General features: G+C 35.4%; 6 protein-coding genes and 2 long non-coding RNA genes across 13 annotated transcripts; 4 read left to right on the top strand and 4 right to left on the bottom strand.

Moving 5' to 3' along the window:
- Positions 1-15: 15 nt before the first annotated feature.
- LOC111996001 (leucine-rich repeat extensin-like protein 3) lies at positions 16-567 on the bottom strand. Its single transcript, XM_024027947.2, has one exon. It carries the CDS (start codon positions 565-567, stop codon positions 16-18), a length of 552 nt encoding a protein of 183 aa, XP_023883715.2.
- Positions 568-2,247: 1,680 nt separating this feature from the next.
- Positions 2,248-7,211, bottom strand: LOC111995848 (U-box domain-containing protein 52). 4 transcript variants are annotated; one of them, XM_065768722.1, is made up of 9 exons: positions 6,736-7,211; positions 6,512-6,608; positions 6,081-6,202; positions 5,787-5,984; positions 5,275-5,572; positions 5,000-5,101; positions 4,061-4,489; positions 2,842-3,621; positions 2,248-2,608 (listed from the first exon to the last, which is right to left on the bottom strand). In XM_065768722.1, exons 1-9 carry the CDS (start codon positions 6,921-6,923, stop codon positions 2,540-2,542), a joined length of 2,283 nt encoding a protein of 760 aa, XP_065624794.1. In that variant the 5' UTR covers positions 6,924-7,211; the 3' UTR covers positions 2,248-2,539. The 4 variants fall into 4 exon arrangements, with proteins under 4 accessions (XP_065624794.1, XP_065624795.1, XP_065624796.1 ...); XM_065768723.1 differs by having other exon boundaries at positions 6,512-6,606; positions 6,740-7,211; XM_065768724.1 differs by having other exon boundaries at positions 6,512-6,597; positions 6,740-7,211.
- On the top strand, positions 3,615-4,702 carry LOC136065489 (uncharacterized). The gene is made up of 2 exons (XR_010627131.1): positions 3,615-3,693; positions 3,793-4,702. It is a non-coding gene; the product is annotated as an uncharacterized LOC136065489 (long non-coding RNA).
- A 6,458-nt stretch (positions 7,212-13,669) lies between the features above and the next one.
- On the top strand, positions 13,670-23,153 carry LOC111995982 (peptidyl-prolyl cis-trans isomerase CYP57). The gene is made up of 10 exons (XM_024027929.2): positions 13,670-14,016; positions 14,120-14,298; positions 14,374-14,472; positions 14,813-14,919; positions 15,048-15,189; positions 18,011-18,233; positions 19,618-19,657; positions 21,087-21,282; positions 22,222-22,362; positions 22,674-23,153. The coding sequence occupies exons 1-10, from the start codon at positions 13,797-13,799 to the stop codon at positions 22,812-22,814; spliced, it is 1,488 nt and encodes a 495-aa protein (XP_023883697.1). The 5' UTR covers positions 13,670-13,796; the 3' UTR covers positions 22,815-23,153.
- Positions 23,154-30,016: 6,863 nt separating this feature from the next.
- Positions 30,017-31,983, top strand: LOC111995713 (protein ALP1-like). Its single transcript, XM_024027645.2, has one exon. It carries the CDS (start codon positions 30,178-30,180, stop codon positions 31,702-31,704), a length of 1,527 nt encoding a protein of 508 aa, XP_023883413.1. The 5' UTR covers positions 30,017-30,177; the 3' UTR covers positions 31,705-31,983.
- Positions 31,984-43,798: 11,815 nt separating this feature from the next.
- LOC111995833 (uncharacterized) lies at positions 43,799-46,493 on the top strand. Of its 2 annotated transcripts, none has more exons than XM_024027790.2 (5): positions 43,799-43,953; positions 44,401-44,510; positions 44,607-44,862; positions 45,136-45,197; positions 46,096-46,493. In XM_024027790.2, the coding sequence occupies exons 1-5, from the start codon at positions 43,902-43,904 to the stop codon at positions 46,201-46,203; spliced, it is 588 nt and encodes a 195-aa protein (XP_023883558.2). In that variant the 5' UTR covers positions 43,799-43,901; the 3' UTR covers positions 46,204-46,493. The 2 variants fall into 2 exon arrangements, with proteins under 2 accessions (XP_023883558.2, XP_023883552.2); XM_024027784.2 differs by having other exon boundaries at positions 43,800-43,971; positions 46,096-46,491.
- Positions 46,494-47,585: 1,092 nt separating this feature from the next.
- LOC111996131 (uncharacterized) lies at positions 47,586-51,727 on the bottom strand. 2 transcript variants are annotated; one of them, XR_010627130.1, is made up of 4 exons: positions 51,472-51,727; positions 49,148-49,288; positions 48,984-49,069; positions 47,586-47,890 (listed from the first exon to the last, which is right to left on the bottom strand). It is a non-coding gene; the product is annotated as an uncharacterized LOC111996131 (long non-coding RNA). The 2 variants fall into 2 exon arrangements; XR_010627129.1 differs by lacking the exon at positions 49,148-49,288 and having other exon boundaries at positions 51,472-51,687.
- Positions 51,728-52,862: 1,135 nt separating this feature from the next.
- On the bottom strand, positions 52,863-53,492 carry LOC136065488 (uncharacterized). The gene has a single exon (XM_065768720.1). The coding sequence runs from the start codon at positions 53,490-53,492 to the stop codon at positions 52,863-52,865; it is 630 nt and encodes a 209-aa protein (XP_065624792.1).
- Between the last annotated feature and the right edge of the window lie 17,493 nt (positions 53,493-70,985).

The following is a 70,985-nucleotide window of genomic DNA, read 5'->3' as shown; positions in this document are numbered from 1 at the left end:
ACCTTGCTAGTACACTCACCAAAAATAAAAGACACAATGAAAGAAAAATAGTAACATAAAGTAAAAAGAAGCATCAAGTGGAAGGGAAGAAGCTGCCTTGGAGGCATAAAAGTAGTAGTAAGGATAGGGGTAATCATTGGGTCCTGCCATAGGTGGCATCCTACCTGAAGGAGGCATATTGTTGTAGTACTTGAAGGGAGGTGGAGGAGTTCCCCATGAAGGGTACGAGGAAGACTTTGGCGGCGACGCTGGTGGTGATGATGGCAGTGATGGTGGTGGAGGAGGGTTGGAGTAGTAGTACTTGGGTGGTGAGTGGTGCACCGGAGGTGATGGTGGTGGAAATGACTCTAGCAGAGGAGGTGGTGGTGAACATATGACAGGACATGTGGCACAATCACTGATACATAGTGAACCGGATGAGGGAGCTCCAATTTGATCCTCAGATGTTACATTCGCAAACATTAGTAGCCCCATGATCCATATCCTGCAGAACCAAGAACACCATTTGTTTCTCATAGAAGCCAAGTGGTTGCAGTGACCCATCTGAATTGGATTGGCATAAGGCATTGTGTCTTTGGGAATGAAACTTGTCATACTTAATGTGCTCTGGGACTTTTTTGGGACGGAACCAAATGAGGCCAACTAGTACTAGATAGGTTAAATTTTTTTTATTTTTTGACAAATACTAGATAGGTTACTTTAACCTATACATGTGTGTGGATGACTCTTTTAAAAAGTTAAATTTAGAGGCTTCTTCTTTAATGATGAATTGGTGTGTATTTCTGTTAAGGAGGACATTTCCTAATACCCTTTTTGTATTTGGTTTCTCAAGTGTTCTATTTACTTTGTCTCTCTCCTCTCTTTCCCTCTCTCTTTTTGGGGGGTAGTAGAAAAAAAGGTGGTATGATACACAAAACATATCCAAAAGATCAAAAGAAACAAGAAAAAGACAATCTGATTTAATATTTCTCAAAGGGCTATATTTTGGACACCCAATATCCTTAAAACATGTAAAAAAAGGCTAATATTGGCCTTGACTTCTTAGAATTAATCTTGGAATGCACAAAGAGTGTTCGTGTTCAGAATAGGAAAGTCTGAACTGGTGGCCTTTAAATAGGCAGATAATTCTAGTTTGTTTGAATTGAGATGGTTTACAGTACATTTTTTCTCTTTCGGTGGTGGCTGGTAATTTATTTGTGTAAATGGACAAAGCAAGAAAGATTGACCATCTGGGGCCCAACATAAGTCTTCAGCTGATTTTGCGATAATATGTCCCACCTGAAGACCTCTAATGTATAATTATTGTGATAATAATTCGTCGTATTGCTTATTACTTTATGAACCATTTGAAACTTGAAAGTGATATTTAGATGTGAAGCGTATGATGAATAATTGAGGGACCCATAAAACGGTGTGTAATCACGTTTATAGGACACTGTCAAATACAAGTCATTATTACTTTATTATCTCCTTGGAGTTTGAAGCATGTAATATTGTATTCTTTCATTTTCATGGGGAGGGAATCCTAAGCAAAGCTTCTTTGACAATCTAATTCTCTCTTTTTCTTATGCCTTTCTCCAAACATAATCCATCATTGTGTGGATCAATTCTCTTTTCACGGTAGCACACTATGCTTCTTCTTTATTTATACTTTTCTTTGCAAGGGGGACTTCTGTATGTCCTCTTCCATTGCAGGTTCGAGGAAATTCTTATTTGATTTTAGAATTATCCATAAAGTAGACATGCCATATAAGAATCGAGTGGTGCACCACCTTGGATGACTTGAGGAGTCTTAGACGATAATCTTGACCACCCCACTATTTTGAATGTTTCCATTGCTAAAGACAATACCTTCTTGGGATAATGTGCAAATAACATTTTCATTTTGTTTAACCTGATAAATTATCACTGATCTGATAAATTTTCGCTTGTTCAAAAAGTTTAAACTGTCAGGAAATTGTGCCTTTAATCATTTATTTGAAGAGGCAGCAACCATTTATGTAGTAGTATTAGTCCCTGATGGTGTTGAACATATCTCAAGTACACAACTGTATCATACAGCCATAGAGGAAACCTGATTAGGGTGTGTCAAATTGAAGAGGATATCAAAGCAGCACTTGTTTTAATGGATACGAAGTCAGGAAAGAATACAGATCCATGTCAAATGAGGCTATGTATCATTGTGACCGTGCTATTAGCTTACCAACTTTTACTTCATGGATAAAACATCTCAAGAAAAGAACAAAGGCACTTTCCACGTTTTGAAAATCATTGAATTGTTATTAACAGAATCACTATGTATGATGTTGCCAACATAACAGAAACTAATGGAACTTTCCCAATACAGCTTTCAGAAGTGACATTTTCCAAGCACTGAAAGAAGCTTGAATATGTACATTTCTTTGCCCATTTTTTTCTTACAACAAACCTGAGTACTTACTTGTCCAAAATCAGTCCTTTAACATATACAAACCACTTGTTTCTTCCAATGCAAGCAGCTTTATGGCTAGCGGTTCTTTGAATCCAGTGGTCTTCAATTTCACCTGCTGCCATCTTCTTTTGTTTGAAATCTATGTTCCATGCCCCATAACTGGTCTAACATTGGCTCCTAGTAAATGATATTTAGAACAGTGTGAGAAAAAACAAACATATTTCAAAATAATGAATTTTGAGGCCCAACATTGAGGAGGAATGGTGAAATATAATAACAAGTTAAATGATTCAATAACTTCTCCTAAAAAAGTTGGTGGTTTTTTATGTTTGAGCTGAAATATCAAAGTTAATGATCTTGTGCTTGAATTTGAAAGTGCATCTAGTGTCTGTTATGACAAAGTCAAAAACCTGATTTGCAGTTGTCCTTGAATGTGAAATTGTTGTGGGATGACGTGGCAAATGGCTGTGATTCTGACTACTATTACTGCTGTATATTTCACAGTTCCTTCCAAGGTCTCTTAACCGGTTGAGCTCTGGCAATATAATAGCTGCAAGATCTGGCCTGTCCTTTTTCCTTAGCTCTGCACACTTTAGTGCCAATTTAGCAAATTCTAGAGCATCATCAACAGGCCAGTCTGGCACTGTGGGGTCAAGCAGCTCTTCAAATGTACCTTTTTCAATGGCCTTTTGAACATGGTGTGCAAGACCCATAGGGGGCTTGGCTGTGATAATTTGGAGTAGCATTATCCCAAATGAGTATATATCTGATTTAGTTGTCAACATGCCTGTTTGTTGATACTCAGGATCTATGTAACAAAAAGTCCCTGCAGCTGAAGTCATGTGATATTGTGTGACACTATTAGCCACAGAAGGTGGGACTAGACGTGCTAGGCCAACATCACTAATTTTGCTCACAAAATTGCGGTCTAAGAGGATGTTTGCTGGTTTTAGGTCCCGGTGCACTAGGGGTTCTGGCTTTGCTTGGTGAAGGAATAGAAGAGCAGTTGCAATCTCAGCGGCTATTTTGAATCTTCTCCTCCAGGAAATTGGAGTGGTGTGACCTCTTCTAAACAGCCTATCTTCTAAGCTGCCATTATTCATGTACTCATAAATCAAGCATCCATACTCAGGGCAGGCACCAAGGAGGAGGACCATGTTAGGATGTCTAATGCAGCTAAGGACCTCAACCTGCATATGTTGTAGACAATCTACATTAAGAGTTGAGATCATGAGAACCATCAAAATGATAGTAGGCACTAGGTATGGTGATTAAAACTTTTTAAGTTATCTTGTTTTATTAGTTATGGCACTCAGATTCATCCAATTATCTTTCTTTTTTGAATGATTTATCATATCCAGACTTCATAAATGGTGTAGAGGATGCCCAAGTTCACAGGGACTGAAGCGAAATATGTATGACACATTATTAGTTGAGCTGGTACACTGCATAATCACAATAAAAGAAAAAAAAAATACTGATCTGTAACATCTGTTGATTGCTACCTGTGACCATGATCTGATGCTCCTTAACAATTTACTTAATTTATGCAAAAACATGCTCCATATAAGATTCCTAATCTTTTTTTCTTTTTTCTTTTTTTAAAGAAAGAGAGTGTGAATATCATGCCTCTTGTTGGAATTGCTTCCTCCCTTGGGCAGCATCAGGTCTCAAAACTTTGATGGCAACTGGGGTGTGATCAAGTTTGCCTTTATATACAGGTCCATATCCACCTTCACCAATTTTCATTGATTCAGAGAACTTGTCAGTTGCTGCTTCAATCTCATCTATGGTGTATTTTCTATACCGGATATCATTCTGTGCCAATGCAGACAATGCTCGATTTTTCTCTTCTGCCTCTCGCCTGGCCTTTATCTCTGCCAGTTTTCTTCTCTGTGATTCCTTCTCAGCTAGCCTCTGCGCTGCCTCTGCTGCTTCAATGGCAGCTTTGCACTTAGCCTTCTCCATTTCTGCAACAGCAAGAGCTGCTTCTTCAGCATTCTTGGCTTCTTCAAACTTCCGAGCCTCCTCCACCTTCCACTGATGAAGCTCTTTAGCCTGACAGCCATTGACAAAATTATTTTAATTGTTTCTAGGCTAGGATTTTTGTCTACTGTGCCTATTTCTTTTTCTCCTTTCTAATAAATGGTAATGATTACTGCCTGAGCTATAATCATTTATCAATGAACCTCAGAAACCTATGGTATCTAGTATGCTACAGTGGACTAACAAATTGGATTTTTATTTTTTATTTTTGGTTGGCTGGCTTGTAATTGGAATGTGTCAATATAAGATTGAGATACAGTGGCAAGTTAAGAAAACTAATTTTTAAGGATCATATTGCTAAAAATTTAAATGCAGTGTTTTCTTTTGAAACAAAGTTAATTCGAAGGACAGCTCATTGAAGAGTGCTAGCAAATAAGGCAGGTCATTTGAATTTTTTGTGTGACAATATAAGGTCACATTCTCCAAGAACCTTGTGCCTCAGTAGCATTGCCCAGTCTCCAACATGGGAAGAACTTGGTTCAAATCCCCTCCCCCAATTGTTGTAAGAAAAATTAAAGTCACCTTCTTTTTGGCTGAGATTGCTTCTCTGCAAGCTGAGCTGTACATGTCCATGGTTTGCTTTAGTTCAAGCTTCAATTTTTTCATCTCAGCTTCTATATCTCGCTGTAATAAACCAGCAGCTCATAGTTAGATTACTTGACGATAATGAGACCACTTCTTAATGTTAGGAATAGGATATAGAATTATTACTGTGTGGTAACAGACTACAAAGTGTTCAAAATTTTAGACCCTTCTTAATTACTAGCATTCAATATTCAATACCAATCTGCACTTACTGCAGAATGTTTGGTGGATTGTTCCTTGGGAGAACTTGCTGCAATGCTGAAATCTAAATTTTGGCCTGAGATATCCACTGATCCGAACATCAGCACCCCTGAAAGATCACTTTCATCCCTGACAGAATCTTGGCCAAATGAAGACCTTGCCCCACGGTTGGTAATCTCGATATTCTCCAATGAGAGATTCTTTGGACTATTCCTGCTTCGCTCGCGTGATGTCCTCGACGCATCACTGCTCTTTTCCAAGTAAAATCTCTCATAACCTGGTCCTGCACTTCTCCATCCCCTTACAGATCTGTGTTTTGCCAAGAAACAATATGTAAGAAAATAAATAAAAGAATGGATGTTTACAGGCAAACTTGGAAACTGAATATAACAAGACCACCATTATTCGTTTTTGATGTCTTAAGTTACAATTGTTATATTAGTTTCTTAGGTGTTGAACTTAAAGAACTACGATCACATCCACGTGGATTGATGGACTAATATCTAACATTTTGGGTACATACCTGGTTTCTTCTCCATTTTGTTCAGGTGTTGGTGGAAGTCCTCCTGATGAGAATTGTTTTGGTGGGGTAGCAGTATTTGCCATGGGCCTTAGTGCTGTCCTAGCTGACAATATTTTCCCTTTTGAAATTACATAAACAGAACAGAAATTTGGTGCAGATTTCATTAAGCTGCCTGGTACATCATAACCTTTGAACTTTCTGTATGAACCCAGACAGATAGCATAGTTTTAGAACAACAGTTAAATGATTAAATTCACTATTTCTTAACAATTTAAATATTTGTGTGAGAGAGACCTTGCGAGAGCACTTCTCGTTGATGCACCAACAACAATACTGTTGATGAAGTTCTTGTGGATGTAATCCAAAATTGCTTTTGGAGCATCATATTCCTCAAGGACAACCTCTTTCAATTGAACCTGAAGTTCAGAATTTTATATCTGATGTCAGTTTAATTACATGGACCGGCCTCCCAATTTATACTCATATACATAGATAGTTTTGAAATGGGCCATCTTTTAATCTGCATAATGCAACCTTTTTTATCACCCCCAAATAATGACATCTTTCACAAACATACTACTACTGTATATGGCTAAATTGTTGAGAAATTATTCTTACATGCATGAGAGAGAATGTAATACACCAGGTGCACAGAATAATTTCACATAAATTTGCCTGGCTTGTTTGTCACTTGGATAATCAAATAAATGCAACTACGTACGTACCCCTTTACGAGCACAATATCCGCGGTATGGGATGAAGAGACTGTTGTTTTCAGATTCGGCTGAGTTATTAGCATCATTGGCGCCCTCTGCATAAACTCTCAAAAAACAAAAACCAAAATCAGAACAAAAACAAAAACAAAATGATACATATAGACATATGCATGCTATAATATCTGCATGGCAATATATATGCCAAATAATAATGAAATAAAGAGAGAGAGTACCTACGATTAAGGTGGTTGGTTTTGGGCCTAACATGGATTAGGGTGATTAAGGGGTTGCTAATAATCATAAGATGATCAATAGCCCATCTGACTGCATAAGGGCTGTTCTTATCCTTATCAATGGCCACCGCGGTGGACTTGATGGGTGGAGTACTATGACTATCGTTGGCAGAATAGTTTGGAGCCATTATTATTAATTTTGTGCAAGAGTACAAATACTTTTGGAGATATTAATAATGTTGCTATGATGACGATGTTGTTGTTGATGTTATAGGAGTGTTGATACAACAATGAAAGGTTAGAACCACCATCACCAATGGCCACAGCCTCAAAACCAGTGCTGCTATCTAAGAATTAGAAGAAGAAGAAGAAGAAGAAGAAGAAGAAAAAAAAAGAAAGAAAGGGAGAAAGATGCAGCAGCTGGTTTGAGGCTTAGGCTTAGTTCTTTGTCGCTGTTGCTGTTGTTGTTTTTGTGACTTTGTGAATGAAGGTGCATGGTGTAGGTGAGACCAATAGGAAAACGGAAGTTACTAACTAATTCTTTACATGTAACTCTCAGCCATTCGCTTGATTTAGCCAATTTGACCAAATGAACAACTGGCCAATCTTTAATTAAAAACCGACTAGTCAGTTCCTTAATTAATTTATGACCATATGTTAGGGATTTAACTTTAACTTTTGGAGAGAGAGAGAGAGAAAAAAATGAGATAGGTATGGTTCGTTCTCAATATAAATTATTTGTATCACTTTTTGTGTTTCATTTCATGTTTTACCAATCACAATTTGCCATAAATTTGATTTTTTTTTATAAGAAAAATTAAATAAATACATAGTAAGTTTTGATTTGTGGAATATAAAATAGAACATAAAAAGTTGTACAAAAGATTTGTATTTGTTGGTTCTACTTCTATGTGCACTTGCCTGCCTTTACTTTTTTTTCTTTTTTAAATACACATGGTAGCATGCTAGCTTTTTGCCCGATCAAGATCAAAAATTTTACCACCACGCATATTTGGTGTGATGGTCACTCCACAGATATAATTAATGCTTGTGGGATGTGGGGGAGTAAAAGTTGAAGTTCAAGTCACTAGAAGGGAGCTTTACACACATACACTTAGATTAGGTTATAATAGAATTTCTATCTTGTATAAAAAAAAAAAAAATTCAAAAATTTTGTGTCAAAACTAGATTTGAATCATTTGATTATGAAGAACTAAAGAGACAAAATCAATGATTTTGTCTAAAAAAAAAAATTAGTTAGGGGCACTATGAATTTTTCCATTATTAAGTTTTAAATTAAAATGAGTATTTGTGATGGTATCACAAGTAAAATGGATTTTATTTTAAAAAAATTATAATATATATATGTATATATATATTTGTATTTATAAGAAAGTAGCCTCCTAACTTTGAGGATACTATTTCTCAAGACACTGAGACCCAAAAATCAATAATATTGAACGTATAAACTTACTTTAGTGCTTTGACAATTAACGACTATGCGTGCATTTGCGTGCAAATGAATGTTAGCATTTGGGAATTTGCCTTTTTGGTTGGTTCCCACGGCACTACTCATCATTCATTAAAAAATATTTTGCTACAATATTTTAGCAATAAATTTTCAATTTTTAGCAAAATAAGCAATATCTAAACAGACCCATATTAAATTTTTTAGCTTGTAGTGTAATATTCCAAGCATTTTCTTGTAAAAGTAAGTATTTACCTTTCTTTCGATCTAGTTTTTACTAATTCGGAATTGAAGCAAAATAGAGTTCAATTTGGGGCTTATTTGTATGTAATTTTAGTCTAAAGGAGTATTTTCCAATTTAGTCCACAAATAATTAGGAGTTAGTTTAAGCACTTTGGCTAATCTTGAAATATTATTTGAGAAATGTTATATTCACAACAATTTCATAATAAATTTTAAATGACATGTTATTATTGATAAATAAAAAAGTAATTTCAGTGATAAACTTAAATCATAACCAATAATAACTTATCACTAAAAAATTATTATAAAAATATTGTGTAGCACTTTGCTAAGTACTAATCCTAGAATATTCGCTACCTCATATACCTGTCTTTAGATAATTATTAGTAGAATAAATCTTGGGATGAGCAGTCTAAAGGAGGAGTGGTTAGTGAGTTAATAGGATGATTTACTGTTAATAACCAACGGTTTTCAGTTTTTGCAGAAAGTAAAAGATTGCACACTGTCAGTAGCCTGCACATGTTTCACACTACCAATCCTCTAAATTCTCCTTTATTTTTTCTCTTTTTTCTTTTTTTTTTTCTATTTTTAATTTATAGTTACAACAATGATAACTATTGTGGATTAGATCTTCTAATAATGGAGAGCGTGTTATGTCACTAAGTTACAAGATTCTTAACCTTTTAATTCTACTTATGTTTATTTTTAGTCAATCTATTGTTCACGTTGGTCAATTTATTTTATTAATGAGTCTATTAACACAATTTCTTTTCTAATTTGTTTCAAAATCGTTGAAATAATATATTGGAATTGATGTGTAATAAAGGTAGCGTCAGTGATGAGTCTACAAAATTGATGTTACACCAATCAAAACTTGACATCTTTAATATGTTATAAGAAATTTTGTATTATTATTATTATTTGAGTAGAAGGTTGTCGCATATTATCGAGAAAACTAGCCATTATTTGCTTATAACTCTTATATATGCACCGGCACAATAGACATTTTTACCAAATAAGTAATAGATTATACATATATCAAAGTAATAGATTATACACATTTATAATATTATTTAGTAGCATAAAAAAAAATCAAATTGAGTCTCTTAATACTTTCTAAATTTAAATACATGAGTTTTCATGTAAATATAAATTAGACTATGAATGAAGTGATACTTTCCATTAAATTATAGGGCAACTAGAAAAACACTTGGAAGCAAAATCGGAGTGCAATTAAAATCTAGTTTGAATTTTTTATTAAGCTTCCAATTTAATATATTATACTACTTGCAAACTCACATGATGCGTGAGAAAATGTAATATAATTATTTTACAAGAATATAATATAAAATTTGTGGATTAAATAGTGCATGTATTATTTAAAAGAATTTTCCAATTTCAAGTTTCATACTTTCAAGTAATCATTTAATTTTTATATTTTTTAAGGCCCATATCTCTAATTTCTAATGCTTTTTTTTTGTATTTTTTTTAGCCCAAAACTAAATAGATTGGCTCAAATAGAATAACATTTCATACTTTTCAACCCAAAAATTAAGGAAAAAATAAAATTTTGAGCCTAAAATTGAAAAGAAAACCTACAAAATGAATCAATTGAAGGCCCAATTAGTCTGAAATGACTGTATGGAACGAATTGGACTGAAATATATGGAATGGAACAAATTGGACCAAAATAGACGAAAGTGGACCAAATGGAACAAATTGGACCAAAATGGACAGAAGTAAACTGCATGGACCAAAGGGTATAGATTTGGACTGAAATTGACCAAATGGAACAAATTAGATCAAAATGGACTGAAGTAGACCGAATTGACCAAAGTAAACTGAATTGGACCGAAATGAACAAAATAGACCTAAGTTTACCAAAATGCAACGCTGATGTGGAGCGTAACAATAATAAATGTTACGCTTTAACTTTTAGATATTATATAGATATAGATATGATATACGATTTTAAGAGTTCCAAACCAAATTCCAAATTATTAAATGTTGACCCAAGTTTGAGCATTAGCCCAATTCAAAGAAAGGTTAAATTTTATGTTTAAAGTTGAATGCAAATCCAAGATATCAGTCCACCCATGCTACCACAAAAGTATGGAAACTATCATTCATGTTTTTATTTTGGGTAGAAAACAGATAGAATTAAGAACTAAGCAACATCAGCAAAAGTTTAAGGACAAAGCCTCTCATATATAGTACCCACCCAACTTATCATAATAAAGCAACATAACAATGTCCATAATCAGACTATCAAAAACAATAAAATCTTGATCCAGCTCCGATCCTCTCCTTGCAAGGGCATCTGCGCACTTATTTGCTTCACAAAAATAGTGGTTCATCCTCACCTAAGGAATTTGGCTAATGAGGGTCCTGCAATCCAAAATAAGAGCTGCATGGTGTAAGTTACAATTATAAGTATCTGAAACCCACCCAGGGATAACTTTAGCATCAATCTCAATCTCAACAACTAATAGATTTAACTCTCTACAAAAAGTTAACCCATCCTTAAGAGCCCACAACTCAACATCCACACCGATAGTTATCCCAATATTATGGCTAAAACCTATAACCCAGTTGCCGTTCTGGTCTTGAATGAGCCCACCTCCATCTGTCCTCCCAGGGTTGCCAAGCGAAGACCCATCCATTTTCATTCATGTTTTTTTTGCAATGCCCATAAGCAACTATTGTATGGATAATTGGATAATGGATGAACTCAAAATGGCCCTTAAATGTTTCTCTCCTTTTACCGCCACAATGCCCCTGCCTAGATAAGGATACTCCTCCACCTTAATTTCTACACATATAGATATTGACAAATCAGATAAATGAATGCTCACACTCTTTGCAACTGAGATCAACCTCTCTTACTCCTTGCATGCAACTTCCTAAAACACACTTAGATGAGATCCCCTCCATTCCAAACTTCATCTAAAGGTTTGTTAAAAATAAACTTTGATGATGTTGATGTAACAATCTTTGCACCTTCTTCGACTTTGCAATATTCCAAAATATATGTTTGGACTACCTCACATGTCTCCAATTTCCCTACTTCGGTTGAAGTGAATGTTGCTTAATTTCTTGGCTATCTCAACTGTTGTTCACCTTAACTTACTCCTATGTTCTATTCAAAGCCAAAGGTGAAGCTAAAGTTGTTGTTGGGTCCTTTTTTGTAAGACATGGGTACCCATCCAATGTCCTTTATTTCATCCTTGGGTTTTATTAGAGGAGCCTGATTGGTCGGTTGCCCCTACTCCTCTCTATTATCCACTACCAAAAACAAAATAAATTAGGTTATCAACTACCAAAACAAAAGAAATTAGGTCATAGATCTTGATTTTATCAATTTGAGTCGAAAACTTATAAAATATAGTTAAACAATTGATGTACTAAACATAAGTCATGTTCTATAAAATCATTTCAATTTATAGTTTGCATTCATTTTTATTATTTAGCACATTAATGGAATAGAGAAATGTAAAAAACAATTTATGGAACTCTTTATTTTACCCATAACTTGTTCATAAATCAATTTGACAACCATTTAACAAAGATCATAAAAAGAGAAATTTTTGCTTAGAGTGAGAAAACAAAAACAAATATTATATAGTAGAAAATTGAATCTAAGTATGAAGTGCAAATTTTATTAATATATACACATATGTGTGTGTGTGTGTGTGTGTGTATTGCTTGGGGTTTATGGCAAAGAAGGAACAAGCTTAGCTAAAAACAATTAGCGTGGCCTCTCCACAAGATTAGTAGACAAGCAAAGGATTCAGTGATGGAGTTTTTTGACATTCATAAGAAGGGTCCTTGTATAGACTAAATAACAGGCCTAGTCTGTTGGGCTCCTCCACCATAGGGTTTTTACATAACATAGTTTCTCTCCAAACTAGTTTGGAGAGAAACTCTAGATTTTTTTTCCCCCATTTAACACCATTTTAGGAACAGTTTCGTTTGTTAGCAGGTTTCTGAAACTATTTAGGAAACTAGCATCTCGAGTCCAACAAACTCGAGTTCAGAGTAAAAATCGAGTCTTAAACACTCGAGTTCCAAGCTGAGGTGAATAAAATTATCCACGTGGAACTCGAGTTTCCATAGAACTATAACAATGGAGTGAAGAAGCGTACAGGGTGAAAAAGAAGAAGAAAAATCAAGATCTGATCGAAGAAAAAGAATTTGACCAAAGAAGAAGAAGAACATGGTTTGGGTAAAGAGTATTTGGGTTTGGGGGGGGGGGGGAAAAAAAAATACCCATTCTCCATACATAAATCAAAGACAACCCCATGGTAGTTTCGATCTCGACTTGGGTTTGGTTTTGTTGTCAAAAAAGCCCCAAATCTGCTCAATAGAACTAAATCAAAAATTGACATTCTTTAACAAAATGAACAAACTTCACAACCTGTTGGCACCACGAACGTTGAGACAAAGCATGCATTGCTGGGTTTTGATGCCTCTCCGTTGATCTTCCTCTCTGTTGAGCTTAAATGTTTGAAGATGTTTATTTCTCAATCAAGGAGTGAAGAAGAAGCGTACATGTTGCTAAGTTTTTCTTTGCTCTTCCTCTCTGTATCCTTCTTTGCTAGGTTTGTTGTCCTTATGGAACTCGAGTCTTAAAAGATCCGAGTTCCACGTGGATAATCTTTCCACCTCAGTGTTGTTAGCACATAAAATTCGAGTCTCTAAGACTTGAGTTGTTACAGGGAAATTGAGTCTAACAAACTCCAAATGCTAATTTTCTAAATAGTTTGGAAACATTGCTAACTAGCAAAATTATTAGCAAAATGATATTATTTTGCAAAAAAATTTCATAAACTCTCCAAATTTCTCATATATATCTTTTTTAGGTATGAATTTTGAAAATCTAACCGTTGAATATCATGTCCCTTATATTCTTAACATGCATATCAAATTTCATTCAAGTCGGATATTATTTACTATTTGATCAGTAATCTTATTTTTTATACATAATTTAAATTGCAAAAACTTGAAATTTTAATATTTGTTTGGGAGTTATTAACTTCTCAATTCTAATTGAAGTTAACGAGAGAATTGAATTGATCAAAATTAAAAGTTAAAGTATCCAAGTAAATGAGTTAAATGAATTTTATGCAAAATTAAAAGTGTGTAATTTGTAATTTAGGGAGCAAAAATAAAGTAGAAGCAATACGGCCAATAATATATATGAAAAGACAAATGAACGATAAAAATGGTCATCCATTGTTGAAATTGTAAGTGTATTTGTTGTGAGACGTGCAGTGCAGCGAACAAAGAAAGAAAGAATTGAGTTGAATAAAAAGCGAGCGAGCGAAGTGGGAAATAAATAAATAAATAAATGTCGACGATTTACGTGTTAGAGCCACCGACGAAGGGGAAGGTGGTGTTGAATACCACCCACGGCCCTCTCGACATAGAGCTCTGGCCTAAAGAGGCTCCAAAAGCTGTTCGCAACTTCGTCCAGCTCTGCCTCGAAGGCTACTACAACCACACCATCTTCCACCGCATCATCAAGGCCTTTCTCGTCCAGGCCGGCGATCCCACCGGCACCGGCACCGGTACTCTCTCGTTCTATATATATATATATATATATTTTTTCAAATTTTAGGGTTTCTTATTCACAATCAAGATTTTTATAGATGATTTGGTTTAATTTCTCAGGCGGTGAAAGTATATACGGCGGTCCTTTTGGTGATGAGTTTCATTCGCGGTTGAGATTCAAGCACAGAGGATTGGTTGCGTGTGCCAATGCTGGCTCACCTAATTCTAATGGCAGTCAGTTCTTTATCTCCTTGGACCGCTGTGATTGGCTTGATAAGAAGAATACCATTTTTGGCAAGGTATTTTTCTCTTTTTCTTTTTTCGAATTTTTATCAATTTTTGGCAAAATTTGAATTCAACTTGTTTTGTTTCAGGTCACCGGGGATTCGATATATAATCTGACTAGATTATCTGAAATTGAAACTGATAAGGATGACAGGCCCTTGGATCCACCCAAGATTTTATCCGTTGAGGTCAGTAGAATCAAACAAACAAACAAACATACATACTGTTAAATGTTAATGGAATAATTCTAGAGACACCAACTAGTTTCACTACCTGCCATTGCTTTAACATCACTTTCACATTCAAGAGCAATGCTAGGGGCTTTTACAACATTTTTCACATCATGCTAAGGTCGCAAGTGGTGATTGGAGTAACGCCACTTTCAAACACTTCTTTTATTATGCACCAATCACAACAGGCCATGTCAGCAATTGTGAAAAATGTTGCCCCCCTCAACTTCTTTGATAAAGTTATTATGTGGGAAAAGAGAGTGATCAGCTAAAATTCTTCTTGAATTCGTTGTTTTAGGTGTTATGGAACCCTTTTGATGACATTGTTCCAAGAGCATTGTCAAAGCCTTTGGTTGAATCCGCAGCTGATTCTGACAAGAAAGATACCAAGAAGAAAGCTGTGAAGTGAGTTCTTTCTCCTACCTCGTGTAATTGTATTTTCTGTGGATGTAACAGTAATACCAACTTATGTTGTGAATTGGTTATTATGTTTATTGCCTAAGCTATGCATGCTTTATATTTACGTAATGCAGAAAGCTCAACTTGCTTTCATTTGGAGAAGAAGCTGAAGAAGAGGAGAAAGAATTGGCTGCCGTAAAGCGAAAGATCAAAAGCAGTCATGATGTATTGGATGATCCTCGTCTTTTAAAGGAAGATGTTCCAAGTAGTGAATTGGTAACAATCTACCATCTGTTTTTATTCCTATATGTTGTTTTATTCAACTCAACTAAGTCATAATCTCAGTTAAATTGGGGTCAGCTATACTTATGCCATATTATGATGATATGATCATATAAAATGTGGTGCAACACATGGCCATTTGATGGGGGCTGGATTCAATCTGAGCTTACCTTAATGCAAGCTTGGTTCAATCTGACTAACTTGCTTTGGAGTTCTCATTAATTGGTTCTAGTTATTTGAAATTTTCATCTCATCTCTCTCTCTCTCTCTCTCTCTAAGGCCATCATGTATCCCTTCGATTTGATTGCATTGATGCCTGCTTTGGCTTATTTTATATGGATATATTGAATCCTGTATCTCTACTTTTGCTTTATATACTTTTTTGTTTTTGATAGGTAAGAATAATTTTATTGAGAAGAGACTACTTCATAAAAATAAAAATAAAACATGAAGTAGCCTAAATATTTACAATTGAAAAATATTTACATATGAGTTGACTCTATGAAATTTTGAACCAAAGTACCATCTGCGAGACCCAAAGCAAAAGACCTCTCATAAAGAGAACTAATGAAAGATGCTAGTAATTGAGTTGCCGTGCACTCCACATGTTCAATAGTGTGTTGATTTTTTTCGCACCAAATAACCATAGCACACATAAGGGTACAAGCTTCCAAATAGCTGACAAATGATAAGAGTCCCCAATCTGCCATCCACATAATAAATCATGAACATTCTCCGGTAATACCCACTAAATCCCAAACGTCCAAAAAACATAACAACATAAGCCACATTGCAATGTGTCAAAAGGTGGTCCATAGTCTCCCCATTGCATCGACAAATGCAACACCAACTCACCATTGTGAAACCCCTCTTCACAAGATTATCACAAGTAAGAATTTTCCCCAAAGCCGCTATCCACACAAAAAAAAGGAAACTCTACAAGGAGCCTTAACCCTCCATAAGGCTTTCCAAGGAAAAGACATAGAAGATGAACCCCATAAGGTCTCATAAAAAGATCTCACATAAATTCCCCATTGCTCCTTAGTTTCCCTCTCATCTGATCTACCCCCTCCCTAGTGGGAATATAAGATTCTAGTAAATGGAGGAATGAAGCCACCCTATCAATCTCCCAATCGTTAAAATTTCTCATGAATCCCACACCCCAACTCCTCTGCCACCCCCCCCCCCCCTGCCCCCCCCCCCCCCCCCCCCGATCCCCCCACCTGCTGTATCTCCAACAAAGATTCCAAAGAAGCATCCTTATCCAATGCAGTTTCAAATAGCTTTGGAAATCTCATTGATACCTACACCAACAGTTGTGCGAGAATCAGGTTCGACTACCAGAGTGATAGAGCCCACCACAAACCAAATGTACTGTAAAAATCAGTCTCCCTGCATTCTGATACTTTTCCATAACCCACAACCATGAGAACCTCAAACAGGTTTTGAATACCACCCACCCCACTCCTCACCATACTTCACAATAATCATGTCTCCATAATTGATTCCCCTCCAACTGAAACCGCCATAACCATGACAAAGATTGATTGAAAGTAGTCAGTTTCTGAATCCCCAACCCTCCATCAACCAAGGGAGAGCACACCTTATCCTATCCAACCAAATGATGTTTGAACTCCTCTCCTAAACCACCCCATAGAAAATTCCTCTATATCCTCTCTATTCTATTCGCCACACAAGTAGGAATGGTGAACAACGATAGATAACAAGTGTGCAAGCTCGAAAGAGTGCTCTTCAAAAGTGTTAATCTACCTCCTTTTGATAATTTTAATCTCTTCCAACCTGCTAGACACCCCAAAATAGGATTCCAAATTGCCATTGATTTGAATGAAGCCCCCAGTGGCATACCAAGGTAAGTCATGGGTAAAGAATCAACCCTGCAATATAAAATATCAGCCAATTGATTCACATTTTCCACCTCACATACCGGCACAATCTCAATTTTCCCCAAATTAACTCTTAACCTATGGGGATAAGTAATAAAGATTTATTGATATAAAAAGAGAGATACCCAATTACCCCAATTACACAGGGTGACACCCAACTAAATGGGAAATGAATAATCCACCACCTTCAGTATTCCCAACCTCAAAGACTGTAATAAGTCCTTTCCTCCTCGGCATTCTACTGAGAACCTCCATGACTAAAATAAATGGCAAAGGAGATAATGGATTGCCTTGAGGCAATCCCCTAGAAGTGCTGGGAAAAAAAAAAAAAACCCACAAGGAGAACCATTAACCAAAACAGAAAATTGTACTGTGATAATTCAAATACGAATCCATCCTCTCCATTTTTCTCCAAACGCTATCCTCTCCAATAAATACAGAAAACTCCCAATTAACGTGATCATAAGCTTTTTTATATATCCAGCTTACAAATTATACTAGGGATGTGACTTTTTATCTTGCTATCCACACACTCATTAGCAATCAACACTGAATCCAAAATCTGCCTCTCACCAACAAATGCATTTTGAGGTGCATAGATAGGTTTATCCAAGATCCTTTTCAATCTATTGGCCAACATCTTTGCCAAAATTTGATAGACACTTCCAATCAAGCTAATGGGTCTAAAGTCCCTTATATTGATAGGATTAGTCTTTTTAGGGATTAACACTATAAAAGGAGCATTAAGAGATCTTTCAAACTTACAGTACTTATGGAATTCCTCAAAAAAAAAGCAAAAACATCAGCTGCAACCACTTGCTAGCATTAGTTATATGCATGACATGTTTTTACCATACAACAAGCAATTGATGATCAACATGGCATATCTCTAAGGCACTTTTCAAATGCAGGACTCATCTGATGTAAAAAAAAAAAGGGATATGCAGTTATCTGTAAGAGAAGCTCTAAGCTCAAAGAAAGAAGAGTCACAGAATGATTCAAAAGCTGGATTTTATAATCTTCTTGATTATAGTGATGACGATGAGGCCAACTTTGATGCACGAATGCGTCAGCAAATACTCAGAAGACGAAAGGAGTTGGACGATAACCCCGCCAAGCGAAAATTGCACGATGGTACCCTAATCATCTTAGCATAATTCAGTTAGTAAATTCTCAAACCTGTGGATGTTTAATATAGAACTCTTTTTTCTTTCTTTCTTTTTTCAACATAGAAGTTTATAGGACAGTAATCCTTGAATTTGTGGTGCCATTGTCATAGGCATCAATCTGCATACCCTTTTAAAAAGATATTAAAGAATGTCTGTGCAACGGTGAAACTGAAATAATAGCAGGGAAAACCTTCCACCAGAAAGCTAACTTAATGCCTAGCAATATATGTATAAAACAAAAATAGGAAAATGGCTAAGTTACTTGTTGCATTGTTATTAAAACCAAACATCTCTCTAGTTTCAAAAGTACTATCTGTTTTTGATAATTTTTTATTTTTTTGATAATGAAACAAGATTGGAATACTGCTGTTGTTGCAAAATAATACAGACATGCAAACTCAGTAAAATACATTGGCATGGCATTGGGGCAAGCTCTTTTATACTAGTAGATAAAATTATTACTGATTACTGCCAGTAATTTATTGTCTGAAGTGTTTTTTTAGGCTCCTGCCACTGACATTTATAAATTGAAGATCTATGTTGACAAATGTTTTTTTTTTTTATTTGCTCCTCATTTTTGTTCTTGATAAGTGATAAATTTGTTGAAAAGGATAAAGGAGAGCCCCAAGTACATAGTAGATGTAGAAAAGGTCCAACAAGAGATTACAGTCTAAAGTTTAAATGATCAAGGAAATTGGAAAAAACAATAATAAAAGAAGAAGAGCATATATTAATTCACGGTCTGTTATCTCTTCACTAACTTTGCATATTGCAGGTTAAAGCCATTTACGAAATAAAATACAGAGTTAAAAAATTGATTATGGGAGTTTCAAACAACTAATATTGAGTAGCAACCTATTCTTAGTAAAAGGGGGTTTATTTGTCAGCATCAAAACCATGAAAGTAGTGTATTGTAATCCTCTTAGTTAAATTAAATAGCCTTGAAATCTATTGCATTTGTCGTTTACATCCTTCTTCCTTTTTGAAATTATTTTGTTCATTTTAAATGCTTTAATTATCGTATGGAGGGAGCATAATAGTTGGACATTTGAGGATTTGGAGCAGACGAGACCAGCTGTTAGTACTGTTTGTAGGGACTTTGTTTGCCTAGTCTTGTGCTTGGGGATTCACTTCTAGGGATTCTATTCTGTCGTTTTTAGATCCTGTTTCTTGTTGTATTGTAAGCAATTCTTTTGTTTTTGTTTCTTTTTTTGTACATATGTTTTTTTGGCTGCTTCATTCTTATTGTATGATGTAGTTCTTTTTTGTTAATATAATTTTTCTTACACATAAAAAATAAAATTTTTTGATGCAAATTTAATTTTTTATTTTTTAATTGGCATATGCAGGGAATTCTAGCCCAAAGAACCAAGAAATATCTATATCAAGGTAAAATATTTGTGTATGTGTGTGTGTGTGTATATATATATATGTAAATGTGTGTGTTGGGGTGTTAGTTGCAATATAACTTGGTATAACTCTTTGACAATATTACACCACTTGGTAACTTTTCATTTGATCAATATGTTGCCAAACTCACTGATGGATAATAAATGAGATCATATTGATGTGGAATTCAGGATGTGTGACGTGTGTTGAGGACACCTAATCCACTGGTGGGAATTTGGAATTTGGGAGGTTCAATGCACACTATATTTGAACTCGCTTCCCTTTTGAATAAAATTATTTTACTTATCAAAAAAATTATAAAGAGTAACATAGTGTGGTAATTAATTTTTAACTAGTAATGGGGGATTGAGGGTCTGTTTAGGATCCGCTTATTTTGCTGAAACTGAAAACTTTTTATTGAAAGTACTGTAGATAAAGTTAAAAGTTAGCTGAAATTGTACAATGATATCCATGAATAGTATCAAAAAGTATAGTAGGATCCATGAATAATAGCAAAAATAAGCTAAATAGTAAAATAAGTTGGCAAAATTAATCATGCCAAACGGACACTGAGTAATGAAAAAGTCTGTGGGAGTGAGAATATGTAATATAGTGCAGCAATTATTCTTTAACTTGTGATAGAGGTTGAAGATAGTTTGCCCTCTGATTGATCATCAAGGTTCCATTGCCAAGGTGGATTGTTGGAGTAGGCATCAGCTCCCTTTTTTTCAGCAACAAAACTCACACGTCTTTCAGCATTATAATTATTAGACAAGGCTTATACCATTTGTTGTTGACTTCTTGTTGTTGTTCATACCGTTTGTTCACACCTTTATGTCTTCTTTTCTTTGCATAACACATCATGCGTAGGAGTAGGCTGCTCCAATTCTTTTCAACAAGATTCACTCTCTTAGTCTCTTTCATCATTATAATCCCTAGCCAAGGCCTATCCCATTTGTTTACTCCTTTATATCTTCTTTTCTTTGCATGGCACATGGTGCTGACATAGGGGCTTGTGGATACTATGCTGCAAGTACAACATTGAACATTTATATACGATGCTTGCTTGCATTCTATGCATGCAGGTAATCTGCGAGGCTGACTATTGTCTTCCAAATCTCAATTAACAAAAGCAAACTGCATTAATACACATGTCAAATGAATCATTGGAAGACAAAAAATTTCTCCTCTTGGTCCTTATCCTAGATTTTCTATGACTCTGTGGTCAAGATAAAAGTTAATTATATATTTATTTTAAATGGTAAGTTATACACACACCCATTGGATTTGAACCCACAAGCTGATTGGCTAAAGTCATACACACACCCAGGAGGAAGTTCTAATTGAGCCAAGGCTCATTGGCAGTCAAGAAAGAAGCTTTGAGAACTTGTTAATATGAAAAATAATGTTGTTGTTCTCTTCTCACCAGGTCTAAAGCTGAAAGCATTGATGATGAGCAACCGAGGGTAGAAAAGTTGTCTCTGAAGAAAAGGGGACTCGGATCAGAAGCCAGAGCTGAACGAATGGCTAATGCAGATGTAGACTTACAGCTGTTAGGTGAAGGTGAACGAGGAAGGCAGTTGCAAAAACAAAAAAAGCGCAGACTTCAAGGACGTGAAGAAGATGTAAGTTACAAGTTATGGTTCTTATTTGTTTCATCTTTCTTATCTTAGCTTGTTTCCTATGTTCTTGCCTATTGAGAAAAGGCTGAACAAGAAGTGATCCATATTTTGGACCATCAAAATATGCAAGTGATAGGAAATACTAACCTGCAAATGATTAATAATAGAGACAAAACCAGAAATCAGACACTGACGGTATTGGTTAATCTTGGCATCATGTGTGTGATTAATGTTTTTTTTTTTTTGGTTAAGTTTGCATGTGAGGAATTCTTTTTGATAAGTACATGTGAGGAATTCTTTAGAGAATGAGGCTGGATATTTCAAGGAGAACCATGGAATGATTGGGAGCTCACTAAGATGTCATTGACATCTAGACTTATACCCATTGTGTTTCTCATTTGCATAGAGATCATATTGTTTTATTTCTGGGATATGTCCTCTAGGGAAGACTTGCCATCAATTTATGAAATTGGTTATTGTTTCAAATTTGAATTTAAGCCCTTATGTTTTCACTCCCAAGTCTTTGGAAATTAGAAAATGGAATTAAACTTATCATATTTTAGCACTCTGCTGGATTTCTGAGGTCATCGAGGAAGGAAAAGAAATCTGGGGCTTGTAGAATGCTACCTAACATAAATAATTTTTAGGGTTCCAAATTTCTTCCCTTGTCCTCTTGGGAATCATATGGACTGTGTTTGCTGTTTACCATAGTTTTTAACAACCTAATATAGCAGTTTGGAAAAAAGGTTACTGGGGAAAGATGGAGGGGTGGGGTCAGAAAAATCTCAATTTATATGGAACTTGGAAGTGTTCTCTCCATTTATAGGTGTCATTGAATTTTAATTTGTGTCAATCTTTATGTGCCCTACTTTTCCTGTGTATGTAGTTATATAAATTAATTAATATACTTTTTATATTGACTTCTTGTTTTGTTACTTTTAGGTTCTAGCAAAACTAGAGAACTTTAAGGCAGCCTTCTCTGGAAAACCCTTGGCCTCAAGTAGTGAATCTGGAGGTGGCAATCGTGAGGATTTATCTGACTGGAAATCAATTAAGTTAGAGTTTGTTCCAGAGTCTGGCAAGGTAAGCTTCATATTTCACATTGTGAATTCATTTCAGTTGAATATTTGTACTTTTTTCTCAGAATCAGAAACTATATAAACCTGCGAATGGTAGTTATGATTGAAATTGGATCACTTTATCAAATTTGAAAGTGATTGACTATTTTAGTTCTTAAGTAGACCCTTCTCCAATTTCAAAGATGTTTTGCACTGTTTTTTTGTTGATAAGTAGATGTTTGGCACAATTTGATTTATGTTCTTTGAATCTTTGTTGGCTAACTAATCCCTTTAGTTATTATCTTGCTTGACTTTTAGGTTGGCTGTTTTATGCAGGATCACATGTCCCGCAATGATGACCCAAATGACTATGTCGTGCACGACCCTCTTCTGGAGAAGGGGAAAGAGAAGTTCAACCGTATGCAAGCCAAGCAAAAGCGACGTGAACGGGAATGGGCTGGGAGACCTCTTGCTTGATCTCGTCTTTGCCAACAAGTCAGGCTCGTAAAAATTGAAGGCTGAATGGAATTGACGAGTTGGGTCATGTGCCAATTTGACTTTGCTATGTGGTTTGACTGCTACATCGTTGCTCAGAATCATGCAGGAAAAGTTCCTAGCTTGAGGTGCAAAATGCAAAATGATGCCTGGCAAAAAAAAAAAGCAGCAAAAAAAGCAGCAATCTTGCGTTTCCTCTCTCGTCTTCTTTGGTTTTGCTCACTTTTTTTTAATTGATGTGGACCGTGTCTACAAAAATGTACATATTTATCCTGAACGTGTTAATGTGGCAGTGGTTTAATTGATGTCAACTTCATGCAATCTGGGTAAAAATCGTATCTTCAATTCTTTTCTTTTCTTTTTTTCAAGATAAAACTGTGATCATAATTTTAGAGGGGCTGGACCAAGCAGTTATATTCAACTAGTTATAAACCCATGATGCGTGATAAAATGTAATATAGTTACTTTATAAGATATAAAATTTGTTGGTTAAAAATATTTTTTATTTTTATAAGTTTTATGTAATGGAACATATAATGTATTTTACATTTAAAAAAAATTATATATATATATATAATATGTAATTTAATAAAAATATCTAAATTATGTAATTATAATATTGTTTTATATAACATAGAAAATGTTGTTTGAAGGATAAAAAAAAAAAAAAAATTTATACAGTATTCCAGTTGATGAATATGAATATATCCTAGAACATATGTAAAATGTTGCATTAAATTTTAAATATTATATTAGTTTAAAATTGTAACATTTTTTTTTTCTTTTCAAATCCTATAAGTATAATGTCTATATTATTAAACGTGAATTTTAAGATAATGTTGTGAATACTTATCATTTTTATTACTTTTTCAGGAAACAAATCTCTAATTTTTGTTGGAGCTAAGTGGATTGGAATGGGCAAAATAGGATTGAGTAGATCGAAATAAACTTAGTGTTTATGTGGTAAATATTATTTTTGCCAACTTATTTTATTATTCAACTTATTTTTTTTTATTCATGAGTCTCACTACACTTTTTGGTACTATTTATGAGTCTTATTATACTATTTCATCTAACTTTTACTTTTATCTATAAAACTTTCAGCAAAAAAATTTTATGTTTCAGCAAAATAAGCAAATCTCAAACAGACTCTTAATGGACCAAAATGCTATATCATGCGACTTGACTTAATAGGAACGTAGTAATAATAAATACTACGCTTCTAATTTCTAAATATTATATAGAATACCAACCCTACTTTTTTGAAATTGCAAATGTCTAGCCAAGATTTGATCTTAAAGCTTAAAGAATGCATGCATTTTAGGCCCCGTTTGGTTGGGATGAAAACGGGGAAGATAGAAAAGAAGGAGAGGAAAATAGGGTGAAAAATTGAATTTTCCCTTGTTTGGTTCAAGAGAGAAAACAAGAGGAAAAAAAAATAGTGTGAAAAATTTTCCCTTCAGGCCCACAAAATTTTATCCTCCCAATTTGGGAGAAAAATTAAGGAAAAAAGATAATATAGATAGTAAATTATACAAATACTCTCATTTTTTCACACTTATTAGACCCTTTAGTATTTTATTATAACAAAGACATAATAGTCAATTCATATAAACTATATTTTTCATCCTCCCACTTTTCACTATAACCAAACAAAAAAGTTTTTCATCCTTCCACTTTTCCACTCTTCCAACCAAATACACATGAGAGAAAACCAAAACTTTTCTATCCTCTTAATTTTCCATCCTCCCATAATTTTCCATTTTCTCACTTTTCATTTCCTCCAACCAAACATAGCCATTGTTTTCATCTTTGACAATAAGAATTAAGAATCCACTAGTCTATAGACGTGTTGAAGGCATTGTGGCATTACTTATTTAATTACGACGCATCCACCCCTGAAGAACACCTTCCTCGAAAAGCACATGTATTATGTTGACTGTCTGTCTGTCACGTTGTCATTCAGTCCATGAATAAAACGGTTTTTGAATGTGTGGGAAAAGAAAAATGTGGCAATTTTTGCGGCCAAACAGAAAAATCTGAGGAAAACCACAAGTTACACGTTTGCTTTTTCGTTCTAGTTCACACTGATATGATGGCAGAAAGAAGAACCAGGAATCAAGCATTAAAAACTTTTGTAATGAAAAGTTGTTTAGTTCAGAGATTCAACAATATACATATTCCCGCCAGTCTCTTTGGGGTGGCTAGGCCTTATTAGTTTCTCAAAAATTGAAATTTATGTATACTAATTAAATTAAAACCAAATGTTGATGATTTGGACTAGTATTAAAGTACAAATCCAACTTTTTCCAGCTCTGCGGAGATTTTAATTTTTTGCTTTTGTATCACGTAAAGAATTTCTTCCTTCCGAGTAGGACATGGACATTGCTTTGCAGGCTAGGATTTATTTATGACTTGTTACACAAGAAGTTAATAAATCTCTCCAGTCTCCATTGTCAGCTTAAAATCTCAAGTCTCTTTCAATTTGGCTATTTGGAAGTCCTTGTTTGTTGTGTCGGCTTTTTTTATGCTAAGAGGACTTGGACGATTTTAACTTAAGACACAATCAATGAACGTGGTTGATGCTCTCCCTCTGTGTGTTACTGTTAGGCAGCTTTCTCTTTTTTTGACCTTTTCCAATTGGTTTAATTTCGGCCACGGAGTTGTACCTAGCCTTGGGGTCAAAAGGGCAGCGTATATTGTTGAATTTTCTTACCTCCAGGATCGAGGTAGGCCCATCTAAGTTACGGACTTACATTTTTATCAACCTTTCGGCGGATCTCCTATACATTATATAAATACAAAAAGCCAAATGTCGAAATATATAATCCTTATATACTGCTTTTTGTACACATTATAGAATTTCTTTGATTTAAAGCAACCCAAGTTTGCAAAAATGAAAAGAAAAAGTAAATATACTTTTAATCATCTACCATCATCTATTGTTCTTAGTGACATAGTAGTGACGTGGCATGTGTGGCGCTCGACCTCACTCCTCACTTTGGGCTTAGATGCAAATTTTTTTTTTTTTTTTTTTTTGCCTCCAGCTTATTTAAAATGTAATTTAAACTTTATTTTTTCTCACTTTATCAAAATACAAATACTTTCAAGTTTCAACAAAAAGCAATTGACAAAAAAAAAAGAAAAAAAGAAAGAAGCAATTGACAAAAAGTTAAATAAATATACACACAATTGAAACTAGGAGATTTCTCTTTCATTGGTCATATTGTTAAAGACATTGTGTCTATTGCAGGGTCTTTACGGACTCATTCCTCCTTCTCATATTAGGAGGCAGAGCAATTTTGTAGCTTCTGTCTTAGCCAAAAGAGTTATGCTTTCTTTTCCTCTATTAGTCTAGATAGAATTTATTCCATGAGACATTTTAGTTTTTGTTACTTTTGATATTCCAGTTATTTGAATGAAAAATAATTCCTAGTGATCCTAAAAAAGAAGGAAAAAAAAAAGGACTAAGTGGAGGAAGCTCCCGCCCAAGTTGATTGTTTCTCTTTTTTAACACACAACAACTACCATTCACTATCTTCCTTTATTCTTGAAATATGTAAAGAAAAAATGAAAAACAAAATGCAAAATGAATAGTGACAATATAAATTTACAAGATTATTGTAGTAACTATGTATTTTTACATAACTTTGCATAGACTTATTATGTGAATGAGTTTTGGGCTTGGTTGGGTAAAATGTGACATTTTTTATCTATTATACAAGTACTAATGCAAGTGATCTACTGAAGAGTCTTATTTGTCTTAGGACCAATCACCACACACCCTGTATAAGAATCACATTAACATCAATATAAGATATAAAATAAAGTTCAGTCATCACTTCTTGAGAATATAGTCTGAATTTCACCTCTATTGATTTGAGTACCCGCGAGTGTCTTGTCGACCCCAACAACATATTTATATTGTTTTTATTTTCATTAGTGGCGTTCATAATTTCGAGATTAGACTGATCAAACAGGTTCAATTTTGAGAGTGATGTTCCAATTTATGGTTTAAAAAGCTTCGAGATCAAACTGATCAAACAAGTTCAAATTTTGAGAGTGATTTACTAATTTATGGTTAAAAACATGGGAAAAGTTAACAAACATTATACTTTATCTACTTATGAGTTCAGACTAATGAAGATAAAATGATCTAAGCTTGTCTTATTTTTAATCATGGGTTTACGGGTGGAGCTGGACCAAAACTATGAGGAAATAACGTGTAATTTTTTCCAAAAATATAAAAATAAAAATCAAATCAAGCCAGCTCCGACGTCAATGACAGAAGGGTTACAATACATAATGAATTTGTTTTGCCTTTTCTATCTTGTATCATCATGTGATCAGAATTAGATTATTAATAAAAGACAAACGGTTGATCATTGATCTCCAATCAATAAATTAAACAATCTGAACTAGATTATATTATTCATATCTTTGGTTATGATGACTTTTTAATCTCCTGATTTTGTGGAAGACTATGATTATTTTATCTGCTTGATTAAGAGGTTTATAAAGTTATTGGACAAATCTGAAAATCTCATCTCATCAATAAAGCTAAATCTCGATTCCTTTTTAAATATTTCATAAATTTCAGAAAAATGTAAATGCTTGTTAGATTTTTTTTTTTTTGGGGGGGGGGGGGGGGGGGGTGTTAATTATGCTTTATAGGACTTACACCCTCCTATCCTCTCCATCTTCTTCAAAAGAATAATTCTTGCTCATTAAACCCTATTTGCAATGGTCAAACGTGCAATTTCCTCTTAAGAGAAAACATATATATGACTATGAAAGTCTAGTCTTCAATGTCCTTATTTTGAATTTTAGGTAAACTACTGAAGAAACTCATCACTCTTATTTTTTCATTATTTCCTAAAGCTTCAGTTTATTTATTTATTTACAAGATAAAAATTATATTCTATCTTAATTTAAGTATATATGTGTGAAACTCCCTTTTGAAGACTTGAACCTCGGTCTCCCCCCCTCTCTCACACTACGCAAACACTTATACTTGTAGAGTGACTATTGCACCAAGAGTATTCAATGGTCTTTAAGTTTCAATTATAATGTGTGGTTTGTGGTTTTTTTTTTTTTTTTTTTAAGGGTTGGGACTTGGGAGGGAGGGAAGAGTATCACTCTACACACTAATAGATATAAAAATAACTCTATTTCAATATATTTCATCCCAAAAAAAAAAAAAATCTATATGAATATATAGGACAGCATATTTTGTGGGTTACTTGAGATCATGTATTATTTTACAGCAATAACAAAGTTTTCACATTGCTATTTTCTTGCACAACTTTTCACATCTTGGAATATGGCAAAATGTTTTTGAAAAAAAAAAAGGAAAAAAAGAAAGAAGAAGAAGCAATATTGTACTAGTTGTTTATTCAATAAAAGTATTGTCCTTGAGACTTCACTAATTTTTACCTATAGCTTTATAATCTAGTGTAGAGTAATGAATTAAGTCAAATAGGAGAGAAGGGGGGAAACAAAACAAAAGGAATTATTAAAAAAAAAAAAAAAAACAAAATTAGGCGTTCATACTGCATTTAGCTACAGAATATTGATGAAAGCTGTCTCTTTTCAACGAAGATAGCTTTCCCAAAATTGGATTGTCTTGTCCTTAATGTGAAACATATATATTTTTTATCTTATGGTTGGACACAAATTCCAGTAGAACCGTCCATGTCAGCATGAGGGGGGAAAGGAAAGGGAAGGGACGGCCCACCGGGAATATCAGATACTTTGTATCCAAAATATTGGCCCACCAAAAAGTGGGTCCAATTTGGCACACTTTTAGTTTCGAAAATTGGTGCAGATTCTGCAAGCAAAACTTGTACTGTAATACTGGGAAGTATATAATATTGGGAAGGAATTAATTAATAAGTAACAGAAGAGAATAGATTAGAGGAGGATTGTGAATAAAAAAAAAAAATGATTAGAGGAGGATTGATATAGATTAATAGATATTACATATAGATATGGTTGATATTCTTCCCTAGATAAGAGCACTGGAAGGAAACTTCTTCGAAGGAGGGGGATGGACACATAAAAATACAAAACCGCGTCATCCCAACCAATGTCACCGTCCCATTACCATTTACCAACCGTCACCACGTCCCCTTCCTTTACTATTCTATTCTCTTTTCTCCACACATTTCCACAACCGCGTTCACACCTCTTGCTTCCTTCGCCCTTTTATTCCATGCTTTGCTATCTATCATAACAACTACCTAATTCTTCACTTCATTGGTTCTACTTCTCCATCATCACCAACATTATTCCTTTTTTATTATGGTGTTTTTAGTTAGTTAGCCTCTTTTATTATTTTCAATTTGGTAGGGGTCATCAATTCATGTAAATTTACCCCATTTCATTTGAAATTATAATTTCCTCCTAATAATTAATTTTATGTTGTAGGTAGTTGATTAAAAGGAAAGAATGGAGCAATCAAAAAATTCTCTTAATTGATCAAGCAAGATTAACTTTCATTGAAATATTACCCTTTCTGTAAGAAAAATCTAAGGTTAACTTGAGGTGGGAGTTGACTAAAGATACTCTGATGATTAAACCAACACTATACTATTTTCTAAACTCAAATTCTTAAGAGCAACCATTATTAGAAATGTCATATTTGGATCAACAAAACTAATGGATTTTCATTAAATGACAAAACTTAAATTATCAAGGCATTTTTTTAATTAATAATACAACTTAATAAACGTGTTTTATATAAATAAGCTAAACTCATGGATTTTTGAAACTGTGATTTTTCGTATTTAATAAATGAAGCAACAGTTTAATTGAATGAAATTAACCGTTGGTCTTAGAGTTATTAAAATATCACAATTTTTATTACACAATTTTTCACAACTATCTTACGTGACAAATTATAATAAATTGCTAATTACTTTCATATAGATTTATCATATTCGCTCCACCGTTTACGGAATTCCTAATTAGAATTGTGACACAAAAAGTTATAGTCCTAGATTTTCTAGTGATACTATCCATTGTCAAAATGCTTTTTAAAACGATGAGGATTAGTCCTTGGTATGGTAAGTGGAGGTGTAAAGATGAAGTCCACAGTAGCAGGGATGGAGTGCACCACAACATAAACATGCCCTGGTCATTATTGTAGTCTGATATTTGATACAAAACTAAGCCATCAGCTTTTTTCAATCTTTGCGTTGACACATTGTTTCGTTCACACTCTTGAAAGCCAAGACTAAGACCTTTCCCCTCTCTCTGCGTGTATCAACTCTCAACCCCTTCCCTTCCCTTTTGTTATAATAAACCCAGAAAACTCTTAACACTTGTCTCACATCGGCAAGAAATGAAAGACGGCAACAACTCCAAGAAGCGGCAGAGAAAGCTCGAAGATGAGGGAGCTGAGGCTGAAGATGGAGACAGTGACAGAGAACTCAACAACAACAAGAACAACAACAATAAGAAGACGAAGAACAACAATACTAGGAAGAAGAAGACGACGACTAAGGATTTGAAGGGTATTCTTAGTTCCTATATTTTATTAGAAGAAGAAGAAAAACAGGAGCAAGAAGAGCTGGACAGAGACGCCAATGAAGAGAGGCTCTTCATCGATTCAAACCACAGGAAGAAAACCAAACAAATGGTCGACTACTACTACTCCAACATCCAAGACTATTGCACCGAACTCGAGCACCTCGACCAAACCTCACGTAAAAAATCCCGCCTCGCTGGCGCAGTTGCCACCACCGCCGCCGCTGTTGCCGCCACCGCCGAGGAAAAGGCCGTCTCGAACCTCCGGAGCGAAAGTACCCATCGAAGGTTGTGGGTCAAAGACAGGTCGAACGCGTGGTGGGACGAGTGTAACAGTCCGGATTTCCCAGAAGAAGAGTTCAAGAAAGCGTTTCGAATGGGTCGAGCCACGTTCGATTCGATTTGCGAGGAGCTCAATTCGGTGATAGCTAAGGAAGACACCACTCTCCGCAATGCGATTCCGGTGAAACAAAGGGTCGCCGTTTGTTTGTGGAGGCTAGCCACCGGGGACCCACTTCGGGTCGTGTCCAAACGTTTCGGCCTAGGCATCTCGACTTGTCATAAACTGGTTCTCGAGGTTTGTTCCGCTATTCGAACGGTCTTAATGCCTAAGTATTTGCAATGGCCCGACGAGAATGCGGTCAGAAAAATTAAAGAGGAGTTCGAGTCGATTTCGGGGATTCCAAACGTTGTCGGGTCGATGTACACGACACACATACCTATTATTGCGCCTAAGGTTAGTGTTGCTGCTTACTTTAATAGGAGACATACTGAGAGGAACCAAAAAACCTCGTATTCGATTACGGTTCAAGGTGTCGTGGACCCCAAAGGGGTATTTAGTGACGTGTGCATTGGATGGCCTGGATCGATGCCTGATGATCAGGTGCTTGAGAAAAGTGCGCTTTATCATAGAGCAAATGGGGGGCTTTTAAAGGGTGTTTGGATTGTTGGGAATTCTGGGTACCCTTTGTTGGATTGGGTTTTGGTGCCTTATACACATCCTAATCTGACTTGGCCTCAGAATGCGTTTAATGAGAAGATTGGGGAGATTCAAAGGGTGGCTAAGGATGCATTCGCTAGACTGAAAGGGAGGTGGTGTTGTTTGCAAAAGAGGACTGAGGTGAAACTGCAAGACTTACCTGTGGTGCTTGGGGCTTGTTGTGTTTTGCATAATATTTGTGAGTTGAGGAATGAGGAAATGGATCCGGAGTTTCGGTTTGAGCTTGTTGATGATGAGATGGTTCCGGAACAGGCTGTGAGATCAAATGCGTCAACAAAGGCTAGGGATGCCATTGCTCATAATATTTTGCATCATGGAATTGGAGGCACTCGGTTTGTGTAGTGGAATTCTTTTTTCTTTTTTTTGGTTCTTTTGCTTGTTAATTGTTATTGACTCTCTCATATTATGTTTTATACAAGTTGTTCATCATTATTTGTTGAAGGGGGCCTGTGAAAGAAATATATATAGTTTCCCCTACCTCAAATGGATGGTTTTAGTCTTTGTAGACAACCTTAAGTTGTACCTAAAAAAAAAAAAACATCACTGAGACACGCTGTAACCTAGGTTCCATACTTCAATTACCAAAATATCAGATGAATACAATCAAAGCAACTTTTTTTATTCTTTTGTTTGCTATGAATTTTGAATCTTAATGTAGTAAGTTTACTAGCATTCTCCTAAGTTCGATGGCAATGCATTTCTTGTTTTTAAAAAATTTTAAATGCATCTTGATTTTAGAATATGCTTCTAGTTTTACCCATAATGAGCTTGTCTCCTCATGGCTAGCAAGATACTTGCAGAGGACGACAATTATATTCTCAAGTAGAAGAGTCTTTCCTCTAATGTCTCTGAAACTGAGGAAGTAAAAGCATGTGCTCGATCCTTATCAGTTGTTGAGGATCTATTACTGATCCAAAAAATGTCGGGACTTCAGCTTAGTTGTCAATGTTGTTGTATATGAAACTGAATCTGCTTCTTGTTTGTCGCATCAATTGTTCATTGGACAGTTTAAGGCAAAGTGATTCTGACCCCAGCTACACTGATTGTTCACAGTGATTTTTAGTTCCAGCACTGCACACTGTTTGGTTTGAATTTATTAACAACTGATACGATGATTCTTGCATGAAATTGAGCCTAGGTTGGAAGTGGAAAGATTTTTCCAAATGATGTGGAGTGCGTTTGCCTTATTTTTTGTTTGATTTTGAGACTTTGAGTACCTCCATGATCTGGACACAATAGTTTAATCAGTTGGTAGATTTCATTGGTAGAATTGATGTCTGAAGTTGGAAAAAGTTTCACTTTTAGAAGACAAAAATGATGTAGTTTTTTGGATTAATGTGGAATTGGAAATGAATCTTTGGAGCTATCATAGATAGAGAACTGGCTTGGAAATTTGGGATTATGGGTTCTTGACTATCAAGCTTCACTATTACAGGTCTGCAGCAATTACATTGGGCCAATAGAATTAGTTCCTTAGAGGAAGAAATTCCTTAGTTCCTTGGATATTTGACATGATTGCTTTGAGCTTTGTCCTTTATCAGTTGGTTTATGTAAATCGGTACGGCAAAACCATTGGTTTTAATTTCAAAGAATATGCTATTGGTTAGGTTCCATCAATCTAAGCACCAATATTCCAAAACCTCCGGGGAGCCTTTGGTTTGGGGCCATTAATGTTAGTCCCCGCATCTAGATTCTTGGAAATATGTTATCGGACAATCCCTTTTTTTTTTTTCTTTTTTTTTTTTCTAGAGGAAAGTTATCGGACAATCTTGAAGCTTGGAAATTTACTATTCTTATGTTTGGTTGGGTTAGGAATCTAATAAGATTCTTGAGAATATAAGATTTTTATATACCTAAAGATATATTAATTTAGTAATTAATTGTCATATCTCTACATTCTATAAAATAAAATAGACCTAAAGATATATCAATTAAGTAATTAATTTTTGTATCAACGCAATGTCGTGTCCTAATTCTTAACCATATGTGTTGGTGGCCGTGTGCATGCTTCTTAGTCCATCATGCATAATGATAAGATTCCAAGTTTGGCTAATAAATATGCATAAAATAGAGATAAGTAATATGAATTGAAATCGGTTGTAATAGTTAGGGTTATTGTACCATGTAATTATCATCTCATATGAGATGTAAAGTTGATAGGGTAATTAAAAATAAAAAATAAAAAAACTTTTTTAACCTTTTACTTTTTATCCAACTAACTTTGACATCTCAATGTGAGATGGTAATTGCATGGTGAACCAGATCCAAATCTTGTATTTATCTTGCATATGAAAGTAAGCTTGTTTATAAGTAGGAGAAGAATGAATAATGAATATGCATATTCTTGTTAACCAATTAACTAGAGAAAGCTCTAAATTAATATATGAGCTTAGAATACCTAACTTCAAATTCAGTGACAGATCAGTACGGAATGGATACCAGTAAGCAGTAAGTGGACGGAAAGGTTGTGAGCCCCCTCCAGTTAATCTTTCCACCCAATTCCAAACCAAGGGTACTGAGACGTGTTCTGTTCTCTTTTCAAAGCATAGTTTACCTAACAGGGAGGTTGCCCTACAAATATATATATATATATATTAGTCCAAATGGTTTTCGAATTTGGTAATTGTCTGAAGGAAAATACTAACAAATACCCTTAGGACATTGGTTAATAATTCATTTAAAGAAAATTTTTATGGAAAAAAAAAAAAAGTAATTAATGTTTTGATAGTTTTTTTCATTTCCCATAAAAGTAAGTAGTGTCAAAACTTTCCTAAAATGGATTGTTAACCAATACATTAAGGGTACTCGTTAGCATGACCTTGTTTTAATTCTGGTTTCTTGCATCTCTTTCTTTGGACTTTGGAGATCAAGTCAAGATAATTAATGATGACATCCTTAATAGTCTCTAATTGTTTTATTGCCTGATACAAGGCTCGCAACAAAGTGACATTAATAAGTCATTAACCCCAGTGGTGTTCAAATATGAATCAATCACTCTTCTATTTTTTCCTGGAACTATTAACACTAGTGACTTCATATGTGCAGTCATCAAAGAACTTCATAGTAGGTCATTCTGAAGCTAATAGTCACCTGATGTGAATGCACTGAGGTATATGCTTTTTTTTTTTTTTTTTTTTTTCCTAGAGGAAAGTTATCGGACAATCTTGAAGCTTGGAAATTTACTATTCTTATGTTTGGTTGGGTTAGGAATCTAATAAGATTCTTGAGAATGTAAGATTTTTATATACCTAAGATATATTAATTTAGTAATTAATTGTCATATCTCTACATTCTATAAAATAAAATAGACCTAAAGATATATCAATTAAGTAATTAATTTTTGTATCAACGCAATTTCGTGTCCTAATTCTTAACCATATGTGTTGGTGTCTGTGTGCATGCTTCTTAGTCCATCATGCATAATGATAAGATTCCAAGTTTGGCTAATAAATATGCATAAAATAGAGATAAGTAATATGAATTGAAATCGGTTGTAATAGTTAAGGTTATTGTACTATGTAATTATCATCTCATATGAGATGTAAAGTTGATAGGGTAATTAAAAAAAATTAAATAAAAAAACTTTTTTAACCTTTTACTTTTTATCCAATTAACTCTGACATCTCAATGTGAGATGGTAATTGCATGGTGAACCAGATCCAAATCTTGTATTTATCTTGCATATGAAAGTAAGCTTGTTTATAAGTAGGAGAAGAATGAATAATGAATATGCATTTTCCTGTTAACCAATTAACTAGAGAAAGCTCTAAATTAATATATGAGCTTAGAATACCTAACTTCAAATTCAGTGACAGATCAGTACGGAATGGATACCAGTAAGCAGTAAGTGGACGGAAAGGTTGTGAGCCCCCTCCAGTTAATCTTTCCACCCAATTCCAAACTAAGGGTACTGAGACGTGTTCTGTTCTCTTTTCAAAGCATAGTTTACCTGACAGGGAGGTTGCCCTACAAATATATATATATATATATATATTAGTCCAAAGTGGTTTTCGAATTTGGTAATTGTTTGAAGGAAAATACTAACGAATACCCTTAGGATATTGGTTAATAATTTATTTAAAGAAAATTTTTATGGAAAAAGAAAAAAAAAAGTAATTAATGTTTTGATAGTTTTTTTCATTTCCCATAAAAGTAAGTAGTGTCAAAATTTTCCTAAAATGGATTGTTAACCAATACATTAAGGGCACTCGTTAGCATGACCTTGTTTTAATTCTGGTTTCTTGCATCTCTTTCTTTGGACTTTGGAGATCAAGTCAAGATAATTAATGATGACATCCTTAATAGTCTCTAATTGTTTTATTGCCTGATACAAGGCTCGCAACAAAGTGACATTAATAAGTCATCAACCCCAGTGGTGTTCAAATATGAATCAATCACTCTTCTATTTTTTCCTGGAACTATTAACGCTAGTGACTTCATATGTGCAGTCATCAAAGAACTTCATAGTAGGTCATTCTGAAGCTAATAGTCACCTGATGTGAAGGCACTGAGGTATATGCTAATATGCTGGACCTTTTTACAAATGGCTCAGTCGTGATTTGGAAAGTCATACTAAAGTGAAATGGGCTCAAAGCCAGCAACTTACTAGGAAACAGCGTCGGCATATTTCAGATCAACCCTCTCCGTTCACACCAGTCAACAAGCACCATCCATTCTCCATTCTGTTGACGTAGTAGATAAACAAGCACAATTCAATATTCCATGTAGGTACCTACCAAAGTCCAAAGCCCAAATACACTGGCAAGCCAATCTTTGAATGAAAAAGGACTTGGTAACAAACATTGCATACCATTATAATATTGCACAAGTTCACGTCCAAAAGAATTCCTTAGAAAATGTATAATTGGGTACCCAAAATTTTTCATTTTAAAATGGGTCAAATATCTAGCATAGCAGTCGCATATGACTTGGGAGTATCATTACAAATGGTCATGAAAACTCTGACCACCACACATGCACCCACATGACAATGGTGCCTTTTCGCTAAAACTGTTTCTAGTCCAACAAAATGCTGTACATATTGCGCTAATAACCCATCTACACAGTTCAGAATGGAAGAGAATGTTTCTTTTAGTAATGGTCATCCATTGATGCCCTTGTAGTCAGCGTGGGACCCCATTTTGTTGCTCATCATGATCAGGTAGCTTGAATGGAAAATGTGCAAATTGGATCCTCAACGCAGGGGCGTCAGGTTTCTTGTCATCAAACTTGTAACCTGAAGAAATCTCACATTCCACATAGTGATTCAATGATGCATTAACGCCTGACTTTATATTGATTTTCAGATATCAATTTCATCACACAAGACTTTTTTTTTTTTCTTCTTTATATAGATACGACAACACTTCTATTTATGGCGTTTGCTCCATGATGATTGTTCTTTATCATCAAGCCAATACACCAATTGTTTTTTGTGTAAGCAAAGTATGAACCTAGATCTCTTAATCGATGATAAGAAAGTTTATCATTTGAGCTAACTAGAGCCCACAATTTCATTATGCAAGACTATAATGAAAACATTTAAAAATGAGAGAATTAAAATTCACCTCTTTGTGGGATACCCTAACTACAATTTACCTCCCTATGAACACAGACGCTATCCTTGTATATTTTGGATTAATATTGATTTTCCCACCCAAATCAGCAGCAGATATGCATAACCTAATATGCCAATATGATGAAGACACTTTATTCTTTATTTAGACCATCATTGCACACTACCTTTCTTCAGGGGTGTTTGCCAATGTCATAGAACCTCATCAGCTAGGAACAATATAATAGGTTTTATTTGTTTTCAGTTTGTTAAAATTTGCAGTTCAAAAAACTAGTTCAAGAGTGGACCGGGTATCTTCCCAAAAGCAATATTAAGATTTGGTTATTTATTATTATTATTATTTTAAATGCACGTGCATATTCCAACCTAAATCTAGTTTTAAAATTTGGCATTTTCACATACATAACCCACCAAAATTGGTTTTAGCCTAAGTCTAGAAAACGAGATATAAAATAAAATCAATTCAATCTTAAAACGGTTTTATTTTTGGTTCAGATTATATCAGAATTGAACCAGTTTTGTGATTTTCCAAAAGAAAACCCTAAGATATTCTTCTTGCAAAATTTTACAAGGGGAAGGAAAAAATAAACTTGCAGAGAATGTACCATGAATAAAAGAAAATCAAAGAGAGAGAAGAACCACGTAGGCAAACAAAAAGAGAATAGGAAATAAAAAAAAGAAAGAAAAAAAGAAAAAAGAAGAAGCAGTGGATAGAGTAGGGTCGTGGTGAAGGCTGAAGAGTAATGATGTCAACTTAGGGGAAGCTGGGATCAGGTCTTTTGGTGTTGGATTGAGTTTGGGCTTGGCAGGGTGGGAGAGTTTGGAATCAGTTTGGATTGGAAATAGCCCAATTTCAACCAGCAGTACTGGCCAACCAAAGTGGAAAAGTGGGCAAGAACAGTTGCTATGGTCATCGCTTGCTAGCCTGTTGTATATGTACAACTCTCTCTCTCTCACCACGTTGTCATATGAGCTGATTTGGCTTTTCCACTCCCTTGTTTGTGAAGATTGATGAGGATGGAGATAAATCAGGTGGTGAGTTTGGATAGCATTTGTTAAGAAAAGTATTTTCTTTCTTTTCCTTTTTCCCTATTGAAAATGTGGGAAATGACTTTAAATTTCTACTACAGATAGTTCCATCCAGACTCCATATAGGTAACTGGTTTAACACAATTTTCATACTCTAAAATTTAGTAAATTCAATATATATTATGTATATTGCCAAAAGTCTTGTAGCTCAATTGGTTGACACCTCATGGTATTTCCAACGAAGAATTAGAGTTCAAGTCCCCCCTCCCCCAACCATAGAATTATCAAAAAAACATTATAAAAAAAAAAAAAAAAGATAAAGAAAAACCCATCTGATAACCATATATGCTGGATTTACTAAGAGTTTCTTCAATTATAAATTTTTTTTTTAATTTAAAATTTTTTATTATGTATATTTACATTAAAATTGTTGAATAGATATATTAATCTATTGGTGTTCTTGTCAAACTTACATGTGTGTGTGTGTATTTAGAGAGTGAGGGAGTTGTCCGATTAAGTAATTATATCTCTTAGTAGCATAAACAAGAGTTGATGACATGCCCCTTTTGTCATTAGCCACCCAAGTCATGTGAACTTCACATGTAAGTTTAACGTTAATATTGATAGAAAAAAGTAACAAGTTCAATTTTATCTATAAGTATAGACTATAGAGATATTTAGTGTCAATTTTCAGAAGCTAGGGAGATGATCATATAAATTGTTATTGGGGTATACCACATGGAGATAAATTGTAATATACCCTAAAATTAATCACATTAGCTAAAGTAATGTCTATCTCAGCGGGAACTTCTACTTCTTCCCGTGGATTTACTGCGGAACGGTTGCTGGAATATTGCGCTCATTGAGAGTAGACGCAACCTTTCACCTTGTCTGCTCTACCTTTGGCAGAGACAAGATGTCGCTATGAGGATGGCTCGTCCATCCTTACGGATGGACGGGCCTTTTTCACAATGCCTCGTCCTTGTTCCTCAGCACGAAGGAGGTAAGGACGAGTATCGACTCCATTGGCTTGGACGACCTCCCCATGGCTTGGACGACCTCCCCATGGCTTGGACGAGCCTTGTGGACGAACTTTTTGGAGGACATTTCTGCCTCCTCATCAGTTGCCCCCGTTCACATGGGTCGTTCAGCTAATTAGGTAAGTTTATTCAACTCGTCCTTAGATGTTATCGGCTGACTTAAGACAGAAGCATATGCCACGTGTTAGCCCCTTATTCGCAGTTAGTCTCGTCGATTCATTTCTTCGAGACAGATGCCACGTGTCACTTTCGCGTTGGTGGCGTCGCTTTAAATGCCCAGGTCAACATCCTATAAATAGTTGAATCTCTTCCGTGCCCTTCACATTTCTAGAATTTTCTGCCTTTGACATTCCTCGTCTAGAGCCTCGTCTAGGAGTTTTCACGCGTCTATAGCCCTCATCCGTCTTAGAAACAGGTATTCTTTCCTCCTTCGTCTTGTAGGTTTCTTCAATTTTCCTTTTCAAAGAAAATGTCAGCAACAGTTATTTCTTCGTCTAGTGATAGCGTAGAGAAAGAAATAGACGAGTACTACGACGAGACTAGTACTAATAATTCCAGTACTTCTAGCGATAGTAGTGGGGGAATTCTTCGGACGAGTACGTTTCTGGAGTCCCTGGTGTTCCTTTGGAGGTTGTTCAAGACCAACTTAGGAAAGCCTCAGGGTCCCAGGCAGGTACCTCGTCCAACTCTCCTCCTAATACCACAGACGATCAGACCACTGTCGTTAGTTGTGCTTTAGATATTCCTCTAAGACGGACGAGCAGAGGTTAAATAATCTTAGGACGTGGTACCAAATCCCGGACGAGTTCAACCCAGATTGCCAGTCCGTGGAGAGTGGTGTTGTGACCTCGTTTTGGGATAGGCGTCTATGAAGCCTATCTTTTGGGGGCCTAAGATTTCCATTAAATTCTTTTACTAGAGAGTTACTACATAGGTTAGGTTTAGCAGTATGTCAGTTTAATCCCAATGCATGGAGATTGATTATCTCCATGCAAATTTTGTGGAGGGAAGTATTTGGAGGGGACCGTCCTCTCACCGTGGACGAGTTCCTCTTCTGTTATAAACCTTCTGAAATTCATCAATCCCTTGGCTTCTACCAGTTCACAGCCAGGGGTAGTGATGGTAGATTGATCAAGTCCTTGGCCTCGTCTGATAGGAAATGGAAGACAGAGTTCTTCTTCGTCTCTGGCTTTTGGGCTGGTAGCCCTGCGGACGTGGGCCAGGATACATTTGGTTCTTATACTGGGGATTTAGGGAACCTTCGTCCAGAGGGTAAAGTCTTTGTCTCCCTTTTTCTTTTCGTTAATATTATTGTTTGTTTATGTCTAACTTTTATTTATTTTCTTTTAGCCGTTGGACGACCTTCCCTTAGCAAATTCCACCGCGACCGCGTCCACAGGGCTCGTCTACATTCAGACAGGGATTTTCATTCCTTAGTTACACTCAGACGACTTGCCAAGTGGGGACTTGGTCCTAAAACATCTGAAGAAGCTCTTGCACACGAGATTACAGTACGAAGAAGTAAGTTCAAAATCCTAAGTGTTTTTGAGATTGTTTCTCTCGTCTTCGTCTTAAAAGAGAATTTTCTTTTCTCTGTTTTTTTTTTTTTTTTTTTTTTTTTTTTTTAGGAATGGCAACAATGAAGGGGAACAAGGGAAAGGAGGTAGCTGCTGAAGGGACTCGTCTTGAGGGCGAGCCTCAATCTCGTCCACTCGGTGGGGAAAAAGGAAAACTCTATCCAGAACCCTGGATTTAGGGAACCTCCCCAGCCGTCGCAGCAAGAAAATCAAACAAGTCTCGTCCAAGCGAGAGCCAACCTACCTCCGTCCCAGCCACCTACCCAAGTTGTTGACGTTGACTCGTCTACACCCATTGAGACTCCCCGTCCAAGACTCCTACACCACAACGACCATTCCCACCTCGTCCCAGCCTTCCTAAAGGGTTGCTTCAAACATTGTTGAAAATGAAGACTTAGCCTGGAGAGGTTCCAGAATGCTGTGCTTGAGGAGGACATAAATGCCTGCTATGACATGTCCTTGAGGGAGTTTGAACACTCAGGTGTTCATGATCTTTTCAAGGTATGGAGTTCTTGAACTCGTCTTGACAATAACACAAGGATCACCCTGTTGACTTCTCTTACTCGTCCTTTCTTTCAGGCCATGTCAAAATTTATGGCAGCCTCTAAGCAAGCTACAGAGCTGGACAAGACGAGGGTCTTGCTGGAGACGAGGATCCAAGAGGTGAAGGCTGAATCTAAAAAGTGGGCTGAGGTGGCTGCTGGTGCTAATGAGAAGGCAAAGGAATTAGAAAATTTGATCGAGGAGCTGAGGAGCGACGCTGTGGAGAAGGATACTCGTCTTGATCATCTTCAGAAAAAGAATGACGAGTTGAGTTCTCTTCTCTCTCAAGCGCGAGAAGACGCGGTGAAAGAATTCAGGGCGTCCAANAGAAAATAAAGAAGTGGCTTCACCTTCCAATTCTAACAAGACTCATGGGTTTTGGAAAAAAATGTGGAAGGTTGATGTATCAGGAAAAATTAAGCACTTCTTATGGAAAGCTTGCTTAAATGCATTGCCCACAAAGGAGAATTTATCATGGAGAAAAATCATTGAGAAAGCTCATGTCTACTCTTCAAAAATCAGGCCGAATCTGTCTCCATGCTCTCTGGGATTGCGCTTCTTTCCATCATGTATGGGATGTAGATTTCAACTGGGTTGATCGCCAAAAAAATCCAAGGGATCCTTCCAAAATTTGGTGGAACTGACCTCGATAAACCCATCAATTGAGCTCTTCACCACCATTGCATGGTTCCTTTGGTCAAGGCACTAAAAGAGGAAGTACTCCCTCTAATCCATGTTGTCTTGGAGCCAAAGAGGTTCCTGTCACTCCATCAGCAACCAGTCAGCACGTTCCCAAGGAGCAAGCACGTGCAAAAGAAGCAAAGTGGATACCTCCAGACCTCATAGCTTCAAAACAAATTTTGATGGTGCATGTTCACAGACACGAGAGAGGCAAGCTTGGTGTGGTGATACAAGACCATGCAGGGAAATCATTACAGCTTCTCTGAAAAAATTCCACAACCACCTTCAGTCACCTACTTGGAACTACTTGCAGAAGGGGGGTTGCCATTTTTGTCCACAAAGTAGGTCTTCAAGATTCCATATTGGAAGGAGACTCGGAAATAGTTATCAACTCCCTTCAAAAAGGTGATATGTTTCAATCTGCTTATGGTCATCTCTTTAAGGATACTTTATTCTATGTACACTCCTTGAGGAGTTTTAGTTTCTCTCATTCCTATAGGAAGGGAAATTCTGTACTGATGCTTTAGCAAAGAAAGCTAGCTTTTGTTCTAATTTAACCGTTTGGATGGAGTATGTTCCTTCAGATATCAACACTTTTGTATTGGCTGACAAGCCCTCTTCTTAATTTAATAAAACATTACGGGTGGATTCTCAAAAAAAAAAAAAAAAAAAAAAAAAAAAAGGTGGAACTCATTTCCACATTAATATTCCAATAATGGCATAACAACTCCATAAATTAACATATTACAATTTAGAAGGAAAGTACTTGTAAAAGGTTTGGTGTCTTAATGATTTTTAACCATACAAATTTTCTTTTTGATGTTTGTACTTCATAAAGAAAACTAAACCCAATCATATAAATAAATAAAATATACAAAATGCATGTTTGAAATTCTATCATCCATGCATTATGATTGATTGACTAATTTGAGAGTCAATCATTACTTGAAGGAACAACATGTGTGAGAAATCATTTGAGAGTCAATCCATGGCATTCTACAACATTGCAACTGTGAAAACGTGTGGAGGGAAACAAAATCAAGGAGAAATTGTATTACATTAGTTGAAATAATAATTGGAATAAATTAGTCCACAAAAAGAAAGAACGTGGCAATAAATATAATAATAGCATCCTATCATTTGTATTGTGTTCAACTCCTCCATCATGTATTTTGTTAAAGCTTACGCTTGATGCTTCCCAAATTTTTATTTCTTAGTTTCTTTTAATGCAAATTTACTTTCACCAACAAAAAAAAAGAATTGGTAAATTTGTTTGCCATTGCTATCCATCACTAAAATAAGCATCTATCATCATTTAGCCTTTTTTTTTTAGAATATTGATTACATTAACTTGAGTCCTAGAAATTACAATTAAAAAAAAAAAAAACATAAAAGCCTAATTCAAATAAGTAATAGTCTATTCTTTTACCTTCCATGGAGAAAACAAAGATAACATATCAATAATTACACAATAATCAAACAGAAAACTGCATAATTATCAAGCATAAAATAAAGAAAATTTTGTATGGGTGTCTAATTAATTATATATATATATATATTAAGACATGAAACCACATTTAAATATAAAACATTTATCCTAGGAGTAAACTTAGATACATGGCTCCACCTGTCATTTCTCAAATTTACTCTTCTTTTTCATTAGTTTAGACTCTCTTTTAACTTTATTATTCTAATTTCAAGATTTTCAATTCTCCCTTTATCTCTCATCAATTCATTCTTACATTTTTATCTTGTTACTAGAAAGAAATTGTAAAATTATATATTTAGTTATATTTTTTGGTGACATAGATGTATTAAAATTTTCTTCCTTTTTTTAATAAAGATTTTGAATAATTAATTTTTCTTTGTAATATTGACATATTAAAATTATCTTCATATTAAATTATATATAATAAAATTTTTAATAGCTTACTATCATAACACAAAAAAAAAAAAAAATAAAAAATAAATAGTGGGAACCAAACCGGTAAAAGACATTAGGCCATTAAGGATCAAACGACGTCGTTTAAAAGTGTAAACGGAAGAGGTTTCAGGCGAAGCTAGAGAGAGGGGGCGAAGCTGAGAGAGAGAGACATGGCGGATCCGTACAGTAGATACGGTGCAGGCATGGCAGATAGAGATAGAGATAGAGATAGAGATAGAGGTAATCCATCCATCCAAACTGCTGCTGCTGCCTTTTAACTAAATTTCCAAATTTAGTCTTAGACTTACTCCGATGAACTTCTATCTCTATATCATAACTGTAGAGTAAATGTCATATGATTTTTAATATCTTTTTTTTTTATTTTATTTTATATGATTATTATTCACATTTATACTACAAAATTATATGTAAGACTGTAGAGATCATGATTGTCCTCAATCAAATAACAACTCTAATACATGTGATGTGATGTGGCCAACCCTAATTACTCTCTTCTCTTCACAATCTGTAACCAACTTTCCCAAATTTTGGGACTAATAAGGCGTCGTTGTTTATAGACAAATTGGACTGTTGTTCTTAATATGAATTTTATTTAATTCAGACAAATGCTAGTAGTTATACCATTGATCTTAAGTCTTAACATAACAGCCAGTGTTTCAAGGCCTTCCTTTCCGGGCTATCTCTCATCCGAACCCCCATCATTGGCATTGGCCTCCACTGACATGCATCCTTCTTCTTCTGATTTCCTTAACAAAGATGTAAGCAAATTTTTTAGAGATAATTTATAATAATAATAATAATAATAATGTGTGTAACAAACATATATGTCTTGTGTTGTGTGATTTTGCTTGCAGATAAATTCCTTGCAACCTGGGGCATATGGCTTTGATGCTATTGCCGCTACTGCAGCAGCCGTTGGACCTAGCATTAAGGGATTCCCATCCCCTCTAAACGATCCTACATCCGGCATTACCCAAACCATTCGTGATGTGAGTAATGAACGACCTAGCTCTTTGAGAAATCTTGATGGTCTTGCAGTTCCAGGTCGGGAATCCAACGTTCTCTTTGTTGATAAACTTCCAAATGACTGTACCCGAAGAGAAGTAGGCCGTATCCTTTTCCTTTGCAATGTATTTTCATGATATCTTGTGTTGCTCAGTGCTATATTTACTTTTTAACAGGGGAATGAGGTTTCATTCTTTCATATTACATGGATTTATAGTTTTTAAAAATCATACTTCCCATTCCCCATTTGGTGGGAACTGTTTCTAGATGAAAGAATTACGCCTTCAAAGTTTAAGGAAATGTACTGTAATGTTCTTGAAGATCATTAGTTATATATTGCCCTCTGCTGTCATTTGGAACCTTGACATAAAATAAAAGATCTTTTCCGTCCATTTATTGGCTATAAAGATATCAAAGTTGTTCACAAGGAACCCAGGCGTGTAAGTCTACAAATAAACCTTCTTCCTTTTTCTTTTCTTTTTTTGTTTGGGGGAGGGCAATTGGAAATACCTTTGATCATGTGTATTTCAACTTTGAGAGAGGGAGCCAAAATAGATTGGAAGAGATCCACTTAGAGAATCCAATAATTATTAAGTCCCTGTAGATATTTTGTGAAAGCTTAATTTAAAAAAAAAAAAAAAAAAAAAAAGGATATTTTGTAAAAGCTTGATTTTATTTGCTTTGAAACTGCCAGGAGAGAGGGAGGGAGTTTGCAGCAGCAGTTTCTGTTCTATATTTCTAGTTCCTGCCCAAAATAGATTGGTAGAAATCCACTTAGAGAATCTAATAATTATAAATTTACTTGGAAATATTTTTAAGAATTTGAATTCATTTGCTTTGAAACTGCCAACACACACACATATTGATTTGTAAATTACACACACACTTGGTGGGTCTTGAACCACCAACCCATTTTAGTTAGAGCGCATAGGCAGATAAATCATAAATCATGTAAAATTCTGCAAGTCATGTGTGACTTGTTTTTAAATTTTTGCGAAGTTCTACTCACGTAAACTTAGAAAAGAAATGAAGATATTAGCTATATACAGTCATTTTGATTTATTTCAGTTTTGCTAATTTGGTCTATCAGGCCTCTGTCATATTATCAAATCTTACGACTGTTAGGTTTCATCTTATGAGAAGATCTGCTTTATGGTTCAATTTTCATTGTATATATCCAAGCAGTCAGGCTGTACACATCAACTTGTCATTATTATTTCTTCAGGGAGCATAGGTTTTGTTGTTGACTTGTTTTGAAAATGAAATGTTTGCATGATATACTCTTGAATTTTTTTCTCACATGTTTAACTAGTAGTTTGATAAACGAGTAAACTGCAGAGCGGAGATAAGGCTATGGTTTTGTGCTTTGTGGAGTTTGTCGACTCTAATTGTGCTCTGACTGCCATGGAAGCTCTTCAAGGTAAATTATATATAAATAATTTATGATTATTTGACATCTATCTGCTAATGCTTTTGGGGTTAATCTTTTGCCCTTTTGTTCCTTTAGGAGATATGGAACAAGGAATAGAACATTTCTATGGTATATAAACCTGTGATTTTACCATGGGCGCCTGTATGCTAATATATGAATTTCCTCAGAACGTACAATTTAAGTTTGATTAAATTACAAAACATAAATTTCAGGTTATAAATCAATATTCACATGCTACTATTTTCCAACTGATTTGGGGTTCAGGCTCATCGAGCTCAAACCCCTGGTGGGACCTTGATCTCAATCTGCATAATCAGTTATAGCAGTTGCGAGCGGTTGCTCTCAAAATCCGCAACAACCGGAGAAGTTGCAAGGTAACCGTTTTTACCGAACACTATATAAAGGGGCAATCGGCAAGGAGGCAAGGTATGAAAAATTCTGAAAGAGAAAAAGAAACATTTTCTGAGTTGTACTTTCTTTAGACGACGAGTGACAATATTAACTTTGCCATCGGAGGACCCTGGGCCGGCACCCACCGGTCTCCTCTGATCTGATTTTGTTTTACAGGATTCTCTCCAAGATCAAGACCCGGGAATCTTCAGCCCACTGATTTCTATAAGCATATCAGTTTGATCTGTTCATGTGGGTTTTAGATTGTAGGAGTAGTTGGTTGGTTGGTCAGATTGGTGATCACTGGTTGGGTTTGTTGTTGGTTTGGGTTTCGGATTGCAAGGTATTTTCTGGGTTTCGATGAGATGATTGACCAAAAACGCTGAGCACAACAATGTCGGGCTGGGTTTCAGGTTGCTGCTGTGTTTATTTTAAATTTTTGGATTTGTTTTTTTCATGTGGATTTTATTATTTTTTTAGGTTTATGGGTTTGATTTGTTGAAGGATTCGATAGAGGAAAGGGATTTTGAATGAATTTTTGCATGTTTATTTGCTGAGAAAATGTAATAAAAGAAAAGAAAATATTGATTATTTTAATTTTTGGGCAACCTTTAGGTTCTTTCCCAGAGAACATGAAGAACATGTTACTTAGTTCTTCCCAAAATAATTTAGATACATCATATAGCTAAGATTGCATACATCATATGTCTATTTGGTTTTCCATAATTTTTAGTAGCTTATTGTGTGTGTGTGTGTGTGTATCTTTTTATTTTTTATTTTATCAAAAGACATAGTTCTGATAGCTTATATTAAATATGCGAATTAGTTGGAAGCTACTACCCCCATCCACAGACCGCAGTGAGAGAAAGATAGACAGAGAATCAGATAAAGAAGATATCAACTTAGGAGAAGAAAAAATAACAACTTTTTAAAGCATTGATTTAAATAATCTCTACTTACTAAAAAATGATGCTATGAACTTATTTATAATAATTAAACAAATAGATTAAAAAATCTATTAGCCTGATGGATGCTAAACTGCAATAGTATTTACAATATTCATTATATAAAAGAAAGTTTCCATCCCAGCTTTAATCAAGGTTTGCACAAGCTTTTAGTTCAAAGAAGGGGGGTGGGGGGGAGCATTCCCTTCTTGCAACTTTATCAATTACAGGTCTTTCATCATTTGCAACTCCTCTCTCTAGACCCAATATAACCATAAGCACTTCTTATCTTCTTGTCAGCAATATGACAAAGCCGAGTCCTTTAGCACCACTTCAATGCATTAAGTCCCAATGGATTGTCCTTGCTCTATTTCATAGAATGGTATTATCAAATCAAAACTGAAGGGGGAAAATATCAAGGAGGTGATAACAACATTATGAATAATAATAAAATAGTTCAATTATAATTACTAAAAGGAAAGTTCTAGCGTCAAGATCACAGGTGCGGATTCTCATAGACAAGTAAGATGAGAGAAGTTTAGCATTACAACCTGCAGACCAAATAAGAGAAAGGACAGGTATTTCAGCACTATAAAGGGAAGGAAACCATCTTAACGAAAACTTCTCTCTTGCCACTCTTTGAAGTTTGAACTTTTAAAATAGTTCAATTATAATTACTAAAAGGAAAGTTCTAGCGTCAAGATCACAGGTGCGGATTCTCATAGACAAGTAAGATGAGAGAAGTTTAGCATTACAACCTGCAGACCAAATAAGAGAAAGGACAGGTATTTCAGCACTATAAAGGGAAGGAAACCATCTTAACGAAAACTTCTCTCTTGCCACTCTTTGAAGTTTGAACTTTGATGCCAAAGGAAAAACTGATATTTGTTTAATGTATTAGTTTCAAACACCTTCAAATAATTTTTAAAATTTATATTCAAATCTTATCAATATATGCTCTATTTCTTAAAAAAAAAAAAACTATACTTCAAAGCTGCACCAACTAATGCTTACTTAAAAACAAAAACCCTAGTGGAGTTCATCATCTCTCTATTAATTACAAAGATAATTGATACAAGCCCACAAATCTATAATATTCCATCTTCATTGGGGTTGGAGACTTTGGCATAAAATATACATGATATCATTGTTAAAACTCTCTTATCAAAATTTAGAACTATAAATTAGATTCTTCATAACTACCTAAGAGAAACAAAGGATGACACCCATAAATTATAAGGAAATGAGCATGTAATGGAAACTAAGTACTTTCTCCAAGCTTAACTTGTGCCAAATTGCTTACAATCCGACAATTTCATGCACACTGCTCTTTTTACTATAATAAAATGAACAAAAAAAAAAAGTTGTAATGGAAATATAAACCTGAAATCAATGAAATACTAAAAAAGCTTCCCTTTGGTACAAAACATAATCAACATGGTATTTTTTCAAGCTCTCACCTCCTATTTCTCCTTCAATCTCATCTCATCATCCAATTTCACCGTTCCCAAATCCTACTGATGCAAAGTAATAAGGTTCCCAATACCTAAAAACAATTCAATTTTTCAGACAACCGAAAAAAAAAAAAAATAAATAAATAAATAAATTTCTGTATCAAACTAACTAATTTTTGGCACTTCTGACTTTTGTGAAAGAGAGGTCAAGCTACATCATGCTTTGAATCACCAATTGACAACTATATGATGTATCCACCTAAAGAGAGCAACCCTTTAGCATTGTAATTCTCGTAACAAATAAAGAGGACCTGTATTGTTTAAATATAGCATTATGAGCTATCTAATACGGAGGACCTGAGAGGTCCAACCTATAATTTTTAAATAGCAATACGAGCTATCTAATACATACCTTTAGTCATAGATGCTTAGCTAAAAAGAGTAGGAACTAAATTAGCCAAGATTACTCTTACAATACACTTCATAAAATTCTATTAAACAAGATGGAGTGCAATGTTCAACATAGGCTGTTTATAGCCAGAAACTTTAATGCAATAAGCTATGCAAAGCTTACTGTCAAATAAGCACACGGAGAAGTTCCGTATGTCAAAAAGAGTGTGTTTTTGAACACCATAAGACATGCTATTGAAAAAGGCAAGCAAAAACATTATAATACATCCCTCACATAAAAGAAATTCAAAAACTAATACATCCCTCCCCTGAATTGGATCCTTATTTTCTGTGAGTAGGAAGTGAAGGGAATTAGCCAATTCAAAGAGCAGCCTAGTGCATTTCTCAATCTAACAAATTACCCTCAAGACTGCACAACATGCATAAAAAATAGCTTAAAGTCACTTCAAAGTTTGTAATTGACAATTTCACAGATATCTCCTATGCATTCCCAAAATTAGTATTAAAATAAAATATATTTATGTATCTAATGTATATGGATCAATGCTAAGATTATATGCACACCAAGGTTAAACTAAAATCAGGAATTGAGAGTTTCACAACAAGTGCACAAAATTCTACAGAACAACGTTACTTTGCTTTTACAAATAATTTTTTTGAAAACTCAACAATACAAATTTAAATAAAAGGAATGTGCAGAGCTAATAATCAACATGTCCACTAGCAGGTTAAAAAATAATTAATAGTATAATTGCATGAATGACTTAATGAAATAATTAAGTAGCTTCTGGGCATAAAACAAAGCCAAACAATAATTTTGTAAATAAAAAAAAAAAAAAAGAGAATCCGTTACTAGTTAAGAAAAAAAATTGTAAGAAAAACTTACTAGTTAAGAATTGCTCCTAATTTTCCTGTAAATTTTCTTTTTCATTCTTGGTTATCTTGCCTAATTAAAATCAAAATACAAATCATCCATCCGGTGCTTTGACCTCAGAGTACTAAATGAAAAGAAAAGAAAATTTAGTATGTATCTTTCAGGTTCTATAATTTATTTGTGTATCAACTTGCTGGACTAAGCACAAAACATAACTAATGGCATTAGAAATGTTCTCAACAGCATCTGCCTGGGGATCCTGCTCTCTTTATTTCATATGAACAAATTTTCAATAAATAAAATAAGCATCTATTGATATGAAGATATGAATATGATACAACTCAATTTACCTAGCGAGACAGTCATAAAGAAAACCTTGCCATTAAGTAAGTACTAGCATCAAAAGTAGCAGTCCATTTTACTCTAGTTAGCCATCCGAAAATGCTATTGACTGATTCAATATGTCAATATAAAATTACAGGATGTTTAAAAAATTTTCGTTATTTTCATCTACAATCTCTTAAATTTTTTTTTTTTGATAAATCAGAAAATTTTATTAGCACAGACACCAGAAACAACCTGAGACGTTGTTCTCAAAACAAGACAAATAGCAAGCAAAAGTACAAAAAACCAAATTCTGTACTAGCCAAAATGCAACACAAAATCTCTCAAACTTTAAAACTAGAAAACACTCAAAATTTGATTCCAAGATGCTGCAACAGCTACAGAATTATAGCTTAGATGTACATTACATAGAAAAGAAATGAAAAAGAAACAATGAAATAGCAACTCTATAACCGTGTCCTCCCTAGGACATAAAAGAAAAAAATTATTTCTTTATAAAAACCCTTCCACCTTGAATACACAGGTGTTGCCTTTTTCCTCTACTAACCAATAAAATAAAAAATTAAAATTAAAATAAAATAAAATTTCAACACCACACTAACAAGAGCCCACACCCCCCAATGAGCATAACAGAGCCACAACAAGAAGTTTTGGAAAAACTGAATCCCTAAGAAGCATTTCAACAAATACGTTCTGTGCCACTTATAAGAAAGAACAAAATTGGTACCTCACCAGCGCAGAAGTGTGCCAAAGTTACAGTGAAATGAAATTGAAGAGAGAAATTCCAAAAGTCTTTCAACAATTTAAAAAGAAAAAAGGGAACAAAAAAATGACAGAGAAATTAGGGATTTGCTTGATACTTACCTTAAACAAAATAAAAAAATTTGATCCTTTAAGAAATCCTCAGCGGTGAGTAAATGAGGGAAGCCGATGGGTTGAAGTGAAGAAATTGACAGACATGGGAGAGAACCAATTTGAGGTTTTTTAAGGGAAGGAGCACACGAGAGCGAGAGAGGATATGAAGTTGAGAGAGACCCACCTGTTTTTTATTTCTGTTTCTGGCTTTTATATACTGACCTAGCTTACCGGTAACAGGTTTCAAACTAAACTTAAATCAACGGCCACTATTAAAATAATACTAATTAATGGTTTAGATTTGAGTGGGTACCGTACCCACTAAAAAAGATAAGGGGTACAGTAGACTGACCCATTTGAGAAATGACAGGTGGAGCCATGTATCTAGAGTTTACTCCTAGGGATAAATGTTTTATATTTAAATGTGGGTTTCATGTCTTAATATATATATATATATAAGATTAGACACCCATACAAAATTTTCTTTATTTTATGCTTGATAATTATGCAGTTTTCTGTTTGATTATTGTGTAATTATTGATATGTTATCTTTGTTTTCTCCATGGAAGGTAAAAGAATAGACTATTACTTATTTGAATTAGGCTTTTATGTTTTTTTTTTTTTTTAATTGTAATTTCTAGGACTCAAGTTAATGTAATCAATATTCTAAAAAAAAAAAGGCTAAATGATGATAGATGCTTATTTTAGTGATGGATAGCAATGGCAAACAAATTTACCAATTCTTTTTTTTTGTTGGTGAAAGTAAATTTGCATTAAAAGAAACTAAGAAATAAAAAGTTTGGGAAGCATCAAGCGTAAGCTTTAACAAAATACATGATGGAGGAGTTGAACACAATACAAATGATAGGATGCTATTATTATAGTTTTATTGCCACGTTCTTTCTTTTTGTGGTACTAATTTATTCCAATTATTATTTCAACTAATGTAATACAATTTCTCCTTGATTTTGTTTCCCTCCCACACGTTTTCACAGTTGCAATGTTGTAGAATGCCATGGATTGACTCTCAAATGATTTCTCACACATGTTGTTTCCTTCAAGTAATGATTGACTCTCAAATTAGTCAATCAATCATAATGCATGGATGATAGAATTTCAAACATGCATTTTGTATATTTTTATTTATTTATATGATTGGGTTTTAGTTTTCTTTATGAAGTACAAACATCAACAAAAGAAAATTTGTATGGTTAAAAAATCATTAAGACACCAAACCTTTTACAAGTACTTTCCTTCTAAATTGTCATATGTTAATTTATGGAGGTTGTTATGCCATTATTGGAATATTAATGTGGAAATGAGTTCCACCTTTTTTTTTTCTTTTTTTTTTCTTTTTTTTTTTTTTTTTTTGAGAATCCACCCTGTAATGTTTTATTAAATTAAGAAGAGGGCTTGTCAGCCAATACAAAAGTGTTGATATCTGAAGGAACATACTCCATCCAAACGGTTAAATTAGAACAAAAGCTAGCTTTCTTTGCTAAAGCATCAGGTACAGAATTTCCCTTCCTATAGGAATGAGAGAAACTAAAACTCCTCAAGGAGTGTACATAGAATAAAGTATCCTTAAAGAGATGACCATAAGCAGATTGAAACATATCACCTTTTTGAAGGGAGTTGATAACTATTTCCGAGTCTCCTTCCAATATGGAATCTTGAAGACCTACTTTGTGGACAAAAATGGCAACCCCCCTTGCTGCAAGTAGTTCCAAGTAGGTGACTGAAGGTGGTTGTGGAATTTTTTCAGAGAATGCTGTAATGATTTCCCCTGCATGGTCTTGTATCACCACACCTAAGCTTGCCTTTCCCGTGTCTGTGAACATGGCACCATCAAAATTTGTTTTGAAGCTATGCAGGTCTGGAGGTATCCACTTTGCTTCTTTTGCACGTGCTTGCTGCCTTGGGAACGTGCTGACTGGTTGCTGATGGAGTGACAGGAACCTCTTTGGCTCCAAGACAACATGGATTAGAGGGAGTACTTCCTCTTTTAGTGCCTTGACCAAAGGAACCATGCAATGGTGGTGAAGAGCTCCAATTGATGGGGTTTATCAAGAATCAGTTCCACCAAATTTTGGAAGGATCCCTTGGATTTTTTTGGCGATCAACCCAGTTGAAATCTACATCCCATACATGATGGAAAGAAGCGCAATCCCAGAGAGCATGGAGGACAGATTCGGCCTGATTTTTGAAGAGTAGACATGAGCTTTCTGCAATGATTTTTCTCCATGATAAATTCTCCTTTGTGGGCAATGCATTTGAGCAAGCTTTCCATAAGAAGTGCTTAATTTTTCCTGATACATCAACCTTCCACATTTTTTTCCAAAACCCATGAGTCTTGTTAGAATTTGAAGGTGAAGCCACTTCTTTATTTTCTTCGGCGCACAGCTAGTGATACCCCGTGCTTACTAAATAGGAACCGTCCCTACTTCTTGGCCAATACATGTGATTAGGTTGTTTGGTGAGTCCTAGTGGAATAGACTTGATTTGCTTGGCTTCAAAAGGCAAGAAAGTGCTGTCAATAATGTAAGAGTTCCAACCATTCGTGAGTATATCAACTAAGGTTGAAACAGTTGTTGAGTTAAGTGTAGGTGAAGGGGGTGACACCACACGGCCTTGTGTCTCTCTAGGTAGCTAGTTTGCTCCATAGATCTTGATTTGAGAACCATCTCCCGCTCTCCATTTGGCACCCATTAAAATGAGTTTCCTAGCATATAAAATACTTCTCCAAGCGAATGAACCAGATTTCACCTTTGCCTCAAATACACTACAATTTAGAAAATATTTGGCTTTGAACACCTTGTAGAAAAGAGAAGTTGTATCATGCACTAACCTCCACACTTGTTTGGCTAACATAACTTCGTTGAATTTGTAAAGATCTTTGAACCCCATGCCTCCATCGTCCTTTCGCTTACATAAGGTCTCCCAATTTTTCTAGTGAATTTTTCTTCGGTCATCCCTTTGCTCCCACCAAAATTTACGTATCATCATTTCAATGTTTCTACAAAGACCAACCGGCAAGCGAAAGCAACTTATTACAAAGGTGGGGATTGTTTGTACTATTGCTTTGAGGAGAACTTCTTTACAGTCTTGTGACAACATTTTCTCTTTCCATCCTTGGATTTTTCCCCACACCCTTTCCTTGATGAAATTCAGATTGACACTTCTATTTTTACCCACCACTGCTGGAAGGCTTAAATATTTTTCATATTCCTTAATCTCTGGAACCCCAAGGAAAATTTTTATATCATTTTTCACCATCATGGATACAGTTTTGCTGAAGAAAAGAGTCGGCTTTTCCTTGTTGATACGTTATCGTGAAGCTTTCTCATATAAGTCCAAAATTTCTTGTATAGCTTGAATATCACTTATCTAAGCACGACAAAATAGCAGGCTATCATCAGCAAAAAATAAATGATAGATTTTTGGACCATACTGGCAAAGGGAATACCCCCCAATTTTGTCTTCATTCACAACTTGTTGGATGAGAGCATTTAGGCCTTCTGAGCACAACATAAAGAGATACGGTGACAAAGGGTCACCTTCTCTGAGGCCTCTTGAAGGGACAATATTACCTTTCGGTTCACCGTTCACTCTGATGGAATAGGTAACAGTGCTGATACATTCAGAAAGCAGATTTACCCATCTTCCATTGAAACCCATCTTTTCCATCAGTTGTAGGAGAAAAGTCCATTCTACTCTATCGAAAGCCTTGCTCATGTTGAGTTTGAGCACCATAGAGCCAATTTTCCCTTATTTCTTTGTTTTCATGCGGTGCAGTGTCTTAAAAGCAACTAATATATTATATGAAATAGCTTTGTTAGATTGAAAAGCACTTTGAGTTTCAGATATAATATCAGGTAATATGGCTTTTAAGCGATTTTCTAAGACCTTTGAAATAAGTTTATACACAATATTACACAACGCTATGGGCCGAAATTCAGTTACATGTTCAGGACTTTTCACTTTTGGAATAAGAGTGAGATAGGTGTGGTTTATACCTGCTAGAATGTGGGCCGAATTGAGGCATGAGAGAACTGCGGCGGCTACATTGCTTCCAATATCCTTCCAATAGTGTTGGAAAAAAATTGGGGGCATCTCATCAAGACCTGGGGCTTTTAGTGGAGCCATTTGAGATATAGTTGTGTCTACCTCTGCCCTTGAAAACTCTCAGCCAAGGAGGGTGTTCATCTCTTCGGTAACAGTCCATAGAACATGCTGCAATATTGATTCAGTGTCACATGGAGTTACCATGGTGAATAAACCTGTATAATACTCCACCAAGAGGGCGGCTACATTGTCATCCCCAATGCACATCTCCCCATTTGCATTTCGAAGACCATGGATATTATTGGCGGCGAAATCTATGAGAAGTTCTACTGTGAAAGTAACTAGTATTTCTGTCCCCGGATTTGATCTAATGAGATTGAGACTTTTGGTGCCAAAGTTTTTCCTCCGCCACCAACAACCCATTTATTTCATGTTTCAGTTGTTGTACCTCGACAAGATTGTTTACCTGAGCCGCCACACTCTCTACTTATTTCAATTGTCTTTTCTTCTTTGCTGTCTATCTTGTAATATTACCAAAATTCTGCTTACACCATCGTTGCAAACTTGATTGGCATTTGCTAATTTTCCAGCAACATTAATCATAGGAAAGGTCCCAAAATTCTGACTCCATGCCGTGTGGATTGTTTCATGATAGCCTTTATCATCCAACCATACTTGTTCAAATCTCCAAGGGCGTTGCTTTCTTCTTGGAATGCCCATTGGATGGATTATGATGGGTTTATGGTCTGAGGTACCGCACTCAAGAGTGAGCACCTTTGATGTCGGAAATAGATTCAGCTATTCTTGGGTTGCCACGGCCCTGTTAAGCCACTCCCATATTGTATTGCCATTCGGATAATTTTTGTACCAAGTGAACTTATTTCGCACATATCCCATGTCGATGATCCCACACTCATCAAGAACATCTCTAAACTCCTACATCTGCCCATTTGGTCGTGGTCTGCCACTAACTTTTTCATGAGATTTTAGAATCTCATTAAAGTCACCAGCACATATCCAAGGAAGGGAAGACTTATGACGGAGCCATCGCAATTTATTCCATGATTCCATGTGATTCCGGGTCTTCGGGAAGCCATAAAAACCTGTAAACCTCCAATTGTTTTCCTCCATTTGTTGATAATGGCATCAATATAATTCAGCGAGGAATTTTCCACCGATAGTTCAACATCTTTTTTCTAAAACAAAGCTAGTCACCTCTTGTGACTCCAGAAACTCCAAAAGTATCTCCAAATCCCATTTTATTTCATAATTCGATTAGCCTAGCTTCATCTAGCCATGTTTCGGCTAAGAATATGACTGCAAGATCTTGTGCCCGGACTAAGTCACCGAGTTCCTGAATTGTCTGTAGGTTCCCAAGCCTACAACAATTCCAACAAAGTAGACTCATTGTTCATGGTGGGGCTGAGGTACAGTCATCGCCAATCAAAATTCTAAATCATGGGAAAGCACTCTTTTTTTGCTTGGTTGTTCAAGAGCATCTTCTAGTGAGAGGGTACGTTTGTAAGGGAGGGTGTTGTTCTGGGCAGAGTTTGGGTCTTGTGGTGATCGTGGGATTCTTTTCCAGGTTCTTGGAGTGTTATCAAGGGCGCACAGATTTGCAATAGAGTTTGGGTGAGAGGTGTGGTGTTACACGTGATCACTTTAGTTCAATGGTTGTATAGGAGGGGTAGGGTACGATATTGAAGAGTCCAAGTTTGAGTCAAATTCTGTTGCCCTAGCCTCCACGACATTTACTCCTTGATTAATGTGTGCTTTGCTATCAAACTTCTTTATTTCCTGATCAATATCAAGTAACGTATCGATAAAGGATTTCCCCAATTAGTTGATAGTAGTAACTCCTTGTAACATATCATCATTAATGCTGATTGTGGACTCTGTTTGCCTTGTGACCTGGTTCTGAGTCGCTGGAGATGAGTCCGTTGGGTTTTCAATCGCCGGATGTTCATGATTGTTTGCTTTCAGGCCTTTCTCTTTTTTCAGCGCTTAATACTATCTCGTGACTTTGATCACAGTTTTCTGAGGCATGACGAAAGGGGAAGCTCTAATCCATGGACCATATTCCCGGTCTTCATGAGACAAGGTGCCCTTACTTTCAATCCATTTGTCACAATCTTTATCTACATGGTCGAGGCAACCACACCAGTAACAGATAATTGGTAATCTTTCATATTTGAAGTTTACCCAACCTATTTCACCATTCTCTAGGGATATTTTCCAACCACGACACAAAGGGATAGTAACATCCAGTTTAGTTTTTACTCGGAAGTAATGCCCACCCTCCATCTCAGAAAGCTTTGTATCCTTGCACACTTCTCCAACTACATTGTAGAGATCCTTGGTGACTCCCCTGTTTAAAAAGGGCAATGGAATATCGTGTACTTGGACCTACATTGTAACTTTATTGAACTTGAGTTCGCTAATAGGGGTAGCACTATCATAGCGACATAGGACAACCAAGTGCTTATCAAAGCTCCATGGTTGGAGTGAGAGTATCTTTTCTGCCTCTTCTTTGTTATCAAAAGCGAAGAGGAGGATGTGATTTCCTGTTGTCTGAACCTGAAAACCATTTTTTGAGCGCCATAATGGATTAAAGGTCTGAATGATTGCTTCTGTATTGAGTGCTCGCTTGGTGAAGAACTTAGCAGCCAACATTGTTTCTCTAAATGATCTTTCTCTAGTCAATTGCAAAGTACCATCCTCTCTTTCATTCAGGGACAGTTTACTCTAGTGTTTCATTATCCCTTCCATAGGTTGAAGACACTTGTGTTTCCTAGACCCCAAAGAAAAAACCCCACAAAGCCCTTTGATAAACAGTGTTTATCCAGGGACAGACAACCTTACTTAAAGGGACAACAAATTCTACAGGGAAAGAGAAGTTTCGGTGTATCCAAAACTTTTCTTGTCAGAGAGAAACTTAGTGACTTAAGATCGTAACCATCCTAGCTTAATCTAAGTGTATATGTGTGTGAAAGCTCCATTTTGAAGTCTTGAACCCCGGCTCTTAACCCCCACACCCCACAAACACTAATACTTGTTGAGTGTCCATAAGGGTGTGCGGTGGTGAGTTCCACTTTTAATAGCAAGTCTTTGCTATTAGATTAATTTCTTTTAATGTTAAATATCATACAACATATTATAGTATTATTTTTTTTAAAGAAAATTTTAATCTATGATATCCGCTTTTGATAAGAGCTCTTTATCTTATCATTAGACCAATATACCAATTGGTTTTTGGTGTTGGAGGGATCGAAACTCAAATCTCTTATTCGATGATGAAAGATTTTACCAGTTAAGTTAACTGAAACTCACAATTATAATATTACCTAATAGAAAAAATTCTTCCGATAAACCAAGCGTGTGCCTTACACATGCTACCAACACTAGTTTTGTTTGAAACTTATTAATTGTTGTAATGGGTTTGGATTTTTCTAAAATGTGGGGAGGATCACTTTCTTAAGTGATTTATTGTAACCTTTTTATAGTTTGTTCAATAAAATTTCTACCGTTCACTTCAAAAAAAAAAAAAAAATTGCATGTTAAGTCCAACTTGTTGATAGAGCTGCTTTATCAAACCATTAATTTGGCATGTGAAGTTTTGAAGGAATAGGTCCATTAAAGTCAAAGACAGACTTCATCCCTCGCTTGGCTTCCTTTGTACAAATGGAGAAATTTTTAATCGCCAATTAAAGAAAAAGTTACTTTTAGTTGGTGCATCAATACATGAATTTTGACATTTTAACAAATGAAAAGTTACCCACAAATACAATTAGCTGTACGTTTTGCAGAAAGTTTCAAATAAAGAGAGATTCTGAATTTCAGATCAGACCCCAATGCTTCTAATCTAAACAATTACTACAACAAACTAGTCGGCTCAGGTTAATATAAATGATATATAAATGATATGAGTGTGGCATTATTATTTCTTCCTACTCACATCATATGCTTTGCTGAACTTACCATGTGGGATGTGGTAGAGGTAGAGGCAACTTGGAACAAACAATTAATTATAATGTAAACCTAAAAACAACACATTTTTTTTGCTTTTAAAGCTACTTTGGTGCCGGTCCAAAAAGACTAATTAATTAATAATTAAATGGATTAAATTGAAACTTTATGAAATAATTGAAAATTTCAAAGATTTTATGCATGTTTTGTCCTAGATCTGCAGTTGAGTTGTATATAACAACAGATCTCATCTCAAAGACAGACTACAACACCAACCTGACAGCTAGGAAGCCTCGTGCTAAACTGACATTTTTATTAATTTGAAAAATGGTAGAAGAAGAAAGCAACAGCAGTACAGTAGTACTGCATCTGCAAGAAGGAGAAGAGTGTAATGTGATGCATCACCTTTGAGAAGTTCTAGGACCAAGACCAACCCACCCTCGTATCAAAAAAAAAAAAGACCAACCCACCCTCCATACACAGTACCATTGACTAGATAAAAATAGAGTTTGCCACGTTTTGGTGGATGTGGCATGCACCAGATTATTCCACTTCTAATTATGGTACGTGCAACCCATACCACTTTAGATAACATTTGTTTTGGCTGAATGCTGCTGGTTTACACTTCAAAGCTTGGATTTCACTGGACTTTCATTTTTTGTTTTTTTAGTAACACACTGGACATTTGTTTATTCTTAAATACCTGTCTACCTTTTTAACAAATAACAACTAAAATGTCCACATTTTACACACACAAAAATACAACTCTATTTAGTCCAAAAAAAAACAAATTGATATCCCCAAAATTATGCACCTATTGATAAATCCTTTTGAAATTATCTGAAATATACAAAATTTTAAAAGTAAAAATAGTATGGTTATATGTACTTTTCTCTATCTTGTTATACAGTTTAATTTTGAACTTTAAAAGGCCAAAAAGAAGAGAGAGTACACATCAATTTGTTCCCTTGTTACACTCATGACCAAAAATATATATATCAAATTCATATTATTTGATTTTTCCTGGATTTTGAATTGATTCCCCAAAATATGCATAAACTTCATTACGATGAACAATATTAATGGGTCATGGGAAACATTAAGATGATGTGAATCCAAGGGGTTGGTCTATAGAGGACCGGACCCTAAATCAAAGACCATATATAATCTTGATTTAGTAATTTGGAACTTGGGCAACTTATGGATTTCTTCATTATTTCGTCCATTGGTTTGGAGATCCCTTCTTCTCAATTGATCAGTCACTATAGTCACCCTTAAAAGTAGTGTCTAATACCTTCATCCACATAAATATCTATTATGCCAAAAAGCCATTGGACCTATCCGATTCATTTGCAGATCCTACTATTGCCCAAATGTGCCTCCTTAGTTAATTTGAGTGGACAATTAGTTGGTCGGTTCACTGTCTGTTTTAAGAGAATTTCCACGAAATATGATTCCACATGCTCTATGAATATGCCTCAGTTCTACTTAATGAAGTATGTAGATTCATATGTTAAGAACCTACCATTTTCATTTCTCATTCTTCTTGCTGTTTATTGGTTTATTGATTTAATCATACTAGTTAACTTCAGTAGACTAAACTGAGATTTTCTTTTTGGTAGTAGTACTAGGATACCCCATCTTATTGTAAGGATTCGTCATTGTTTAGTTACTATCATAGTCCTTGTTGCATTCCATTGTTTTATTTGAAAATTTTATTTACTTTCAAACGTTGTCAATTATTATACTCATTTTTTTTAAATTACTAATAGTCTTTTAACTCATCAATTGATATATGATATTTTTAATGGAGATATTTAAAATTCAAATCATCCTCTCACAATCTATTAAATTATTAAAAAAAAGAGATACGGCATTTGTTAAATGAGTGAGCGTCATTGTGCACTCGTGAAGGAGAATTTTAAACTACATTAGAATATAACAAAAACTAGTAAAAATAAGAACTTCTTAAGTTAAAATGGGCCCAATTCCCTATAATAATAAAAAAAAAAAAATCAAAATTGCATTATAAAATGACCAAAAGTGGCAGTTAAGCGAAGGAGCTAAAACTCGTAGTAAAAAAGTAAGGTTGGGGAGCTGAAACAGAAAGACAAGAGAGTCCTAAAATCCTAATAAAATGCCGCATAAATTTCACACTATAGTAAATGCAAGTGTGAGTGTGAGAGAGAGAGAGAGCAAATAGACTAATAATAATATCCTCAAAGACCCTCGTAATAGAGAGGAGAGAGTCTCTCTGACTCTGGGGTTGAGAGGGAGAGACAACCCAATTACTGACAAGAGAATTTAATATACCCCCAAGCCCAACAACCCGTTCAAGGAGAGTGGACACCACGCCCCCCCAACTACACCCCCAAAAAAATAGTGGGACCCACCTCGTGGGTATTCCCACTTTTTTCAATTGTGGTTAAAATGTCTGACACTGACACTGACTCCCCCCCGCAACGTTGATTGCTAGACACGCACACTATCCAGCGCGTCAACTACAAATCTCTCTCTCAATCTCGGACAACCATAGCGAAACTTACTGATTAATTTAATTAAAAATACAAAAAAAAAAAGGAGTCTACGATCCCCTACTTTCACCTAACTAGAAACTCCCGCCGCCGGATACTGCCACGTCAGAAATAAAAGGCAAATAATCCACGTGGCATTCGATAAAGTTATGATGAGGTGTGTTATGTATACGGCGTGGTCACAGGGGATAAAGACGACCCTAACATTAAAAACAATCAATCGGGTTTTTTAGTTTTACCTCGTTGTTTTGTCGCAATAAACATTAAAATAAAATAAATAAGCATTAAAAAAAAAAAAAAAAAGAGAGCTTAATAAGCAGCAGCAGCTTCTTCTTCTTCTTCTAAACACAACACAGATACAGATACAGATAGTGGAAGAGAGGGTTTTAGAGTGAGAAACTGAAAGAAAGTGGTAGTTGTAGAGAGAGGGAGAGAGAGAATGGAGGATCGGAAGGAGGAAGAAGAGGTGTTAGGGTCGAGCTTGACTATGGAGAAAGTGGCGGCAGCCAAGCAGTTCATAGAAAATCACTACAGAGCTCAGATGAAGAACATTCAAGAGCGCAAAGAGAGGTAAACTTATAATTTATATATGAATATTTTAGCTATTGGTTATGCTATGGCCTTTTCCTTTTTGATTAAGACTGTACGCAGGGTGAAAATGTAGTAGGAAAAGTGAATTAGGCATTCCTTTGAACTATAAGTCTTGCAGTTCTGATTTGGAGCCACTATTTTGGTGGTTCGGCCATCGGACCTCCAACACAAGCGGCTCCATTGGCCGAGCCACCGGTGTTGGTAGTTTACTTAAAATATAAGTTTAAATTAAAAAAAGTATGATCATTAGAGAAATAATAAAAAAATGGAGTATAATGAATATTTTATTGAAATATCTTGTAAAATAAATGAACTGATGTGGGTATTTTGTAAAAGTAAATGTGTAAAATAGAAAAAGTAGGTTTTTAGTGTAAAAATGGATGTGTAAAATACACATACTGATGTGAATGCTCTTAATGGAGATATTTAAAATTCAAATCATCCTCTCACAATCTATTAAATTATTAAAAAAAAGAGATACAGCATTTGTTAAATGAGTGAGCGTCATTGTGCACTCGTGAAGGAGAATTTTAAACTACATTAGAATATAACAAAAACTAGTAAAAATAAGAACTTCTTAAGTTAAAATGGGCCCAATTCCCTATAATAAAAAAAAAAAAAATCAAAATTGCATTATAAAATGACCAAAAGTGGCAGTTAAGCGAAGGATCTAAAACTCGTAGTAAAAAAGTAAGGTTGGGGAGCTGAAACAGAAAGACAAGAGAGTCCTAAAATCCTAATAAAATGCCGCATAAATTTCACACTATAGTAAATGCAAGTGTGAGTGTGAGAGAGAGAGAGAGCAAATAGACTAATAATAATATCCTCAAAGACCCTCGTAATAGGGAGGAGAGAGTCTCTCTGACTCTGGGGTTGAGAGGGAGAGACAACCCAATTACTGACAAGAGAATTTAATATACCCCCAAGCCCAACAACCCGTTCAAGGAGAGTGGACACCACGCCCCCCCAACTACACCCCCAAAAAAATAGTGGGACCCACCTCGTGGGTATTCCCACTTTTTTCAATTGTGGTTAAAATGTCTGACACTGACACTGACTCCCCCCCGCAACGTTGATTGCTAGACACGCACACTATCCAGCGCGTCAACTACAAATCTCTCTCTCAATCTCGGACAACCATAGCGAAACTTACTGATTAATTTAATTAAAAATACAAAAAAAAAAAGGAGTCTACGATCCCCTACTTTCACCTAACTAGAAACTCCCGCCGCCGGATACTGCCACGTCAGAAATAAAAGGCAAATAATCCACGTGGCATTCGATAAAGTTATGATGAGGTGTGTTATGTATACGGCGTGGTCACAGGGGATAAAGACGACCCTAACATTAAAAACAATCAATCGGGTTTTTTAGTTTTACCTCGTTGTTTTGTCGCAATAAACATTAAAATAAAATAAATAAGCATTAAAAAAAAAAAAAAAAAGAGAGCTTAATAAGCAGCAGCAGCTTCTTCTTCTTCTTCTAAACACAACACAGATACAGATACAGATAGTGGAAGAGAGGGTTTTAGAGTGAGAAACTGAAAGAAAGTGGTAGTTGTAGAGAGAGGGAGAGAGAGAATGGAGGATCGGAAGGAGGAAGAAGAGGTGTTAGGGTCGAGCTTGACTATGGAGAAAGTGGCGGCAGCCAAGCAGTTCATAGAAAATCACTACAGAGCTCAGATGAAGAACATTCAAGAGCGCAAAGAGAGGTAAACTTATAATTTATATATGAATATTTTAGCTATTGGTTATGCTATGGCCTTTTCCTTTTTGATTAAGACTGTACGCAGGGTGAAAATGTAGTAGGAAAAGTGAATTAGGCATTCCTTTGAACTATAAGTCTTGCAGTTCTGATTGCATTTTTACTACTAGCTGAAGTAAAACTGAGATTGCTAGGCTTTAGATCTTGTTTCTCAAAATTTTGTTTTCAATTTCTTCGTCTGGTGGCTCTGAAAATGTAGGATGAGTAAAGAATCCAATGCTTGGGGCTTTAGATTTTGGAAACAAGCAGATTCACTCACACAACTGAGACTCAAAGAGGGTGTTTTTTTTTTTTATTTTATTTGACTGTTGAGTTTGCTGCTGCAGTGAGCGAGTGCATCCCCTCTTGTCTTGTTTTGAATCAAACTCTTTAGTGTATGATTATTTGGAATATCAATTTCTAAGAGGGAGCTCTTAAATCTAAACCAGCTGGCTTAGTTTTGTACTTTGTTCTTTCTGTTGTCTTTTGCCTAATACGGTTGAGGAGTCTAATTACTATATGTCAACTAGAGTAGATGGAGAACATCATTCATTAATGAAGTCATGGATTTATCTTAAAGCAAAAATTAAAACTTTCCCAAAAAGTGTCACTCCCAAATCAGAAAGGCCACTCAAGACTGAATCTGAAATTTGCTACTGTCCATTATCTCAGAATCTGCTTCACTTTCCCAAACATTACACTCCATAAATTGGGGAAATATTTACTTGTAATGATTGGGCTTAAATAAATGCGTGTGGATACATTGATTGGCTGAGACAATGGATTAAGAAAATGTGAGCTTATAAAGATTGTAAATTTACCCAAAAATAAAAAAAAAATTAATGCCAATGAGCTGTAGCTCAAATGACACTTTCTTCTCCCACAAGAATGGATGGAGGTTGAAGCTGTGGATTCAAAACCCTCTGGGTGACTGTGTAACTTACCAACCAAAAAAAAGGGAATTTAAAAATAAATAAATAAATAAAGACCAGACAGCTAAGGTTCAATTCTCTGGATTGCTGCAATGTATGTGGCTTGTGATTGAAGTTGTGCATTCATAGAAATTGGTCTCAACTGAAATCGGTTGGAGATAACCTAGCAAAGTAAAAAGAATAAAAATTGGGAAACAAAGTTTCAGTTGGATAAGTAATAACCTGTATTTGTTTTGTTTCCATTGCAGACGATGGGTGTTAGAGAGGAAATTAGCTACCTCAGATGTGCCCGAGGAGGAACAGATCAACCTGATCAAGGATTTAGAGCGAAAAGAGACGGAATTTATGCGACTTAAAAGGCACAAGATATGTGTTGATGATTTTGAGCTTTTAACCATCATTGGGAGGGGGGCCTTTGGTGAGGTCAGGATCATACATAATATCTTACAATTGATATAATTAACCATTTGGGCAACTGCCATTGTGAAACTATCTTCTTTTTTCCTTATGTAAACTTGTTATGAACAGCTATTTAGCATATGTTTTGCTAATACTTTCTCAATCTACAGGTTCGATTGTGTCAGGAGAAGAAATCTGGCAATATTTATGCCATGAAAAAGTTGAAGAAATCTGAAATGGTTAAGAGAGGACAGGTGAGAACATACAAAATTACATTTGCTACAGAACCTACAGCTGATGCTTAACTTAAGGGATTTCTTTTAGTCATCACCTTTTGTTTCCATGTAGTATACTAGTATATAAGTTCCTGTATATTGGAGACCCACACTATGCACTTTTTAGATATTATTTACAGATTTGTACTAATGGTTGATACTCTCAATATTATGAGATGCATCTTCATGGGTTTTATTCTCACTATAACATATCATCTCTATTTTGAATTGCTTTGGCTGTTGCTTAGTTCATTTGTGATTTTTCTTTAAAATGAGAGAGTTCGGCCATTTTCAGTAGTTTATGGTGAATGTAGACTTGAACTAGCATGTGGGAAAGCAGTTCTGTTTATGTTATTTGTCAATTTAAGAAATGTAAGATATGTATATATTTAATATTTTTGTACCTTATGTCAAATTTGTTAAATATGCACTCTCCTTTTCTTTTGGTCATAGGTGGAGCATGTTAGAGCTGAGAGGAACTTGCTGGCAGAAGTAGCCAGCCATTGCATTGTGAAACTTTATTACTCATTTCAGGATGCCGAGTATTTGTATTTGATTATGGAATATCTGCCTGGTGGGGACATGATGACTCTGCTGATGAGGGCAGACACCTTAACAGAAAATGTGGCTAGATTTTACATTGCTCAGAGTGTCCTGGCCATAGAATCTATTCACAAGCACAATTACATTCACAGGTGAGTATCTTACTGTTGATGATGTCATCAAATCAATGTGTTAGATGCTGGAAGTGTGGTAATTTAGGTCGATGTTTTTAATATGCTTTTAACATTTCTCATAAGTTTACCATCACTGTCTTTCCAGAGATATTAAGCCTGACAACCTTCTTCTGGACAAAAATTTTGTTGGGTATAAAATCACCTCTGTATAGGATACAAGGAAGGATGCCCGAGTGGAAAAGAAGCTTTCAGGTTGGAAGCGGCTTTATTTGTCGAAGGGTGGTAGACTCACCTTGCTGAAGAGTACCCTTTCAAGCCTTCCAACATATTACCTTTCCCTTTTTACTATCCCCAAAGCTGTGGCTACTAGATTGGAACGCATTCAAAGGAACTTCTTGTGGGGTTCATCAGTTGAGTGTTTCAAATATCCTTTGGTGGCTTGGGAAAAGGTTTGCTTACCACGTGAGTTGGGTGGTTTAGGAGTTCGAAAGTTGGCGCCGTTTAATCAGGCCCTCTTAGGGAAATGGCTTTGGAGGTATGGCCATGAAACCTCTCATCTATGGCGAAGGGTCATAGCCATGAAATATGGGGAGGGAAAAGGGGGTTGGTGCACTAGAGCTTGTAGTAGGGCCCATGGTTGTGGGTTATGGCGGAGTATTAGTGAAGGGTGGGAAACTTTCGCTAAGTATTTCTCTTTTGTGGTGGGGGATGGATCTCGTACTCTTTTTGGCATGACAAGTGGACTGGGGATGTCACTCTTAAAAGTCTTTATCCTCAGTTATTTTTGTGTTCAGCTAATAAAGAGGCTTGTATTTCTGATGTGTTAAGCCCTTCAGCGGGTGATAATGACAGAGTGTGGAGTTTAAGATTTCAGAGGGCATTCAATGATTGGGAGTTAGCGGCTTCCTACTCCCTCCTCCACTTCATTCAAACCCGAATCCCTAGGGGTGGAGGTTGTGATAGGCTTTGTTGGGATCTTAATGGCAGTAGGAAGTTTGATACTCGATCTTTCTATCATAAGATTCGTAATGCAGATCCCTCCATCTTCCCTTGGAAGGGTATTTGGAAAGTTAAGGTTCCTAATAGGGTGGCTTTTTTTATGTGGACCGCAGCTCATGGTCAGATTCTAACTTTGGATAATCTTATGCTTCGTGGTCGTCCTTTGGTGAATCGTTGTTATTTGTGCTGTTGTAATGCGGAATCTGTGGATCACCTGTTACTTTTTTGTCCGATAGCTCATTCTTTGTGGATGCATATGCTTCAGTTGTTTGGGGATCGATTGGGTCATGCCAGGTTCAGTTGAGGACTTATTATTCTGTTGGTTTCATTGGCTTGGGAAGCATAGTTTTGATATCTGGGATTTGGTCCCAGGCTGTTTAATGTGGACTATTTGGTCTGAGCGGAATCGGCGGGCTTTTGAGGATGAGGAGAAAACTGTGGTTCAGTTATTAGAGTTGTGCCAAAGGACCCTCTTTGATTGGTCTCGATGTTGGGGTTTCTCAGATTGTTCTACCCTTACGGATTTTATTTCCTCTATTAGAATAGATTAGGGGCTGTTTTTTTTTTTTTTTGTTTGTTTCTTTTTTTTCCTTTGTTCACTACCGTGAATCTTTGTGTTTCTCTTGCTTTTCTTTATTAATAATATTCTTTTCTTACTTATCAAAAAAAAAAAACAAAGAGAAAAAAAAACAAAAACAAAACAAAAAAAAAAAAAAACAAAACAAAACAAAACAAAACAAAACAAAACAGCATCAGCCTCTCAAATATCTTCCCCCCCCCCCTCCCCTCTCCCCCTCTCTCCTTCTAACACAGATACAATAAAATTGTATAAGAATCAGCAACCTAAGGAATTGCTGCCTATTAAATAAAATCATACATAAGAAGTAGATATAGAAGTACAACAATAACAACAGCCTTTGTCTCAAAATTTGCAGTCAGTTATGGATCCTCACTAGACTAGTCAGGATCAGCCATATGATTCTTTCCTCCATTATATTATATTTGAACCCATACTTTTGTTACCTCCTTAATTGACATGTCATTTTTATTATTTTTACTAATATTGTTTTTGGTCTTCATCCACCTTTTATCATTCCTCATCTTTTCATCAATAGGGGCCATCTCTAACTTTAAGCAAATCCTTATTTTGAATCCTATCTTTTTCTTGTATTTCCACTTATCCATTTAACATTATCATTTCAGCTATAACCATTTTATGAACATGTTGCTTCTTAATAGTCCAACTATAGCAATACAGTAGCTCAAATAAGATAATAGAAGTAGAAGAACTTTTATTTTATTATTGTATATAAAGTACAATTGAAGTAGAAACTCCCTTATTTAATACTCCCTCCATCCCATTTTGTTTGTCCTATTTCAAAAATCCAAATTTTTTAAGAGAATCATTTATAGTCTTGTCTGCTATATAAAATGTATAAATTTTTAAAACTACTCTTCAATAAATTTATCAAAAATGGTTTTAAAAATAAAGTAGGGGCATGATAGGAACATTAGTAAATTAATGGTTTTTAATTTTAGAAACAGAACAATATTTTGGGATATCCCAAAATGAAATAAAGGACAAACAAATTGAGACAGAGAGAGTAAGTGTCACGTTTAAACATTAGCTATACAGTCAGAATTCATCACTGATTGTAAATACAACTAAGATTTCTCCAAAATTGTCAGCCTCAACAAAAGGATGCTAATGACATTTTGAAGTTCAAGGTCACAACTTGCACATCAAGGACAAGAAAAACAGATAACTCATGGAGTCTGAGAGAACAGAAATAAGACTAAAATTAAAATTAGATTTTTTTTATAATAAAAAAATTTAAATTAAATTAAATAAAATAAAATAAAAAACATTGGGAATTAGTACCACCAATGGAAAAATTTTCTCTTATCCAAAAAATAAATAATAAACAACAAAGGAAACTGTGCAAGAATGATAAGATAGATAACATTAAGAATAGACTACCAATCGCATTCCATTCCATATCCCTTCTTCAGCAATACTTCAGGAGCTATATAGTCCGGTGTTCCCACAGTTGAAAATGCCTTTCAAAACGAAGCATCAATTGTGAATAAAGAAGTTTTTTACAATCTTAGCAACAACAGTAATGTACAAACCAAGTGAACTAGTAATTAAATGACCATGATATAGACACATTACTGTTTGTTACGGTTTCAAAGTTATAATGATTGTAATGGTTATCCATAGTGATGTTATTTTGTTAATCCACTTCCAACACTAAAAACACTGACTTCAAAATTTTAAGAACATCAGGATGGCTGAGTGGGTAGGTGTGGATAGGTGTGGTGTGACTCATCAGAAAATATGTCTGCAAGTGTGCCATTAGACCCAAAGAAACACACTCAAAGTAGCAAATCAGACATGCACTAGAACGCCTTGCAGTGGACCATTGCCTCCATAATATATCACAGTCCAGTCAATATAGGAAGAAACAACAGAGCGTTTCATCTAACAATTATCCACAACGCAAACCCTTTTAACTAATACTGTTTTAGCCCTCATACTAGTTGTACATGTATAAACTGAAATTTACTTTAAAGATACATACCGCAAAAATGTCACTGAACTACTGAAGATGACTTACCAACTTCCTCCTGTTCATCTGCCAGTGTTGAAGCTGTTCACGGGGCTCTTCCAAGTACTCCATTAACCGCATCAGGAAACATCCATCAATATCCATTGTTCTGTCAAATTTCATCATCCATGGTTCTATTTTCATGCAGTGCAGGTAAAGTAGTACAATCAAGAGGCTTACAAAGGCCAAAATCTGAAAGCTTCATGTGCCCCNCTGTGATGCCTCTAGAGAGCAGATTCTGTCTATTAGGTTGGCTTTGACTTGTTTTCAAGCTTTTACTGGTTTGAAGGTGAATGTGGGGAAAAGTGAAATTGTCCCTGTTGGGGAGGTGCGTAACATTCAGTCTTTGGCTAATATCCTTCAGTGCAGAGTGGGCAGTTTGCCTATGACTTACTTGGGTATGCCTTTGGGAACTGTGTATAAAACACCCTCCATTTGGAATCCGATCCTTGAGAGGATGGAAAAGAAGCTTTCAGGTTGGAAGCGGCTTTATTTGTCGAAGGGTGGTAGACTCACCTTGCTGAAGAGTACCCTTTCAAGCCTTCCAACATATTACCTTTCCCTTTTTACTATCCCCAAAGCTGTGGCTACTAGATTGGAACGCATTCAAAGGAACTTCTTGTGGGGTTCATCAGTTGAGTGTTTCAAATATCCTTTGGTGGCTTGGGAAAAGGTTTGCTTACCACGTGAGTTGGGTGGTTTAGGAGTTCGAAAGTTGGCGCCGTTTAAT

Source organism: Quercus suber, unplaced genomic scaffold (genome assembly GCF_002906115.3).
Source record: "Quercus suber isolate HL8 unplaced genomic scaffold, Cork oak 2.0 scaffold_990, whole genome shotgun sequence".
In the NCBI taxonomy this organism is placed as follows: Eukaryota; Viridiplantae; Streptophyta; class Magnoliopsida; order Fagales; family Fagaceae; genus Quercus; species Quercus suber.
Note: the sequence above shows the minus strand (reverse complement) of the source record. Positions and strands in the feature narration are given on the sequence as shown.

What these genes read in the sequence shown, in the direction of transcription:
- LOC111996001 (XM_024027947.2), bottom strand. Translation starts at nt 567, where the DNA reads ATGCCTTATGCCAATCCAATTCAGATGGGTCACTGCAACCACTTGGCT.
- LOC136065488 (XM_065768720.1), bottom strand. Translation starts at nt 53,492, where the DNA reads ATGGTTCCTTTGGTCAAGGCACTAAAAGAGGAAGTACTCCCTCTAATC.
- LOC111995713 (XM_024027645.2), top strand. Translation starts at nt 30,178, where the DNA reads ATGAAAGACGGCAACAACTCCAAGAAGCGGCAGAGAAAGCTCGAAGAT.
- LOC111995848 (XM_065768722.1), bottom strand. Translation starts at nt 6,923, where the DNA reads ATGGCTCCAAACTATTCTGCCAACGATAGTCATAGTACTCCACCCATC. An exon ending in CAAAATGGAGAAGAAACCAG is followed by an intron (nt 5,573 to 5,786) that starts GTATGTACCCAA and finishes GGCAAAACACAG; the next exon opens with ATCTGTAAGGGGATGGAGAA. An exon ending in GGAAGCAATTCCAACAAGAG is followed by an intron (nt 3,622 to 4,060) that starts GCATGATATTCA and finishes CAACATATGCAG; the next exon opens with GTTGAGGTCCTTAGCTGCAT.
- LOC111995833 (XM_024027784.2), top strand. Translation starts at nt 43,902, where the DNA reads ATGGCGGATCCGTACAGTAGATACGGTGCAGGCATGGCAGATAGAGAT. An exon ending in TACCCGAAGAGAAGTAGGCC is followed by an intron (nt 44,863 to 45,135) that starts GTATCCTTTTCC and finishes ATAAAATAAAAG; the next exon opens with ATCTTTTCCGTCCATTTATT. An exon ending in TTCACAAGGAACCCAGGCGT is followed by an intron (nt 45,198 to 46,095) that starts GTAAGTCTACAA and finishes AGTAAACTGCAG; the next exon opens with AGCGGAGATAAGGCTATGGT.
- LOC111995982 (XM_024027929.2), top strand. Translation starts at nt 13,797, where the DNA reads ATGTCGACGATTTACGTGTTAGAGCCACCGACGAAGGGGAAGGTGGTG. An exon ending in ATGTTCCAAGTAGTGAATTG is followed by an intron (nt 15,190 to 18,010) that starts GTAACAATCTAC and finishes TTTCAAATGCAG; the next exon opens with GACTCATCTGATGTAAAAAA. An exon ending in TTGTTCCAGAGTCTGGCAAG is followed by an intron (nt 22,363 to 22,673) that starts GTAAGCTTCATA and finishes TGTTTTATGCAG; the next exon opens with GATCACATGTCCCGCAATGA.